Raw genomic sequence first — 72,089 nt, 5'->3', positions numbered from 1 at the left:
TTTTACGACTTTTCTTACCACATTTGTTAAGTGAACCACTGTATTTAACACAGTGGTGAAGTGTATCTGGCTTCCCCATTGTCTTTGCTTGTCAGAAGATTGCAAAAGGTGATCACATGACCCTGGGACACAGCAACCGTCATAAATATGAGTCAGTTGCCAAGCAACCGAATGAAAATCATGTGACCATGGGGATGCTGCTACAATGATAAGTGAGAAAAATGGCCATGTCACTTTTTTCAGTGCCATTGTAACTTTGAATTGTCACTAAACTGTTAGTCGAAGACTACTTATATTGCTCAACATATAGGCAAGCAGCTAAATTTATCTTCCATGAAAAGATTTTTAATGCATATGTACAGAGAGTCCTTGGTAAAAGTATGTTTTTCTCCTTCCTTTCTATTTTAGCTTTGCCTGACATAGCCTTTCTTTCTGTTCTACTCAAGGCAAGGATCAATTATACATTAACCAAAGAATTAATTTAGCAAACTCATGAGACAAAGTAAAAGTTCACAATAAATTATATCGGGAATTACGTAGGCTTCTACCAGCAGCTGATCCATTTTTTCCCTACTAATTATTGGTTTGACAGACAGTTACTGTCATGAACCTGAAACATGGCAAAATTTAATACTTTGAAACCATAAGGAAGCTAGATGCCATCAAAGTAGACCTGCCTTCATCTGATTATCTGTTTTTCATAAATAATACATTTATTATTTATGGCTCTTGGTTTTCTCTTGATTGTATGGGAAGCTTGACAGGGTCCTATATGAGATAGGGAAGTATGGATTAGTGTAAATCTGATTTGTTAACTCCTTGTTTTGCACGATAGATTTCTTGCTCTGGCAGATTTATGTCAGGATTTTTAATAAAACATCTGGACATAAAATGTGCGGATCTTTTTGAAGGTGTACAGGTGTACAAAGCTGCCATACATGCTCACAGGAGTATGGAGCTTCCTGGAAAAATTGATGATGCTTTGCATGTTAAGTCCTCACTTAACAATGGTGTCTGGGACTGCTGTTACTAAGTGGCATGTTCATGCAGTTTTTCAAGTTATAACTGCATCATTTAACAATGGTGTTTCCAGTCCTGATTAGTGTAGTTAAATTGGGTCTATCTGTATTATTGTTTACAGTACTATTAGTTAGAGTAGAGTTTTAAAAAAATATTTTCATATAATAAATATTTGGGGATCAATGAACAAACCGAAACTTCATGTGGGGTCAATCAACTGAAGAGTTTGGTGTTCCTTGATCTAGATAATGTGTGTAATGAGCATATGATATATTTCTGTGTGAAAGGGGAGAGGGAGAAAAGCCAAGTGTTCAGAATAGCTTTTTAAAAATAAGTGAGAAGTGTTGTTGCTTTTTGCTGCGGAATCATAAATACTAATAGAATTGGTTCCTGAAAGTGTTTATATACGTAGTTGTAGATCTGTTGGAGCAAATAATCTAAATTCATTCTCAGGAGGTTCCATGTTGAAATTATTTGACCTCTGTCATCCAAGAGAAAGGAAAAGGTTGATATTTGTGTATTATGGTAAGAACTGACATGACCCAGAGCTCCTGCCTCAGGTGAGAAATGAGACATAGCTATCTAGCAGGTTTGACACCTCTCAATATTGTGGTTCATATCTTAGGATGAAAGAAGAAATCAAAGTGCTTTAAAAATCACACTGTAGGAAAGTGTATTCTAATAGATGAACATCCAAAATGCCTATTTAAGTACTTTTTAAATTGAAATGATGCATAGATTAAAGAGAAAAAGGTAGTTCTCAATTTATGACTGTAATGGAGACTGCCCACTATAGTTGTAAGTTGAGACAGTTGTAAAATGGGTCACCCATGTGACCAACCTGACCTACCTTTTTTGTGGTAATCATAAAATGTCTGCTACAGTCATAAAGCAAGAAAAGAATGCTGTGGTTGTTAACCAAACCAATTGTTTGCTATGAGCTGGTTTTGCTGAAAATCGGAAGTAAATGCCAATTTTTGGCAGAAATGTCATCGCATGACTGTGGGATGCTGTAAACAGCTGTAAATGCAGGCTGACTTCTGAGTGCCTAAAATCTGGTGACATGACTATGGGAGAGGTCGCCCTTGTAACTTTGACTAGTCACAAAGCAACCGGTCGTAAGTTGGGGACTCACTGTAGAATGGTTTTACAATGGAACACATGGGGAAACAAGATGGTAAGAACGTCCACAAGGTATTGTCAATAAAGTCCAGACAGGGGTGGCAATGGTATGATTAAACTCTACCTGTTTTTTTATGTGCACAGGAAGTTTGATCACATCACAATGATCACTATTTTGATTTTTTTTTAACCGGACCCTATGATATCAACTAATGAGATAACAACTAATATAAAATGTAAATGGTTCCTAAATAAAAAGGAGCTGTGGAAACTCCCAATATATCTTTCAGGAAGGGAAGAACGTGGCTGTTGGCTCCTGGAATGCCATTGTTTTCCAACCACTACCAATTCATTTGTTAAATAAAACCGGTACCTCTATTTGCCCCTGCAGTTCATAGGAAGGCAGTGGTTGAGTTTCAGACAGTTGTTAGGCAGAACTGGAATACAGGTAGTCTTCAACTCACAACCATTTGTTCAGTGACTGCTCGAAGTTCCAACAGCAGTGAAAAAAATTGTGACTTTTTCACACGACCACTGCAATATCCCAATGGTCACGTGATCAAACTTATTATTATTATTATTATTATTAATTTAATTTGTATACCGCCCTTCTCCCGAAGGACTCAGGGCGGTGAACAGGGCAATACATAAAAACAAGATACAAAAATTAAAAATTATTAAAAAGTAATTAAACAATGCCCATAATAAATTAATACAGATTAAAAGTTAAGATCCATTTATAAAATCCAACCCTGTCCCATCAGGCCAGGCCAGCTTGTTCAAAAAGATGGGTTTTAAGATTGCGCCGGAAGGAGCGGAGATCGGGCGCCATCCGGAGCTCGACCGGAAGATGGTTCCATAGATCCGGTGCACCCACAGAGAATGCCCTCCCCCTGGGGGCCACCAGTCGGCATTCTTTGACCGGTGGCACCCTGAGGAGGCCCTCTCTGTGGGAGCGCACTGGGCAGAGGGAAGTTGACGCCGGCCGCAGGTGCTCCCCAAGGTATTCCGGACCCATGCAGGGGCTTGGCAGCTGGTTCATATTTATGAAGCTTGCAGTGTCTTGGGATCATGTGATTGCCTTTTGTGACCTTCTGACAAGCAAAGTCAATAGGGAAGCCAGAGTCACTTAACAACCGTGTTACTAACTTAACAACTGCAGTGATTCACTTAACAACTGTGGCAAGAAAGGTCTTAAAACGGGGCAAAACTCACTTAACAACTCTCTTGCTTAGCAATGGAAATTTTGGGCTCAGTGGGGCTTGTAAGCCAAGGACCACCTGTATAAAGATAAATACATTAAATGAATCCAATAAAAGAGAATAACTGTAGCTTATAGTTGAACTCTTCTTGGGGCTCTCGGAGCATGGTTGTTCACTTCAGATATTTCCTCACCCAATTATGAACATTATCACATCAAGTAGGCAAGAATGACGATATTACCTAGTTGGGTAATGAAACATCTGCAAGGAAATAAGCAACCTCAGAGACCACCAAGAACTTCACGTTAAATGGATACCACTCAGAAAAAGAAACAAAATGTTATCGCCTATTTTTTTTCCAGAAACAGATCTCATCAAGATTGCCGTATCAAGAATGGTATATATATATTTTTTTTAAAAAAAGAGATATTAGTAATCGTATGAATAATGAGGGCATGGATAAAAATATGGGGACTTGCTTTTTTAGCTAAATCGAAGTCTCATGTGAGAACAGGGGAAATATTTATTTATGTATGCGTTTAATGATTTATTCATTTTATAATACATGAATAAATTTTGTGATTTGATCCGCTTTGCTGAACTTTTTTTTTTTAATCCTTGCTTCGATACATGCCATATCATTTCTCTGCATTCTGAACAGAGTGGCTGTTGGACCAGACTTATATTCATTTGGGTGTTTTGATTTTGGATGGTGTGTGGTTTAGCTTCTGGTTTGCTGAGGAAGAGGATTGGCTGCGCTGTGGCGATGCAGACTCCGCCCCTTTTTGACTGTGCATTATAACAGCGTTTCCCAACCTTAGGAACTTGAAGATGCGTGGACTTCAACTCCCAGAATTCCCCAGCCAGCTATGCTGGCTGGGGAATTCTGGGAGTTGAAGTCCACGCATCTTCAAGTTCCTAAGGTTGGGAAACGCTGCATTATAACATCCCCCACATGCACAAAAGGGATGAAAGCAGCCAAACGTCCCTTTGTGATTTCGATGAAAGCCTTTGATCCTATGGTCACCTGGGGTGATGCTGGTCCTAAGGCCATATAAGAAATATTAGGAAATGAGAATATTAAAAGTCTTGCTGAGATGAAGGAAGAAATGTTCAGTTCACTTGCAAGGAAGAGCAATTTGCTCCTTTTGACCTAAGAATGAAAGAAAGAAAAAGAAAAGAGAGCAAGGGAAAAAAACACACACCCTCTCATTTTGTGTATGTGTCTGTTCTTATCAGGCCTTCTTGCTTGCTTAATTTTGTTAAAAATTGCATGCTGCCTTTCAAAACAAGGCCACTGTCCTATCCCCCTCCCACATCTCATAAATACTAGTGGAAAGTGGAAATTAAGAACAGCAGTACAAAAGTGCATCCTAAAACCACATTGAATATGCTAGTAGTCAATTAATCAATACGTTAAAACAGCTGGTGAAAAGTAAAAACTAAACAGCAGAAATACAGTTGGAGTTCTCTGTGTGCCAGAAATTAAATTTAAAAGTCTGGAAGAATAAAGAGATAAAATAAAATGACAGAGCCAAGGGAGACACCACTGGGAAAACTGCTGATAAATACCCATGTATCATCTCTTAGCACTGCAGCCCAGCTACAACACTCAGTAATACAGGCAGTCCTCAACTTACAACCATTAACAAGCCTACAATTTTGGTCATGAGATGGGATGGTCATAAAGCAGTTCACGTTGGCTTTATGACCATTCATCAGCAAATGCAGAGGTCACAAATTAAACACGGTGGTCATTAAACACGGTGACCTCCCACTTAGACTACTGCAACGCTCTCTACATGGGGCTGCCCTTGAGGACCACTCGGCGGCTTCAGCTGGTGCAAAATGCAGCCGCGCGAGTTGTGATGGGGGTTTCCCGTTACTCCCATGTAACACCTCTGCTCCGCGAGCTGCATTTGCTTCTGGTTGCCCTCCGGGTGAGATTCAAGGTGCTGGTGATGACCTATAAAGCCCTAAATGGCTTCGGTCCGGGATATTTGAGGGAACACCTGCTGCCGGCATCAAGCTCCCTTCGTCCAGTGCGCTCCCACAGGGAGGGTCTTCTCAGGGTGCCGCCGGTAAAAGAATGCCGGCGGATAACACCCAGGGGGAGGGCCTTCTCTGTGGGGGTGCCTGCCCTTTGGAACCAGCTGCCCGTGGAGCTTAGGACTGCCCCCGGCCTTCGATCATTTCACCGAGACCTGAAGACCTGGCTCTTCGAGCTTTCCGGCCCAGGCTGAGTTTTAATTGGGGGTTTTAACTAGGGTTTTATATTTTTTCAGGGACTTAGTTTAATCTTTTTTAATTGCTCTTAATTTTTGTATTGATGTTTTATATACCCTGTAAACCGCCCTGAGTCCTTCGGGAAAGGGCGGTATATAAATTCAATAAAATTCAAATTCAAATTCAAATTAAATAAATGTGGTAATCCATTATTTGCTATGGGGCATTTTTTGCTGGAAATCCGAAGTAATGCCGGTTTCTGGAAAAAGGATCATAAATCACAATTACATGACCATCTCTCTCCCTCTCCCTCTCTCTCTCTCTCTCTCTCTCTCTCTCTCTCTCTCTCTCTCTCTCTCTCTCTCTCTCCTCTCTCTTTCTCTCTCTCTGGACTTTCAAATCCAGGTCAGAAGTAGCTTTTTCAGGCTCCATTGTCACTTTGAGTGGTTGCTAAATACCTTACTATAAGTTGAGGACTTGTAAAAGAAACATTTGGGAAGAGATCCTTCCTTCCTTCAGATTCTGTGGTTCCCAAGGTTTGAAGGATTTGGTAGATTAATGCATTAATTTACCAAACTTTGGTTTAGTAGACTTCAGATGCAACAGATCACAATTTGTCTGTTCAATGGCTACTCTTGCAAGTGCATAAAATCCCAATATATATATATGTACAAAATATATATGTACAAAAATGCATTCCCATTTGTGACAGGCACTGCAAAAATAGGTTTCCAAAAACATAGAAGTTCAGTTAAATAAATTTATTCTGGAAGAGCTAAGAAACTATTATGCAAGAATTCTAGTGACTGCTAGGTAGCAAATGCAAGCTCTATTTTTAGAAAGATCAATGTTCACATTTTCCTACCTGCTTCTGCTACCTTCATTATGCAAATATGCCAATTTGTTTGGGGCATGAAAACATGGACTTGTTTCTTGTTTTGGTAACAGACTGAACTGCTATCAAAGAGTGCTAGCAGTCCTATAAATCCTCAGATGTGGCAACAGATACCTCTTCCCAGTCTTTACCAATCTTAGAGCCAACCAAGTCTTTCTCCCTTTTTGTCCTTCTCTCTCAATTCCAGCATTGCCTCGTCACCTTGTTCCATCATCATCAATCACCCTCATCCTCATCAATACAGCTTTAGTTGTCATCCATCAGATTTGAAGTGGCTTGTCTTGGGGCATCCTGTCTGACAGCTCAACATAAAAAAAATCGAAGTTTTAGCTTCCAATGTATAGAAAAAACAAAAAAAAAATCTGGTGGGACCATTCTTATCAACCTTTCCTTATCAACTTCTAACAATTGCTTTAATGTTCCCACTCTGAAAAACAGCAACGGAAAAAGCTATGCATGTTGAATTTTCACTTTGGGGGACATAATTGCAACAATTCTCCCCAGATTTTGTTATCTAGCAGCTCCCATTGTCTTGAAGCAGTTTGAAACCAAACTGCATCCTGTGCCATCTAGGCAATTCAAAATCTCCTCTATTTCATCTGCCCTTCTTGCGAATAATCTCATTGTCCCTGTCTCAGAATTTCCCTTCTAGCTTCCTTTGATATTGTCCTTTATTCTAATCTCCTTTTCATTTGCTTTTGCCTTTTTATAAATGAATATCGTATTATCTTCCCTCTCCATCTCTTTTATCCTATTCTTTTCTGTCTCTCTTCTTTTATCCTTCCTCTTAGTTCTACCTCTCTTTTTTCCCACCTTCTTTCATATTTATCCAAACGGGTTGTTTTTTATCACCTCCGCTAAAAAAAATAAATGAAATGGATTATCATTATCAGTTCTTTTTTGTATTGACTTAATTGACATACAGCTCCCCCAAATCTTTCCATTCTAGCAAAAGCAACCTGTATTTTCTTCCACGAGATGAAAGGCAACTAAAGATATTTTTGATGCCAACTCCCAAATGCGCTAAAATACATTTTGAATGAATTTTAATAGAAGATGAGGAAGATGCAAAATGCTGGATTAGCAACATCTAGCAAATAAACCAGAGGGAAAATGTATATTTTCCACTGCTCATTATTTGCGAATTTCATTTTGATCTTCTTGCAAGCCCACATGACTTTTAAGAGTAAAATTAGGGCATAATAAATGTTTTAAATAATAACTAGGTTAAAAAGTAAATAAATTCAACTGCTAATATATTTATTCTTTCTTCTCCATTTCTTCCTCTGACTATTCCCCTTTTTTGTAGCATGTGACTTAGGGCTAAACTAAATGCTGGTTGGTTTTACATATAAAGTTAGGCTGTGAGCCACTGTTTAAAACCCATGGATGGATTCCTATAACATCCTAAACCAAAGCCAATGATACATATTCTGATTTGATGCAATGTGGAATAGCCCAGTTACTTTGCTAGAATTGGTTTATCTACTAGAAGGTTTACATTTTGTCTTCCTAGATTCCTGACTAGAACTTCCGACACACACACACACACACACCTCCAGAAATGGTGAGTGCTCCATCAGTGGACATTTTCAAGAAGAGATTGGACAGCCATTTGTCTAGAATCTATAGGGTCTCCTGCTTGAGGAAGATATTGGACTAGAAGATCTCCAAGGTCCCTTTCAGCCTATTAATCTACATTCCATATTCTATGGTTTCCTTGCCTCTCTTTTCCAATATATACAGTTGGGGGCAGGAAGAATTCCATAGCTTTATAAATATAATGGTTCCCTTAAAAAGCATCAGCTGCTCCAAAAGCAAGCAGGAAAACCCCAATATCTATTTCCTTTAAAGCTTATTGTCTATTCCAAACTGTTTCAAAATTTATTTTATTTATTTTTATTTTTATTCCATTTATATCCCGCCCTTCTCCGAAGACTCAGGGCGGCTTACAAGCTTAGCAGTAGCCTTCATTCTATGTATATGCCTGCTTATTAGGGCTTTCAGACACACCCCCAAGCGGCATTATTACAAAGTCAGCTTAATTGCCCCCAACAATCTGGGTCCTCATTTTACCTACCTCGGGAGGATGGAAGGCTGAGTCAACCTTGAGCCTGGTGGGATGCGAACCTGCACTAATTGCAGGCAGCTGGTGTTACTTAAGGAGGCATTAGCCCACTGCTCCACCAAGGCTCTTTGTAAAATTGGCTGGTGTAGGGGTAATCCTCTTTCAAGACTCCTTTCCACCCAAAATCCAATTTAAAGACAAACAGTCACTGTTTTAGACAGTGGGTAAATGACTGCCATGCCTTTTGTTAGCAACATGGATCCATTCAGTTCCAAATATTCATATATGGCAATGTGGGGGGGGGGGGAATACAAATCTGTATGCACCTGAGATTTAGAACATGATTTCCAACATATATGAAGTTCACATATACCCTTCCTATATGTGAACTTCAACTCTCATAATTACTAGCAATATCAGTGTCAGAGGAATTCTGCCATATATTTGGAAGGCAAGCAGACTTAGCATAGCTTATCCAGAATTTGTGAGGTTGACCTGAATCAATTAATCATTGTTAAAATAGAACTGTACAGAATCATCCCCCTGAACAGAGGGAGTGTACTTGTTGTAAGGCAATGAAGCTGGGGTTACTGTATGCATTTTGGAAAAACAGCTGCAGCCAAACAGAAATGTTTCCCACCCTACTTCACCAAACCTGAACTCATCCCTTCTCCCAAAACTACATAAACATGAGAGGAGATGGGATTATCCATCCATTCATCCATCCATCCATCCATCACTCACTCACTCACTCACTCACTCACTCACTCACTCACTCACTCACTCAGCAAGTTTACGCATAAGCATCTACACCAGTGTTCTTGTTGTCTAGGTAACTGAGTTACATCTTGGTGTTTTAGAAACATGCTGACCTTCATAGGCAGCCTCACCACACAGGCCTTTAGCTTATAAAAGTGTGGGTGTGTAAGAGAGAAGAAGACCAGGAGCAGTTGAGTCAATTGCCAGGACCACAAACAATGGTAAGCAGCCTATGGTGGTGTGATTCCTGCGTGGAGCTTGACTTAGAGTTTGGCCTGGAACTTTGTAGCTCCAGAAGAGGAGCACTCATGCTGAGGCAGCACCCAACCCTAACAAGTGCAAGAACTTTTAGAGGGATGCAAAGTTTGTATGCCACTTTACAAACTGTGAGATTTTCTTTATGTGTTATAAGAACTAACCACTAAATACTTAATACACATGGCTACATACACTTGGAAAAACTAGGAGGGTGGAATTAACCAGGGATGATAGCCTATTGTTTGGATAGGTGTGTGCTACAATAAAGTATTTTGTGTATCTTCTATGCTGTGATATGTCTACTTGAAAAATAAAGAACTCCCATATTTACACAGCTAAAATAGGAGTTACAATTTAAGAAATGAGTTTTGCACCATAAAAACTATATTCTAAAATTCAAAGAGCACACGAAGGAGAGACAGCTGGTAAGGGAGAGAAAAAACCCTCATCAGACATATCTGATCCCAGAGGTAGTAATAGCCAGAACTTTTGACAAGGCATAATGTTAAAAAGTAGTTTGCAAGCTTTGTAAGACTCTTTCTCAGGCTGAATATTACGCACAGCCAGCAATGAAAGAGATGGAGGAGAGGGGAGTGCATTCTGAGGCATCATAAAAACGTTTCTGACTGAGGATGTGGTATAACTTTAAAAAATAGAGAAAATGTACAAAGAACCAAAAAAAGGTGTCATTTCTTCTCTTGAGGGGCATCACTCTAATATTTTTTTACAGCAGTTTTTCTCTATTATCTCCCATCTCTAGAATTTTCTTAGTTTATCTTGCTTTATGATGATTCCATGTTGGCAGCCTTAACTGTTTTCTTTGTGTCCTTCTTCAGCCAGAAGAGGAGGAGCAACATTTTTCTAAAATATTGTCATTGTGGTTTTAATGGGCTAATTTCTCCTTCTGAGTTGCCATAATTCAAATTTAATGAAACATGCTGTATAAAATTAAAGCAGAAAGAGAGAGAGAAAGCAATACCAAAATGAAACACACCATTAAACTTGTGAACAGAAAAATAAATGGAGGTACACACTGGAGGACTATGTCCTTATAATTGAAGTGTCATTAACTTCTAATGCTGTGGCTGGACCCTCAGAAAGCAGAAATGGGGATCTTTGCTCAAAATTTTCTAAGAGATATTTAATTAAGCTCCCTCTGGCATCTTTCATGAAAAGTATGCCTTTAGATTTTTGAACACTATTAAGGTGAGCCTCTGATGTTGATGAAATAACAACAACAACAACAACAACAACAACAACAACAACAAAAAAAACCAATAATAATAATAATAATAATAATAATAATAATAATAATAATAATAATAATAATAATAATAATAATAATAATAATAATAATAATAATAATAAATAAAGTTGGAAGGGACCTTGGAGGTCATCTAGTCCAACCCCCTGCTCAGGCAGGGAGCCCTATATCATTTCAGACAAATGACTGTGTTTTCTTAAAAACTTCTACTGTTGGAGCATTCACAGCTTCTGGAGGCAAGTTGTTCCACTGATTAATTGTTTTAACTGTCAGGAAATTTCTCCTTAGTTCTAGGATGCTTCTCTCTTTGGTTAGTTTCCATCCGTTGCTTCTTATCCTGCCTTCAAGTGCTTTGAAAAATAGCTTGACTCCCTCTTCTTTGTGGTAGCCTCTGAGATATTGGAACACTGCTATTATGTCACCCCTCATACTTCTCTTCATTAAACCAGACATACCCAATTCCAGCAACTGTTCCTTATATATTTTAGACTCCAGTCCCCTGATCATCTTTGTTGGCCTTCTTTCTAGAGTTTCATCATATTTTTTTACATCGTGCTGACCAAAACTGGATGTAGTATTCCAAGTGTGGCCTTACCAAGGTATTGTAAAATGGTATTAACACTTCACGCGATCTTGATTCTATCCCTCTGTTAATGCAGCCTAGCACTGTGTTAGCCTTTTTGGCAGATGAAGCACACTGCTGGCTTATATTTAAGTGATTGTCCACTAGGACTTCAATATCCCTCTCACAGTTGCTACTATTGTGCTAGGTACCACCTATACTATACCTGTGCAATTGGTTTTTCTTGCCTAAATGTAGAACCTTACTTTTTTCACCATTGAATTTCATTTTGTTAGATATAGCACCCAGTGTTCAAGTCTGTCCAGATCGTCCTGTGTCTTAACCCTGTCTTCTGGGGTCTTGGCTATTTCTGCCAGCTTGGTGCCATCTGCAAATTTGATGAGTTCCCCATCTATTCGTTTATCCAAATCATTGATGAAGATGATGAAGAGCACTGGGCCCAGAACAGAGCCCTGGGACACCCCACTACACACTTCCCTCCATGTAGATGCAGTTCCATTGAGGACCACACGCTGAGTATGGCCGATCAGCCAGCTACAAATCCATCTGGTGGTGATGCTGTCTAACTCACATTTTTCTATCTTGTCAAGTAGTAGGTTGTGGTCTACGTTATCAAATGCCTTATTGAAGTCCAAGTAAATTATATCCACAGCATTCCTCTGGTCCAATAATGTTTTCAGTATCTGCAGAGGAAAACAATTATTCTGTTTGCAAAGTCTCTTGTAGCATTTCCACTTGAAGAATCAAAATGTCTTCAAGGATAAAACAAAGTCCGAGGATATATAATGCTTTAATTGAATTGGATTCAGAAATGGAACTGGTTAAAGACTGCATGATAAAATGGGCACAAAATATTCAGGAACCAATTTCGTTGGACACCTGGGAGATAATTTGGGTTAGAAATGTTAAATTTACCCAGGCTCAAAATCTAAGAGAAAATTTTTATAAAATGTTTTATAGATGGCATCTGGATCCCAAGAAATTGTCCAACATGTATCCTAATTTACAGTCTAAATGTTGGAGGTGTGGTAGTTTAGAAGCTACCTATTTTCACATGTGGTGGACTTGTAGAAATATAAAAGCTTTTTGGATTAAAATTTGGTGGAACATTCAAAAGATTTTTAAGAGAAAGATAAAGTTTTCCCCGCAATTGTTTTTATTGGGCATTGTTGTAGATTGTGATGTTAAAGAAACTAACTTGATGTTGAACATGATAGCAAGGTTACTGGTGGGACAATATTGGAAGAAGGATACTTTGCCCACTGTAGAAGAATGGGTGTTTAAAGTTTCAAATCTTGCAGAAATGTCTAAGATTTCTGCTTATCTAAAGGATCATTCACAGGAAAGATATATTTCAGTTTGAAGGAGATGGATAAATTATATTCAAAACAAATATGGGACTAAAAAGTATCATTTAGCTTATGAGTAGATTTTAGTGGGATATTGTTATTGGTATGTTGTTTGTAGTTATGTTAAAAGAGAGTTAAAGCGCATTATGAATTTGGTTAATTGTATATTATGCATAATTTTTATTTAGAATATGATTATTGTAACTATAATCCTGTGTTTAGCTCTGGGAAGTGGGGGGGGGAAGTGGGGGGGTTTGGGGTGGGAGGGATTTGGGGATATATTGTAAAATTTTCTTTTTGTAAAACTCTTTAATAAAAATAAAAGGATAAAACAAAGTCCGGTTGCCTTTTGGAAAAAAGCACTTTTGGGACAACCATGACCTAGATGACTGACATTGAGCCAATGAGAAAATATCAGCCCTAAAGTTAACGGGAGCTTCTACATGTAAAGGCTTATGTTGTCCTATCCTCTGCTTTGGAAAGATAGATCTGTCCAGTGGGAGGAGGGTTCTTAGCCATATTCTGCTGATACTTTTATTAGTTGTGATAGCTAAATAAAATTTCTACACTTGAAGAAGTTTAACTTTCAATATCTGCAGGGGCAAGAAACTGCTCAACTTGGAGACTTCCCTGTAGCATTTCCATGGTTCCGCATTATGAAACATTTACATAGTAGAATGAGGACTGTATGAATCACTAGGCTTCAAGGAGTGCAGTTTGAAATCCTATTCTTCTGACCTCTGAACTTTATGGAAATTTAGCAGAGCTTCTCAGTAGATGCATTCACATAATATGCTTCATGTAAATATTGAATTCACCCATTTTCTGGGTTCACACAATTCAATCAATCAATCAATCAATCAATCAATTTTTATTCAGTCATGGACCAGCAATTAAAACAAGAAAATTGCAATTAATTAGGATAAAATGGAAGAATTAATTATTTTAAACTATCTAAGAAAGTTAGAAGGAGTATTACAGTGTACTGTACAAACTTTAAAAAGGTCACAAATAGCAATCACATGAATATAGGATGCTGTGACTATCATAAATGTCCAATTGTTGCAAAGCACTGGAATCATGAACATGTGATGGCAGGGACACTGACAGTCGTAACTCACTTTTTTCCCCAGGGCCATCATAACTTTGAACAATCGCTAAACAGATGATTGTTAAGCAAGGACTTAACTTGTATGACTATGAGCAAAGCAACCTGTTTCCCCTCCATGCCTAAAATGGTGAGATACCTTTTCAGCTGATGTTTTGATAGCTGCTTTTTGCTCCATTGGCAAGATGCTGAAACCAGGGCAGAAAACCCAGTGTTGCTCCTGGCCAATGTTGCATGATGACCTCAAATATATACTCCATAAATAAACTGGAAAGTAAACAGCCCTTCCAGAAACATCTTCAAAGAAAAACAAGAAAGCCCAGTTGCCTCCTGAAAAAGCACCTTTGGGACAACCATGACTTGGATGACTGAGGATCTCCATAGACATTTGGCTATGCACTTTGGGAGGAACACCCTTTGAATGGTGAGGGTGTATGAATGGATTTGCAGAAAACATTGCAGACTACAGGAACTATTTGCGCTTCACTTTGAGATGCAGACAACATAGACTCATCCCCAGCAGCCTGTGCCTGTCTTCAACGGTGAAAGGACACAGGGCAGAAACACACATTTGCACTACTCAAGTGACCTTGAGGATATAGATAACCTCCAAGTGGCCTCAACGACTCTCTAAAAGGATGCAAATGACCAGCTTTCTGCAAGGAGTATAAATCCTTCCATTCCCCACCACCATCCACTCAGAGCTAAAGAAGCTTCTTGGATGAGAAGCAAAACATCTTCAAAGAAAAACAAGAAAGTCCAATTGCCTCCTGAAAAAGCACCTTTGGGAGTTCCTTCCAACTCTGTTTGGTAAGTTCAAAATTTTCCTCTTCTGAGACACTGGAGGCATGGAGAGCAGATTCAACATTTTCTCATGCTGGTACCAAAGAAGAGAATCTTAGTCTCCACCTTTCCTTTTTTACTAATTGTCCTCAATTATTGTGTGACCACAATTCAGACCAGAATTTCTGTTGCTAAGGGAGGTTAAGTGAGTCAAACCCAATTTTACAAGATCTTTGCCATGGTTTTTAAGGGAATCACTGCAGTTGTTAAGTGAGTCATGTGGTCGTTAGGCAAATCCAACTTCCCTTGTTGACTTTGCTTGTTGGAAACTGGCTGGGAAGGTCACAAAAGGTAACCACGTGACTCTCAGGATGCTGCAACCATTGTAAACACATGTTGTTTGCCAAGTCTCCGAGTTTTGATCCCTTGACCCTGTGTGGATGCTGCAACAGTTGTAAATGCAAGGCCTTGTCATAAGTCACTTTTTTCAGGGCTACTGTAACTTTGAACGGGTTGCTAAACGAATGGCTATAAATCGAGGACTACTAGTGAGAAACAAGTAAATGGAGATATGGCATTAAGATGAGGGTGAAGGTTCATTCTCTGAGCTTGTGGGTTGGTTTCTAAATGTTTCGTTATCAGGCCAGGTAACCTCTTCAGCAGAATTTAGGGGATGTCAGTGTTTACAAGACTCATCACAAGACTCACTGATGACTCATACCTGACCCATCAGAAGACCCATCACAAGACCCTCACTCAACACACCCACACCTAGCCCTTATAAACCGAAGAACACTGACATCCCCTAAACTTTGCTGAAGATGTTACCTCGCCTGGTAACAAAACATTCAGAAAGCAACTCACAAGCTCAGAAAATGCACCTTGAGCCTCATCCTTCACCCGAGCTACAGATATTCACTACTGTTGCATATGGCATTAAAGCTGCTGTGCTGGGCTGAGTTTCCTCAATTCACCCCAAACCAATGCTGACTGAATGAACAAGAAGGACGTGCAAAGCTATTGGAACCAAAATTACGTCTCAAACTGGAAAAAGGTAGGATTCTTGCATGGATTAGCTCCTTATGGGAAACAAGATTGTTTAATCTGAAACTTGGAAATCCAAGGGGCAATGTGGATTAAGGGTATTTCACTGGCATCTTGTTTACCTATGTATTTAGCCATGATTTATTATTATTATTATTATTATTATTATTATTATTATTATTATTATTATTATTATTATTATTATTATTTATTCAATTTCTATACCGCCCTTCTCCCGAAGGACTCATTTATGGTAGAATGATAGATATTTGGTGCTCCACCTGGAGAAATGGAGAGGAGGTTGGGTCTTGTGGGTGATTAATTAAAATTTATTTATTTATTTATTTATTAATGGGACTTATATCCCGCCCTATCTCCCGAAGGACTCAGGGAGGCTAACAACAATAACATACAATAAATACAGAAATTAAGATAAAATTAAAATTAAAGGCCTCTCTACAATAAATTAAAATTAAAAATTAAAATAAATTAAAATTAGAGTTAAAAATTGTAAACATAATTAAAATCCCTGTCAGTCCAGGTCAGCCAGGTGGAAAAGGAGTGTTTTGAGGCCGCGGCGAAAGGACTGGAGATCTTGGGCCATCCGAAGCTCAGGGGGGAGCTGGTTCCACAGGGCTGGCACTCCCACAGGGTTAAGGGTTTAGTGTTTATGTATATTCATGTAAATGTCTACTCTTTATTTCTCCATCTCCTAGTTGTTGTCTAACAGGAAGGGAAAAAACCCCTGTATCCATATTTCTGTGAACAAAGCAACTGAAGGGGAAAAAAATGTAGAAGATCTGCAGGAACGCATGAGATTAATGCCTTCCTTTTATCCCATGACCCTGACAACTCTGGGCTTCAAATTAGATGTGTCTGAATTACAGTCCCCTATTTGCTACCTGGCATGTGTGTATATTAGGGCAAGAGGAAAGGAAGGCAATGTGAGATCTTAAAAAAAATAGCTGTTATGTATGCAGGCACCTGCATAGCAACAGCCACCAGGGGGCGTTGGCCTGAACGGTTTTGGCAGGAAACCCAGTTTCGGCGGGAAACCTAGGGCCAACCCCATTGGCTGTCCGCTTACCTGGCTAGGTATTTAAGGAGGCCAGGTAACCCTCATCCCTCAGTACGCTACCCCCTTCCAATAAAGAGCTGAACACGTACTCCGGCTGGCGTCTCTTCCTTGCGTCGGACCCACTACACAATAATAGCCAAAAGATGGCCTGGATCTTCTTAATCCAGCAAGATTGATACCAGCTTTGTTTCTGTTCTGGCATTTGCTGTGCCTCTTAAAGATGCTGCTGTCCCCAAAGCCTCAAGTAACAAGAGAGAGAGAGGGAGGGAGGGAGGGAGGGAGGGAGGGAGGGAGGGAGGGAGAGAGAGAGAGAGAGAGAGAGAGAGAGAGAGAGAGAGAGAGAGAGAGAGAGAGAGAGAGAGAGAGAGAGAGAATATTAGGGCTGTCAGCCAAGCAATTCTGCCTGTGACCTTCTGCACTTAGTAAGAGAGGAGAACAGGAAAAACAGTGAAGTATCTGGCAGGCTTCAAGGAACTGTAGAAAACAGGAAATGTTATTGGCATTCTGGAAACATTTGTGGAAAGCAAAAGAAATCAGCCTCTGATGAAAAAGGAAAATGCTACTGCCTTGGCTGAATTTTGAGCCACCCAGTTCCAAATCCAAAATATTTATCAGCAGTAGACTCAGTGATAGAGGGGGAGAAATATGAGGGTGTTTTTTTTTATAGGGGGAGATGTGATAGTGGAGAGAGATAATCAGTTCAATGCACTGATCTGGATCTAGAGGTTTTGATGTCGGATGGCAAGGGAGGAGATAGGTTCCTTTAAAAATACACCAAAGCAACACATTTAACATCCTTTCCATATATGTGGTTGCAATCGGCATAGCTGTTGTTGCCTTGGAAAGTACAGATCAACTTGTTCAACACAAAATTAGCTGGCTTTTATTAGGTCTGCTTTTCTACAGCCCAAGATAATAGATTAGTAGTTTAATTGCTGGAGGAACTTGAAGAAGGAGCAAGTGGCTAGATCTTTTTCATCTTCTAAACTTAATCTATTCTGCAGTTTCCCTACGAGCACTAATAGCCTTTGGACACAGAGGATAGCATGAGGAATTGGAATTCTTACACACCGTCACATGGATGTATATTTTTCTTTTTGTTTGATCTGTAGAATGAGATACGAATCTACACTATCAGTAAAAGGATAACTGGTTAGTTAGTTGGTTAGTTAGTTAGTTAATTAGTTAGAACTGAAAAACCTCCTTGGATGAGAAATGGAACATCCTCAAGAAAAATCAAGAGAGTCCAGTTGTTTGTTTGGAAGAACATTTGGGTCACCTCTAGTACTTCTCTTCGTTACACTAGACATACTCAGTTCTCGCAACGTTCATCGAATGCTTATATCCAAAATTAATTTTGCTGCTGTGGTTTGGAATGCATTTTGAAGGAGAGTATATTGTGCTTGGCCACACATACAGGATGTACCAAAAGTTAGGTTCAATCACAAAATGTTTTATTAATATATTTTTGAAGACTGGATGTCACTGTACTTATGAATGTTCAAAGGTCTCTTGTCAAATGAACAAGGACACGTATAGAATGGCAACCAATTCAAATATTTATTGTCATTTATATAATTCTCTATTGTGCCTGATATATACGGTGAACATATTGAGGCACGATTATGTACAGCTCAAAAATTATGAACAGATTTTGTGGAGTGCTTGGATGAGTTTTTACCAGTCTTGGAGCTTCCAGTTAACTATACTTGCATAAAATGTTCAGGTTTCATTGATAATCTGTTTTGCTGCAGACAGGATGTAGCCAAATTAAGTTGTCTTTATTTATTGTATACAGCAGCAGTCCCCAAGCTTTCTGGCTCTTGAACCGGCAGTAGTGGTGGTGGCGGAGGAGGGGATGGTTTTGAATGCACAACCTAGCTTCTGCACATGCACAAATGAACTTCACACACTCACCCTCTGATTGCGCAGCCCAGTTCCCAATGGGCTGTGGACCAATACTGGTCTGTGAACCGGGGTGGGTGGGAACTCTTGGTATACAGGGCATTTCAGGAACAGGGAATAATGGATTCCCTTGACTGTTTCCCTCCATTTCCATTAAACACTACAAGCCATTAGAAGAACATCCAACCATCATGCTCCTTAATAGGGCTAGTGCTGGGAGAGAGGAGGTTTAGTTTTGATACAATGTTGAACTGGGGACTTTAGCCTTGTGCCAAAACCTGCACAGTTGTCTTCTTTTATTAACTGAATGCAAAGACCAATCTTTATTTTTTATTTTTTTTATTTTAATTCCATTTATATCCCGCCCTTCTCCGAAGACTCAGGGCGGCTTACAAGCAACCAAAACTAAAGAGTAAACAAAATTATAAATAAGATAAAATAAATAAAACAAACAAACAAAAAAAGAAACACAAACAGGTTGGGCATATATTCATTCCCAGATATGTACACACACATATAAAAATTTTACAGAAGCATTTCCCTGAATAGTAACCGTACGTCATTAAAATCACCCCTGCTTCATTTACATCTAAGTATTTTGTTCATGTGTTGATAACAACATCAAGTCTGTAGACCACTGAATAATTGAGGCCATATGTTTGTTCTTTCTATGCTGAAGAACATGCCTTTTAAATATATGTAAGTAACTGAGAATCAAATGTCATTGTCTAGATGTTAATTTCTTTGCAATAGAATAGAATGCCTATGCTAAAGCCTTTGATTGTGTGGATCATAACAAACTGTGGCAAGTTCTTAAAGAGATGGGCGTACCAGACCATCTTATTTGTCTCTTGAGAAACCTATATGTGGGCCAAGAAGCAACAGTGAGAACTGGACACGGAACCACTGATTGGTTCAAAATTGGGAAAGGAGTCCGGCAAGGCTGTATACTGTCGCCCTGCCTATTTAACTTATATGCAGAGCACATCATGAGAAAGGCAGGGTTAGAGGAATCAAAAGTTGGAATTAAGAATGCCGGAAGAAATATCAACAACCTAAGATATGCAAATGATCCACTCTAATGGCAGAAAGTGAAGAAGAACTAAAGAGCCTCTTGTTGCGGGTGAAGAAGGAGAGTGCAAAACCTGGGTTGAAACTTAACATTAAGAAAACCAAGATCATGGCATCCGGCCCTCTCAGTTCCTGGCAAATAGATGGGGAAGAAATGGAGATAGTGACAGATTTTATTTTCCTGGGCTCCAAGATCACTGCAGATGGAGACTGTAGCCAAGAAATTAAAAGATGCTTGCTCCTGGGGAGGAAAGCCATGGCAAATCTAGACAGCACACTAAAAAGCAGAGACATCACCCTGTCAACAAAAGTGCGTATAGTCAAGGCAATGGTCTTCTCAGTTGCAATGTATGGCAGTGAAAGCTGGACCATAAAAAAGGCTGAGTGCCAAAGAATTGAGGCCTTTGAACTATGGTGCTGGAGAAGACTCCTGCGAGTCCCTTGGACTGCAAGGCGATCAAACTGGTCAGTCCTAGAGGAGATCAACCCTGACTGCTCTTTAGAAGGCCAGATCCTGAAGCTAAAACTCAAATACTTTGGCCACCTAATGAGAAGGAAGGACTCATTGGAGAAGAGCCTAATGCTGGGAAAGATTGAGGGCAATAGAAGAAGGGGACGACAGAATGAGGTAGCTGGATAGAGTCACTGAAGCAGTAGGTGTGAGCTTAAATGGACTCCAGAAGATGGTAGAGGACAGGAAGGCCTGGAGGAATGTTGTCCATAGGGTCGCGATGAGTCAGACACGACTTCGCAGCTAACAACAACAACAGAATAGAATGCAATAGAGTAGAGGTCAAAAGGACAGAAACATTTGAGAATATGTTTGAGATAATATCTTGTATCAAAATTGAGTTAATGTACAAGTGTTTGCATGGGTGTCCAAAGGGAACCCACACAACAGTTAATAACAGTTGGACATGGGCAGTGGTTTTTGGGAGGGAGAACACTGACATTCCTCACCGTATCAGCTGTTTTGAACCAGGGTTTGCTTGGTTGCTTGATCAGGTTGTATACTGAGGGTCATTGTATAAAGATGCTGCTCATTGTATAAAAACTGTGCTGCTTTGACCATTCAAACATTAATCCTTGGCCTGGAAACAAGAGATAAATTCTACCTGCTTCAACATAACCTTATTTTCTATTATTTTGCATCCTTATCTCTCATCCTGTTTATCAAGACAGGGCTATAAGGAAGACTGAGCTTCAACTCTTGTTGCAGGGAAGTTAGAATGACCTGTTGCAAGGCCAAGTAACATATCATATGGAGCCAAGAATCAGACCAGGAAATAGAGTCAAAGTAAAATCAGCCACATCACTATGAGTATTATTAGAGCCAAGGTTATTATTGCCTCAAATTATTATTGCTTCTTCCAGTAAAGAGAGAGGTGGAGCCAATGTGTTATCTCAGAAGTCTTATAATCCAAATGAGTGCTGACACTCCAGTTCTGATGCAGTGTCAACTTCAGGTGTTGAAGGCCTTCAGAGTAAGATGATGACTGGACTTCCTTAGCACTAATAGAGATGCCTATTAGTGCTCTTCCTACAGCTGAAGTTTGAACAAAGGCTGAGCACAAGGCAAAAGAGCATCATGACCATGACGCCTTATGCTCAGCCTATGTTCATGTCTGATCCTGGAAAGCCTCTTTAACAGGGCTTGGAGTTGTATGGAAGGCCCCACAAACAAAGTAGCAGGATTCCAATAAAGTGATGCTTTGTTTTTATTCTAAAAAAATAGTGTTTCAACACTTTTTATCCCATAGCACAGAAATTAATGGTTATGAAAGAACCAGTGAGAAACCCACCATCACAGAAGAATTCAAATTCACTTGAGCTGTCAGAAAACTAAAGAACTCTCTTCTCTCTTTTCTTCTCAGCATTAACTTCATATTCAATGAATTTTGATTTTGCTACCTCTCTGATATGTCTTTTTAAAATTGTGAGCATCTGGGGAGACTATGATTGGTATTAAATATTGTACAATATTGTGCACATTTTAGATCTGTGAGCTAAACCTGGAACTGCCCAATTTATGGCCTTTAGTTATTATGCTATGCTATCTATCTATCTGCCTGTCTATCTTTCTATCTCTTGTCCTTCATTCATGAGTAAGCCAAGTAGGAGACACATAATAAATTAGGGCTTTGCATTGTGAAGAAGAGAAATGTACATTACCATATAGAAAGCCTTCTCATAAGATTATTACAGCTTGATCAATGGTCCTGTTGGCTGATATTTCTGGGAGTTGTAATTCAAGCTTTCTGGAAACCTCATACTGAAGGAAGAAACTGTGGAACCTCTAAATACATCACAAGGGTGAACAAACTAGAAGCTTGTCAAAGAGGTTTGGCTACAGGACATCATCCCAATGGCTAGGTTTGACTATTGATTTAACCATGGCTTATTGATTAAATTGGTGGGTGTATATTATACACCAAGACAAAAACCATAGTATGTAGATCACACTGGGTTGGTCCACACAAAGCAATCAGCCCAAAGAAAATAAGTTACATTTTAGTTTGTCATGATATATGAAACAGGCCTGTGTCAGAAAGTGAGGTTTTCCTAAGAGCGGGAAATGCTAAACTTTCACTGAATGTTTCTAAGCAGCATTTGATTGAAAATTTCCTCTTACCACTCCCTCAACTCTAGGTTTTTTTTAGTCAATAGTGAAGAACCCATCCTCAGGATAAGTTCATGGGTAAGTCAGGCCTTTCCATAAATAACGCCCTCTTAATAGGCAGATTTGGTAGGAGCTGAAGAAATGACTGCTATACATTTGCTTCCTATTAATTAGCTATGATGATGCTTTGTGAATTTGTTTATAGATAAGAGATAGGATTTGGGATATGAGAAGAAGAAATCATTTGTGATACTTTAAGAAGAGGTGATAAGTTTCTAGAATTGTTTATACTTGTCAGAAGTTACTTCTTTTATACTTGTTTTTCTTTTCTATATTCTTACTTTTCCCTTTCTCTTATCCTTTTTTCCTGCACCTGTGTTCTTTATTTTAATTTTTCCAACTTTCTATTAATTTGTATTAGGATTTTTTTACTATTGTAATTATAATCTTTAATAAAACTATAAAAAGGGAAGGTTCAGATATGATTAAGAGCCATGGTGGCACAGTGGTTAGAAAACAGTATTGCAGGCAAACTCTGCCCACTCCCAGGAGTTTGATCCTGACCAGTCAAGGTTGACTCAGACTTCCATCCTTCCAAGGTTGGTAAAATGAGGGCCCAGATTGTTGGGGGTAATATGCTGACATTTGTAAATTGCTTAGAGAGTGCTGTAAAGTACTGTGAAGCGGTATACAAGTCTAAGTGCTATGGCTTCTACTATTAAAAGGAAAGGAAATATTCTGCTATCTGTTTAGTGCAGACAGCAAAACACGAATAGTTAGCAAAAAAAGCCATTGATATTTTGTTGTTCTACACTACAGGAAATTATGAAGAATAGGAAGAACAGTTCAATCTGAAGCTTGCCACCAAGAAAAACATGGTAACCAAATGCCTATTTATTTTGAATAAATTTAAATATCCAGGGCCAGATAAATAGCATCATGCAGTTAAATGCAAATTTAAATTGCAGGATAGTGAGGACACCTGCTAAAGGATGTGCTGAATGTTTAGGTGTCATCTTTGAGAAATCCTGGAAAATGGATAAATTTACTGATAACTGGAGGAGGGCCAACGTTGTCCCTATTTTTAAAAAAGCAGAAAAAAGAGAGTCTATTGAATATAGTTCACTTCACCTGACATTGCTATCTGGAGGATCAGTAAGAGCTCACTCTGTAAGTACCTCACAATCCAAGTGATAATTTCTAGAAGTCAGCCTAGATTTGTCAAAAATTAACTTTGTCAAACTAAGCTTATTTTGTGTTGATCAGGTAATTTCCTTGACAGATTGCGAGAATGCTGTAGATGTCGTGTAGCTTGATATCAGCAGTGTCTGATCCAGATTCCTATGACATTCTGATTAATAAGCTATTTAAATGTATGCTTCTGCTAGGTGGCAGCACCTTACTAGCCTTTGATGTTCAAAAAAGCTAAGAGAATAAGAAGTGGTAAGTACTTAAAGGGAAACTAGGAAGACTTAGACTACATTGTTGCCAAGAGAATTACTAGAATGTATCTATGAATTCACCAAGGGCTGAACTTTACTTAAAGGAGATTTCACTTTTTTAAAAAAAAGTGTGGGCTGAATGGTATACAAATAAATGAATTTATAACTGACAAAAGAAATATGTTACTGTATAGTTCTTCACCAAATTAGTATAAATTACTTGATGCATTGCCCAAAAGTTTAATTCTGGTGTCTGTACTCTTTAATATTATGATTAATAATTGCATGAGGTGATAAGGGACACTTACACATTTGCAGAGGACATAATACTGGATGGGATAGCTAAAACCTTAGAAGAGAGCAAGAGGAAAAAATAATAATCAAAGGATGAGTTAGACAAGTGGACTATGAATGTTAACAAAGTTATGTTGGCTATTCCAGTTTCTGGATTGCATAGATTACTAGAGTATGCCTGGGATTAAATAGGACTGCTTGTGGTTTACTAGCCCAAATGTGACAGACTGACCAATACTATATTCACTGTTAATACAAAAAGCTGGCTATAGCAGGAGTAACTGGTAACCCAATCTACAAAGGGCAACTGATTGACCAAAGACAAGAGAGATTCTAGAACCCTATTTTTAGAAGCCCATCAGTTGAAGATTGAAGAATATGGAAGATCATGGCTTGGAATGGAAGAGGAGTAAATGGGGAGAAAAGTCACATATTAATGAACCAAATGAAAGAAAGTAAAGCACATTTCTGTAAGTCTATGAAACTAAGGGCAGTTCTCAGGACCAGCTTGATTCAATGTGAAAACAGATTAATGACCATTTATTGGGTGCAGGGACACCCAAGGTCATCTTTAACATATGTCCAACCCACTGTACAGACAATTTCCGTCCTTCTATTTCTCCTATGTATCAAAATTAGTATTTTCTGATTTGTGCTGGCTCTGACTTGTGCCTGCTCTGCGTCATTTCATCACAGTGCAGCTTTCAACTTGTATGAATTGAAAGTATGGAAGTGCTTCATACTCCGATTTATCGCTATTTCTGAGCAAAAATCTAGTGATTTTGAAAGCATACTAAATGTGTGCCTCAAAATAACTTGCTGGAGAGATTGCAGTCACCAGGGAGGGATATAGAATAAAGCAAATTGCAAGAATGGAGGAAGGATTGCGAGGGATTTTAGGGGGACTCCTTCCCGATTTACTGTCTGCCCATCCTACAGAACTATGAGCTAAGATTAAGCTAGTAGGTGCAAAGGAAGAAGAGCATGGGGTGAAATGGAATAATGAGCAAACCCCATCCCTGATTAGCATTGCAAAGGGCTACTAATGCTGGTTGCATGTGGGCATAGATGTCAGTACCTGGGAGTAGCCCATGGAGTAGGCAAAATATGCCAAACCACTACCAAAATATAACATAAAATAAGACCAAGCAAAACCCCTTGTTGCCAGAAACACCAGAAAGGCTGCAAGGGATTAGAAACATTTATTAAAGAACCAGAAATACACAGTTGACTAATTTAAACCAACCTTTTGTGCAGCTTGGAACTAACATTCTTTGAAGAGAATGTTAGCACTGTTTTTTTTCAACATAGGTCCCCTGCTCTTTCAAAGGAGCACTAAATGCACACCTGTATCTACAGCATTAAGTAGTGGGCTCTTTGGTGCAGGAAGGAAGACATGAGGCTGAGTACAGGATAACACATACTTTATTCTTGCTAGAACTGTACGGAAATTGGGCTGCAATCAGCCACAATATATAGTCTAGCCCCTAGGCGGCAGCCAATAGGTTTGAACCCACTCTTGCCCCCTGGGGCTAGCCAATTGCAGGACAGGAGACAGCTAGTCTGGGTTACTGGAGAGCTGTTAGCTGCTCCAGCAACACACGTGGTGTATCACCACAAGCCCAGTACATAACATATAGTATCTAGTTCTATCGAAGTCCCACATTTAGACTGGACAAATTTTTCAGAAAATCCTATCTGGTGTCTTCTGCAACAAAAGCTAAAAAGGAATTCGGGGCAGTGCCTAATAACTAGAAGGGAGATTAAGTTTTTGTGGTTGTCTACAGTGGCCAGGAGGAGCTGGGCAGATGTTAGTCCCTGACTTAGCATATCATTGTTGAAGACAGCATATCAGTGACAAAAATTGTACTGGGAAAACCCTCTCAAAACTGCTGTGAGACTGGGCAAGATAGGAGATAAAAGGAAGGAAGTGGCAATGTTTAGTCTTAGAAATGAAAGTATTAACAGATAGTGGGCCACATGATGACATTCTTCAAGTACTTGAAAGGATATCACCAGATATCCAGGTCAAGAATTGCTTTCCACCGTTCTAGTGTGCAAGACCCACTAATAATAGGCTTATTTTTTTTTAGTCAGATGTTCAATTCTCAGAGGCTGCCTGGACAAGTCCCTGCAGTTTTCTTGGCAAGGTTTTTCAGAAGAGGTTTGCCATTGCTTCTTTCATAGGGCTGAAAGAAAGGGACTGGCTCAAGGTCACACAACTGGCTTCATGGCTAAGATAGGAGTAGAATTCACAGTTTCCCCAATTTCTAGCCTGGTGCCTTAACCACTACACCACACTTATTGTCAAGGCTTAAATTAATTTTGGCTGAATATTAGGAGAAATTGAATGATGCAATGTTACTGGACAGATGCTGGTCTTGAGATGACCTGAGCAGAGGTTAGATACACAAGTGTTTCAGATGCTTTACTTTGGATTTTTACATTGAAATCCCTTCCAATTTGGGTTTGAGAATAAATATATTTTTCAATATAAACAGTTGTAATTTGGAAGAAAAATATATCTGAACTCAAATATTTGTATTTTGTAAAATTAGCTTAATGCATAAATTGGGCAAAATAAATAAATGAAGGAAAGAGCTGATGTAAATAATATGGTTTCAGAAACAAACTTTCAGGGTCCCTTAGATATTTTGGTGACCGATGGGCAGAGAACTAGTTTAGTAGGGCTGGATTGGTTTGATGCCCTGGGCATTTGGTTGGGGGGAGTGAATAGCATCCAGCACAAATGTCTTGAATCCGTTTGTAATGAATTTGCAGACGTATTCGATGACAGGCTGGGGAAGTACATGGGCCCTCTCATTAAATTTAAACTAAACCCGAACGTTCCACCGGTTCGTATCAAGACCCAAAGAGTCCCATTCGCATTCAAACATAAGATTGAGAACGAACTGGACAAACTGGTGGAACAGGGAGTGTTAGAACTGGTGGACGGGGGAGACTGGGAAACTCCAATTGTGACTCCATTAAAGGCAAATGGAGAAATTAGAATATGTGCTGATTATAAGGCTGCAGTAAACCAAGCCAGTTCCGTCAGTCCAGCAAGTCCTTGCCGCTGTCCAAGGTCTTTGCAAAACTTGATTTGGCGCAAGTGTATCAGCAGCTGTCAGTTAATAAGGAAGCGGCTGACACTCAAACAATAGTGACACATAGAGGAGCTTTCCGAGTTAACCGGTTACAGATTGGTATCTCAGTAGCTTCTGGGATTTTCCAGGAAGTGATGAAGAGGACTGTGAAGGGCATTCCATGTGTATGTCCCTATTTTGACGATGTCCTCATTGCTGGGGAATCCGAGGAGATCTTGGCTGACAGGCTGCAAGCTGTTTTAAGCAGAGTTCACTCTGCTGGGCTTAAACTTAAAAAAAGTAAGTGCAGCATTGGTGTGGCATCCACTGAGTTCTTAGGGTTCAGGATTGATGCCAAGGGTATTCACCCCACTGACTCTAAGGTGAAAGCAATTAAGTTGGCTCCAACCCCAACAAATAAGGCTGAATTGCAAGCTTTTCTGGGGTTACTTAACTTCTATCATGCGTTTTTACCCCACAAAGCAGCAATTGCAGAACCTTTACACAGGCTGTTAGATACGAAAACTCCATGGATCTGGACCAAGGTCCACGAACAGAGTTTTACAAATCTTAAACAACTGTTATCTAGTGATTCAACCATCACACATTTTATGGAAAATAAGCCTATCTGCATCACGTGTGATGCATCCCCTTATGGGGTGGGCGCTGTATTAAGTCATATAGAGGAAAATGGGGAGCAAAGGCCTATTGCATATTACTCCTGAACTCTGTCCAAAGCAGAAAGGAATTATGCACAAATTGACAAGGAAGCACTGGCAATTTTGTCAGGAATAAAAAAATTCCATGATTACCTGTATTGGCAGGGAGTTCACCATTTTTACTGATCACAAACCATTGTTGGGGTTGTTCACAACTGACAAACAAACACCACAAATTCTTTCCCCAAGAATACTGAGGTGGTCCATTTTTCTATCTGCTTATGCTTGCAAACTAGTCCATAAACCAGGAAAGGACATGGGCCATGTAGATGCATTAAGCAGATTGCAAATGATGAGCAATGACCCTGATCCAGCACCGGCGGAGCAGATCCTACTCATCCAAGATCTTCCAGATTGTCCTCTACAGGTGAAGGATATTGCTGCTGGCACCACAGCAGACAAGGTACTGAGCAGGGTCAGCTTATGAGTAGCATCTGGGTGCCAGGACAAGAGCTTGGGGCTGGAATTCCAGGCATATTTTATGAGGAGGCACGAGTTGTCTTCTCATAAAGGATGTTTGCTGTGGGGTAGTAGAGTTATTATTCCAGAGAAATTGAGGGAAAGGGTCTTACAATCGTTACATGTGGGGCATCCTGGCATAGTAAGGACAAAGGCACTAGCTAGGAGCTACGTATGGTGGCCTGGTCTTGACAAAGCCATAGAGGAGCAGGTAGCTGGGTGCTACACATGTCAGAGGTCAAGGCCAGAACAGCCACAGGCTCCCACTCACAAATGGGAAGCGACTCACACCCCATGGTCTAGGTTACACATCGATTACGCTGGGCCTTTTCAAGGACAATCGTTCCTGGTAGTGGTTGACAGTCACTCTAAATGGCTAGAAGTAGTCCCAGTCTCTAGCATGACCACTGCAAAGACAATTCAAGTGCTTCGGGGACTATTTGCCACTAATGGGTTGCCTGATGTCTTGGTCTCTGATAATGGCCCACAATTCACATCTGCTAATTTCCAGGCATTTACCAGAGTCAACTCGATTAGACATGTCACATCAGTGCCTTTCCACCCATCGACTAACGGTTTGGCAGAACAAATGGTGAGGACAACTAAGGACACATTGAGGCGCATCATCAGTGGAGATTGGCATCACCGGTTAGCTCAGTTTCTTTTGGCGCAACATACCACTCCATGTACAGCTTCGGGCAAGAGCCCTGCTGAGTTGCATTGGGGATGGCGACTCATTATTAAGTTGGACAGACTACACCCAGACAGAGTGGCAGCTCAACAGGAGCAACCAGACACCACCAGGGAATTGCACATTGGTGAAAAGGTTTGGGCCCGGAACTATGGTCTAGGGCCTACCTGGATTCAGGGGGTGGTAGTGGGCAAAACGGGGCCTGTATCTTACATTGTAGAGGTGGAGGAGGGTCGTGAGGTGAGAACACACATTGAACAGTTGAGGAAGAGACAATCTGAAAAGCCACAAAATGTGTTTCCAGAGCAACATCTGGCTGGTAATCAGGACCCTGATGGCGTCCCAAGGGATGACTACATTGCAGACCCAGTTGCCCTTGCTGATCCAGGTGACCAGAATGCGGGGTAATCAGTGAAATGGTCAGGAAGGATCCATAGGCCACCGGCGTATCTCAAGGACTATGTAAGGTTTTGAGGCTAGGGTATTTAAAAAAAAATCAAGCTCCACACTGCAGGGCTTTTATTCCATTAGTTGTTTATTGTTTCCATTATTATTTGTTTTTTTTGTATGGGTGAAGGAGTGTTATGTATATATGTATATAGGAGATGTTCACAGAGATAGCCACTGACACCACCAGGTGGCAGGGTGCCCTGTCAGGATTGGCAGGGCAGTCTTTGGCGGGAAATCCGGACAATGGGATTGGTTCCAAGTATACCTGGCTAGGTATATAAGAGGGGCAGTTGCCCCTTTGTTTGCAAGTCTGTGCTACATCAATAAAGAATGTTATGCTGAACCCTGTTGTCCTGCATCGTCCATCGTCCATCTTGGCCATGCGGTCCAGAGCCCACAACACCTTCCTTGCAGATGGACTTTAGACATTATCATGAGAATCATCTGGCAGTCAGAAAAGGTGTTGAAAATTCCTCAATCTCTTTAACACATAGATAAATTCAAATGCAGTTTCAACTAAGGAACTGTCAACATTTTAGGCCAAGCCAAATTCCAAAAGAAAAAAAAAGGGGGAGTTCCTGGAAATTTGACGTTCTGATCGATGAGCCATCAACTGACTTACAAAGTAGTGTTTCTCAACTTCAGCAACTTTAAGCTGTGTGGATCAACTCCCACAATTCCCCAACCAGCCTACTGGCTGAGGAATTCTGGAAGTTTATTTATTTATTTTTATTTTAATCCCATTTATATCCCGCCCTTCTCCGAAGACTCAGGGCGGCTTACAATCTAAGCACAAATCAAATGTGCTTAGCAATAGCCTTCATTCTATGTATATGCCTGCTTATTAGGGCTTTCGCCCCCCCCCCAAGCGGCATTCTTACAAAGTCAGCTTAATTGCCCCCAACAATCTGGGTCCTCATTTTACCTACCTCGGGAGGATGGAAGGCTGAGTCAACCCTGAGCCTGGTGGGATGCGAACCTGCAATAATTGCAGGCAGCTGGTGTTACTTAAGGAGGCATTAGTCCACTGCTCCACCAAGTTGAAGTCTACATAACTTAAAATTGCAAGGATGAGAAACATTCCTCTGATTCAAAAAACATCAGGTGTCCCACCAGCAGGACAAGCTAATATACAGATTATTACATACGGAGCCATGGTGGCACAGTGGTTAAAATGCAGTACTGCAGGCTAATTCTGCTGACTGACTACTGCCAGCAGTTTGGCAGTTTGATTCTCACCAGCTTGAGGTTGATTCAGCCTTATATCCTTCTGAGGTTGGTAAAATGAGGACCCAGATTGCTGGGGGCAATATGATGACTCTGTAAACTGCTTAGAGAGGTCTGTAAAGCACTGTGAAGTGGTATATAAGTCTAAGTGCTATTGCTATTGCTATAAACAACCAGCAAAGTTCAGTCTGTTGTCCACTGATGATGTTACGTAGCTTGCAATGCAATCTCTGCAGGAAAACAACCATGTTTGGGCCACAACAAGGACCTACCCTGAGTCATTTAGATTCTCTGCTATGGGATGCTACTAACTATGACCTGTTCTGCTTCTCATCTTCACCAGAGCTTATGATCCAACTCCTAAAAACAATGGAAGAAATTTAAACAGGCAATATTCACTCTTTTATTTATTTATTTATCTTTTAATTTGCCGGACACGTGTTAAGAACAAGTTTCCCTACAGCAGATTACAAAAGATAAAAATCACAGTGTAAACATTTACATACTTATGAAAATATGCAATAAAATAAACACAATCATTAAAACAAACAATAAAGTCAACAATAAAAGCAATTCCCCCCCCCCATTTATATCCCGCCCTTCTCCGAAGACTCAGGGCGGCTTACAATCTAAGAAGCACAAATCAATGTGCTTAGCAAATGGATGCATATTAATGCAAAGCTAGCTGGCAGCGCCATGTGGTCTGATGTTGCCATAGTGACATAAAGGGAAAGAGAGGCCTTTTGAGTGAAGGGGCTATAGCAGCATTTGAAAAACTGAGAATGCCCAAAATCAACTGCATATTTCTCCCCAGAGAAGGTTCACAGAACTGCAGGCTTGTTTCAGACATTGTCCAACCTTTTACTGAGTTCAAGAATAAAAAAAAAAGGATGCTTAGCTTTCCCTTGAACATATGGAGACCATCACCTCTTTCTATAATTGGTTCTACTGTCAAACGGTTCTTAACTTGTGAAAAAGTATTTTTCTAGCATTCAGTTGGAATCTGCTTGCTTGTAACTTAAACTTAAAATTCTTTGGTGTCCTACTCTCTAGAAAAATGGAGAATGGAGAAAAAATGGAGATAAAAAAGCTTCTTCTATATGATATTTGATAAGGGCTGTATCATATTCCCTATCTAGTTGTCTTTGCCCAAGGCTAAACAGTCTTAGTCTTCCAGTCTCTTTTGATAAGTCTTAATGTGAAGTTCTTTGATTATTCTCAGTCCCATTCTCTGTGCTTGTTCTAGTTTCTCTGAAATCTTCTTAAAGTGGGCTGTTCAGAATTGAATTCTAGATAACATCCATACTCTGCACCTGATTTTTATTTTCTAGATGAACTTTGCATTTGTTAAATGTCATTCATTGTGTTATGTTCAGTTCATTCTTCTAATCCAGGTGTGTCCAACCTTTAGCCCTCAAGCAGCATGTGGCCCTGAATAGCTAGTAATGTGGCCCCACAAAATCATAAACTTTTAACATTTTTATACATATATAAATATACTTATACATATAATACAGTATTATATATTTTATATGCGGCCCAAGACAATTCCTCTTCTCAGTGTGGCCCAGGCAAGCCAAAACGTTAGACACACTAGTTCTAACCAGGGCTTTTTTTGTCATGGAACGTTCAGAACGGAGTTCCGGCACCTTTTTTGGATGGAACCTTGTAGGGTAGGCAAGGTGGGTTGTATGACATGTGTGAGTTCAGGCATCTTTTTCTTTTACAAAAAAAGCACTTGTTGTGTCCGGTGCGGTGACAGATGACTAGGAGACAGGTTTGGGGTTATTCAGTTTATTTCCACTCCACGTGGCCGAACTGACCTTGCACGTCCAGGTTGGCCTTAAATGCCCGGCGACTGCCTGACACTAGCCAACCCCTGGCTCTAATCTCCCGCCTTGCCTTGGTCACCCAACCCGGTGTCCAGGAATTCCTGCCGGCCAGGTTAGCCAATCAGGTGGCCGGCCAGGTACCTACAGAACACCCCTTTCCCCCCAACTGTAAACTAATCTATACCCTGTTGCTCTTCTCCCTGATTCATTTCCTTACATAATCCCTTAGGTATGTCGGAGGTCTGTGTGCCCTGGCAGGATATCTCCCTGGTGGACTGTCAGGCCTAGTCTCCCTCCCCTGGACCAGCCTCGTTGGCACTGGCTGCTCCCCCTTCTGCAGGTGACCCACTGGCTGTGAGATTTTGGTGAGTTCTCTTGGCACTGTCTTGGTGACTGGATCTGGTGACCCTGGTCCAGTTGTGGTAGTCCTAGTTGCCCCGGCCTTTGTTGGTCCGGCTATGCCCATGGTGTTAGGTCGAGGTTTGGGAGCTGGGAGTGGGAGTGGTTCGTAGTGTGTGTTACTATGCTGCTGCTAAGTCTCTCTTGGTGCCAGTGGGGTATTCTCTGGGGCCCTTTTCCTGAGTTGGTCAATGTGTCTCCTGACCTGACGTTCCCCTTCCCCCTCTATGATGTAAGATAGTGGTCCCAGCTTGTCCACAACCACTCCCTGTGTCCACTTGTCCCCTTGGCCGTAGTTCCTGGCCCACACTAAATCCCCAATGTTCAATGATCTGGCGGTGCAGTCCTGTTCTGTTTCAGCTGTTGCCCTATCCAGGTGGAGCCTATCTAATTTGGTTGTGAGTCTCCTGCCCCACCTCATTTCCGCTGGGCTTTTTCCCATTGCTGTGCATGGTGTTGTGTGTTGTGCCAGCAAGAACTGGGCCAATCTTTGGTGCCAGTCACCTACAATGATCCTGCGTAGTGCATCTTTGGTTGATCTCACGTTCCTCTCTGCCAATCCGTTGCTGGAGGGATGGAAGGGTGCCGATGCTGCGTGCCTAATCAAGTTGGCCTTGAGGAAGTCCTGAAATTCAGTAGAGGTGAATTGAGGGCCATTGTCAGAAACAATTACGTCAGGTAACCCATGAGTGGCAAAGAGTCCCCTCAGGATCTGTATTGTCTTGGCTGACGTCATGCTTTTAACAGGTACCACCTCTAACCACCGGGAATAGCTGTCAACCACTACTAAGAATGTTTGACCCTGGAATGGCCCCGCATAATCTATGTGTATTCAGGACCAGGGGTTGTGTGCTGCCTCCCACCTGTGTACGGGTGCGTGGGCTTGCTCTGGTCTAGACCTCTGGCATTGGTAGCACCCTGCTACCCTCTCCTCTATGTCTTTGTCTAATCCTGGCCACCATAGGTAACTCCTGGCCAGTGCTTTCATGCGCACTATCCCCTGGTGCCCTTCATGTAGTTCGCTGATGACCTTCTCTCTTAATTTCTCTGGCACTATCACCCTGTTTCCCCATAAGATGCAACCTAAGTGTGATGACATCTCATCCCTTCTCCTGAAATAAGCCTGGAATTGTGGTCCTGGGTTTTCCCTTTTCCACCCCCCTTGAACCCATGTTGCTACTCTGCTTAGTACTGGGACCTTGCTGGTGGCGTTGGAGATTTCTTTGGCTGTAAGCGGGCATTCTGGAAGTTCTTGTATTGTGAGAATATGTCCCACTGGTGCTGGGTCTGTGTCTATGTCTGGTAGGGGTAGCCTGCTTAATGCATCCGCATGGCCCATTTCTTTCCCCGGTCTATATTTGATGGAGAATGTATATGCTGATAGGAATATTGACCATCTCAACATTCTTGGGGACATTATTTGTGGGGTTTGTCTGTCCGTTGTGAACAGTCCCAGAAGCGGTTTGTGATCAGTGAATATTGTGAAATTCCTACCATATAGATAATCGTGGAATTTCTTTACTCCTGCCACTATTGCTAACGCCTCTTTGTTAATTTGGGCGTAGTTGCGCTCTGCCTTGGTCAGAGTTCTGGAGTAATACGCTATGGGTCTTTGTTCCCCATCACTATCCAGGTGGCTGATCACCGCCCCCACCCCATATGGTGATGCATCGCATGCTAAGCATATTGGCTTTCCCTCAATGAAATGGGTGACTGTGGACCTACTGGATAGTATCTCCTTCAATATTTGAAAACTTCTTTTGTGTTGTTGGCTTAGCCAATCAGGTGGCCGGACAGGTACATACAGAACAGCACTGGTTCTAACCCAATGTTTCTCAATCTCAAAAACTTTAAAATGTGAATAAAAGACAAAAAGGAAATAAAATGCAGGAAATGAAAAGAAAAAAGGTAAGAAATATAATGACTTCGAATTTTCTTTTCAACAAATAGTTGCAAACCTTTAGTCTGTCCTCCCACTTAGGTATTATACAAATTCCTTCATTTAATCTACATCTTTATTAATCTTTTAACCCATAAAATATCATTATCATTTCTTTTTTCAGCAAAAAGTCCATCTAAGGTTTCCAGTCTTTCAGAAAAGTTATTAATATTTTTTTTCCTGGCGAGACAATTTAGTTTTGCCATTTCTGCAAATTCTGACATTTTTACAATTCATACTGTACTTCCACTATGGACCATTTGTTGTCACTGAGTGAATTTGTATCCAAAATTTCTTAGCTTTCTTACAAGTTCACCAAGCACAATAGAGTGTGCCTTCATCTTTTCTGCATTTCCAACACTGATCTGAAATATCTTTATACATTTTGATAATTTCTCTGTTATCATATACCAGCAACATATTATTTTATAAAAGTTTTCTCTTGAATTATGATGCAGTGTAAATTTAATTCCAGTTATTCATGTTCTCTCCCACATGTCCATCTCTATGCTATATCTGAAATTAACAGCCTATTTTGTTGCACAATTGTTAACCTGTTCAGCTTCCATTTCAAATCTTACACAAAGTGTATACATTTTGTATCTTTCAATTCCAGTTGTCTTTTTATCTTATAAAATTAAACTTCCAAACTTCTGTAGTCTTGACTATTAGGGGAATTGAAGTCCACATATTTTAAATTTGCTGAGAATGAGAAACACTGCAGCAAGCAGTTAAGGTGTTTTTGATTTGATGGATTAATGACTGTGTTTGCATAACTTGCTTGGAGTTTAATTGTTTGTGGTTCACCATGTTAGTATGAGCAATTAAATATTATTTACGGTCAAAGATGAGCTATCCATTCTATCATCTATCTATCTATCTATCTATCTATCTATCTATCTATCTATCTATCTATCATGTATCATCTAGTTATCACTATTTATCTATCAAAAAATTAAAAGGAAGAAATACAAATTTCAAGTAATTAATTAAACTGAATGATGTTTGGCATGGGTTAGAATCAAGTGTGAAAAGGTTATATCAAAGACCTCTCCTTAATACTGAGAGCTATAAAACAAAACTTTGCAGACCTTCTGGAAATTAAAGGAAGAGCATAGAGAAGTACTTGGACTACCTTGGAAGGATTTGTCACTTGGATTATTTCTTAATCTCTTTCTGTTTGTCATATCTGCAAAGCAAGAGAAGAAGAGGACTATAAGCAGCAAGGTGGATGAACTCAATTATAGTGGTGATGAGTACATCACTGGAAGATCAGAAAGAGTTGGTTAAGGACAGATTGTTATGGAGCAAAATCTAAGTGTTTGCTAGGAGTCGACAATGACATGACGGCATATAAGCAATCAATCAACAAATTAGTATTGTATGTATTGCACAGAATCAGGAATCGGTACAGAGCTTAACACAGGGATGTTGCTTTGTCACCAACTTTCCTCAGTTAGAGAAATTTTCCCTTGTGTTGCTTTGTGGGACAATTGGCTAAAAAAGGCATATTATAGTATTAGCATTTAGGCTTATATACTGCCCCATAGTGCATTAGAGCACTCTCTGGGTGGTTTACAATGTAGAAGCATTATTTGCATGTTGCCCCTAAACAATCAGGGTCCTCATTTTACAGACCTCCAAAGGATGGAAAGCTGAGTTCATCTTGAGCCCCGTCAGTTGTCGGCTAGGTTGGTTAAGAATCTATTTGATCTCCCACTCACTGCAGATATCTGGGTAGTTGAAGTCTCCTATTACTACTGTGGTATGCTTCCTACACACATTTGTTAACTAGTTGGCAAAGAGTCCATCTATTTCTTCTCATTGGTTGGGTGGCTTGTAGTACCCCTATGGCAATGTCACTTTCCCTCCCTTTTATATTGACCCATATACATTCTGAAGGGCTTTCATCTTTGATCATGCAGTATTCTCTTACATAAAGTGCAACTTTCATAATTCTGTTTCTTTTAAACAATTTGTATCCATCCATCAGTCCATTCCAGCCATGTGTTTTTTTCCCTCCAGGTTTCTGTAATGCCAACTGTATCATACCCACCCTCATGTACTATTGCTTCTAGTTCACCCTGCTTGTTCCCCAAGCTTTGAGCATTAGTAAATAAACATTTAAGACTTTTATGCCTGTCTGTAGGCATGTTTTCTGGATCTCCTGATTGTTGTTTGATTCTTTTTCTTTTTTATCATCACTCCCTACCTCTTTGATTTGTTTTCTTGGGATTTATGATTGGTTTTGTATTCTAGAGATTCTAAAGCTTGGTCACCCTTCCCCCTCAATTTTAGTTTGAAGCCCTTCCAATGAGTTGGACCAGTCTTTTTATGAGTACATTTTTCCCTCTTTTTGTAAGGTGCAGCCCAAGAGTCCTTTGCGTAGGAAATGCAGTCCATGTAAAATGGCAGTTACCTGTAGCTGTCTCATTTTTCTTACAGAATAAGAGCATGAACATTTTTGCAGCAGGGTGTAAATGAGATCTCTTAACAATTCACTTAATAGGCAGGGCCTTGAATCTGAGAGAGAAAATGTTCCTTCTCACAAACCTGTGCTATGTGATTGGGATTTTATACTTATGGGCAGTCTTTGACTTATGACCATTATGGTCAAAAGTCATTATGGTCATAAAGCAGGTCACCATGTGAGTGACCTGATTTTGCAGTCTTTTTTTTTTGTGGCAGTCGTTAGGCAAACTCATTGTTTGCCATGGGTGGGTTGTTGTTGTTTTTTTGCTGAAAACTGAAAGGAAATTCTAGTTTTTGGCAAAATGTCAAAAATTGGAGTTATGTAATTGCAGGATGCTGCTGGCAACTGTAAATATGGTCAGTAAGTGCCAGTCGTGAGTAGATGACTACTTGTATCTTAGTTCCTTCTGGTTTTACATTATTATATGCTAGCCAAAGTCTATGGAAAAGACACAGTTTTTAAATAATGAGACATACATTTATATACTCTCTCTCTCTCTGTGTGTGTGTGTGTAAGATCCATGAATCAAGGAAAGCTGGACGTGGTCAAACAAGAGATGACAAGACTGAACATCGACATCTTAGGTATCAGCGAACTAAAATGGACAGGAATGGGTGATTTTAATTCAGATGACCATCAGGTATACTACTGCGGGCAAGAATCCCTCAGAAGAAATGGAGTAGCTTTCATAGTCAATAAAAGAGTAGAGTAATACTGGGATACAATCCCCAAAATGACAGAATGATCTCAGTTCGAATCCAAGGCAAACCATTCAATATCACAGTAATCCAAGTCTATGCCCCAACCACTGGTGCTGAAGAGGATGAAATTGACCGGTTCTATGAAGCCCTACAGCACCTTATAGAACTAACACCAAAAAATGATGTCCTTATCATCATGGGGGATTGGAATGCTAAAGTAGGAAGCCAAAAGATTACCAGAATAACAGGCAAGTTTGGCCTTGGAGTACAAAATGAAGCAGGGCACAGGCTGATAGAATTTTGTCAAGAGAATACGATGGTCATAGCAAACACTCTTTTCCAACAACCCAAGAGACGGCTCTACACATGGACATCACCAGACGGTCAACACAGAAATCAGATTGACTATGTGCTCTGCAGCCAAAGGTGGAGAAGCTCTATACAGTCAGTAAAAACAAGACCAGGAGCTGACTGTGGCTCAGAGCATGAGCTTCTTGTTGCAAAATTTAGGCTTAAACTGAAGAAAGTAGGGAAAAGCACTAGGCCTCTCCGGTATGAACTAAATCATACCCCTGACAAATATACAGTAGAGGTAACAAATCGATTTAAGGAATTAGATCTGATAGACAGAGTGCCTGAAGAACTATGGACAAAGGTTTGCAACATTGTACAAGAAGTAGCAACTAAAACCATCCCAAAGAAAAAGAAATGCAAGAAAGCAAAATGGCTGTCTGAAGAAGCTTAGTAAATAGCTAAGGACAGGAGGGAAGAGAAAGGCAAGGGAGAAAAAGAAAGATACAGCCAATTGAATGCAGAATTCGAGAGAATAGCTAGAAGAGATAAGAATGCCTTCTTAAATGAACAGTGCAAAGAAATAGAAGAAAATAGAATAGGGAGAACTAGAGATCTTTTCAAGAAAATTGGAGAGATGAAGGGAACATTTAATGCAAAAATGGGCATGATAAAGGACCAAAATGGCAGGGACCTAACAGAGGCAGAAGAGATTAAGAAGAGGTGGCAAAAGTACACAGAATAACTATACAAGAATGAGCTTAACGTCCCAGATAACCATGATGAGGTGGTCACTGACCTCGAGCCAGACATCCTAGAATGTGAAGTGAAATGGGCCTTAGGAAAGCTGAGCAACAACAAAGCTAGTGGAGGTGACAGTATTCCAGCTGAGCTATTCAAAATCTTAAAAGATGCAGTAAAAGTGTTACCCTCAATATGCCAGCAAATTTGGAAAACTCCACAGTGGCCACAGGATTGGAAAAGATCAGTTTACATTCCAATTCCGAAGATTGGCAGTGCCAAAGAATGTTCAAACTATCGCACCATTGCACTCATTGCACTATATATATATATATACATATATACATATGTTAAATATTTGTCAAGTCATTTGAATATGCCTTGCTAATTAACTCTTTCTTTCCTGTTTGGCCTAACTCAGGAAGTTAAAGCAACTGCCTAATATATAATCAGCCCAGGTTCGAATCTCAGATTAAAAAAAAAAGGGTATGACTGACTGATGAGAACATAAGAAGTTCAAAATGATCATTTCAGCCTCCTTAAAAAATTCTTTATTAGCAATTTGAATAATTTACACACATACACACACACACACACACACATGTATGTATGTATGTATGTATGTAAAATGTTTGTTAAGCATTCAGAATACACTTGCTTAGTCCCAGACACGGGACAAATCTTATTTCCTTAGTCCCGTGTCTGGGACTAAGCAAGTGTATTCTGAATGCTTAACAAACATTTAACACATATCTTCCTTGCTTTTCAGCTAACACACACAGAGAGAGAGCCTGTGGCCTAGGGGTTAAAACAACTGCTTAAGATGCAGTTGGCCCAGGTTCGAATCTCAGAAGGGTATGGCTGACTGATGAGAACAAATAAGTTTGAAATGATCATATCGGTCTCCCTTTATTCTTTGTTAGCAAGCCAATATATATACTGTATATATATGTAGATCTTTGGTCATTCATTCGGGTTTTTCCCCATGTAGAATTGGAGGTATCAGCCCTTACCAAAGATCTACGTACAAACACCCACGAAAACCTATTATCTCTGGTTTTCTTAGCCATGGTTCCTCTTCACATGATGCCTAAAAGAGACTTCAAGATATGCAATGGTTTTGCATGTCCACATTTTTTTCTTGCTGGCTTAACCTTTGCAGAAAATGGCAGATTGGCTCTTGTGCACACGTGCCATATGGATCTTTTTTAATAGTCTCACAATCTGTGGTGTCACTTGCTGTGCTAACTAGACAAGAGCAGAGTCACTTTGAAAGAAAAGAGCCACCTAGGCTTATAAATCTGCAAGCCATATTGCAGGTGGCTAACCTTATCTTTAAAGTTGTTTATAGTGGCAGGAATGCAATTACTGTTTCTGCTGTTAACAGAATGTAAGATGGTTTGGGCAATCTGATGAGTCCTTTCAGTAACAACTTTATTTTGTCTTTCCACATGGCAGAAGATTGGGAAATGACTCCCAATTATTTAAATATCCCAATTTGCTCAGGATACATGCCATTTATCTTCTAGTAATTATGGTGGCTTTTTTTTAAGAAAAGGAAAGTTCTGTTTTGGTCAGGCTTGGCCAAGGCAAGGAATTTATTATAAATGAATATTATAAAATGTATTCTGTAACCAGATAAAGCATGTTAAATGCAAGTAACTTAATCACTGGGTATTTATATGCTATATGACCTTTAGTGTTATGTTAAGGCTTAATATAATTTTCCTCTACTACAGATTTAGAAAAACTACCAGGTACTTCCATGGGGGAGGGGGGCTTATAAAAAAGTCAACATGACTGCCATGGCTGCACAATTGTGTACGTGATGTACATAAAAAGACTTCAGTTGTGGTTTTGGTGACTATTATTTTGACACTTTTGACTCCTCTGCAAAGACACCAGCATAATATGTATTTCTGATTTTGATATAGAACATGTATGTGAACATAGCAGCTACTCTTCTTAATCTGAGTTTATTGAGTGAATCCTGCAACAAATTGTGGTAGGGACCAAAAAAGAAATGCTTTCCATTTTGACCTCACAGGCTTCCCCCCTCCCCCTGCCCCCAATTTATTAGATTGAGTCTTCTCCCTATGAGCAAGTAAGAAAGGTGGTTGCATGTGTCAGAATAGGAATTCATCTCTCTGTTTCTGATTGAATCAAATCTGAAATGAGGTGCAGCCTGGACTGATGTGAACTGTTTCTGTTTCTATAGGACAAGGAAAAAGCACATGGTAGATTAAACCAAAGTATACCATGGTAGATCAAATCAAACTTGTAGAGGTTGGTTGGTGGAGGGAGAGAAAGACTAGAATTTTGAGATCAGGAAGATTTTGCAAACTAACCCACAGACTGACTGATCTGGCTTAATTCATTAGGTAACCATAGGCAGTAAAGAACTCATCTCGATTTTATCAGAACTTCCGAAGCCAAATTTAACCTTTGTAATTTAGCAGCCACTGAAGCTTTTTCAGTTTACAACATCAGGTTTGATGAGCTTATACAAGGCAGTAAACTGGGGTACTGCTCTCCAAGAATCATGGGTAATTTTGAATGTCTTATTTTAACTTGTTTTGTACTTCTAAAAGATGACTGGTACTTATTGGCATTATTGTCTCAGAAAGGTCAACACCTGACTTTTTGCAACATGTTTTCCTCAAGCCTAAAATGAGTACTTGGAAACCTGTTCTCTTGTTAAAAAAAAGAAAAAGAAAATCCATCATCCCCTTCAAATAGCAAGGAGACAGATGCTCAAACTTAGGACCAAAGAACTGTAGCAAAAAACCTCTACTGTTTTCCCAACTTTTTTATTGTTTCTATTTTATTCTGTCCTTCCAAAGAGATCAGTGCAATACTTGTAGGCCTCCCATTTTATCCTCCAATTAACCTTGCAAGGATGTTAGACTTTCCATATTAAATGAAAAGAAATATTCTAATGACAAATACTGTCTTCAACTTCTTGAGACAGTGATGGCAAACCTTTTAGAGACCGAGTGCCCAAACTGCAACCCAAACCCCACTTATTTATCGTTGGGTGCTGGGTGGGCATGGCCCACTGGGTAGGTGTGGCCATGGGGTGAGCATGACTTCAGTGGTCATGGCAGACTGGGTGGGTGTGGCCAGGGTGGGTGTGGCCACCTTCATGTTGCTCGTGGGGTTGGATGCCTGTGGGGGCTGGGCAGGGTTGGGGGAGATCCAGAGGGTCTCTGGCGGGTGGGATGGTGGGCAGAGGCTTGTCCTGCGGGGTGAGGCAAGGCAGGGGGCAGGGCAGGGGTGCCATTGCCACAAAGCGAGGCAATGGGCTGGGGCAGCTGCTGCCTGACATCATCGGCCCCCGCACACAGTGAGCACATGGGGGCCAAATGTGTCCAACAGCAGCCACAGCCTGCTGGCCCCTTGACCAGTGCATTCTGGGGCTCTGCAGCCCACTGTGAATCCCGGGCGAGCCCTCCAGCAGCAGGTGAAGTAGGGGAGGGGGGATCCGGTATACCAGTTCCTTATCTCCATCTGGCTTGTTCTGTGGCCTCATGGCAGTGGCATTGGGCACAACACACGGGGTGACAAATGGCCGGTTTAGGTGCGATGTGGCTGTTTGCTGCCAGCCGTGGCCATTTCCTGCCTCACCCGTTGCATCCAATGCTGCTGCCATGAGGCCATGGAACAAGCTGGGCAGAGGTAATGAACTGGTATACCGGTTTCTTACCACCACCCGGCTTGTTACGCGGCCTCATGGTAGTGGCATTGGGCAGGAGGCAGCAAACGGCCAGTTTCAGCATGATGTTGCTGTTTGCTGCTGGCTGTGGCCATTTGCCACCTTGTGCATCATACCCAATGTCACTGCCATGAGGCTGCGGAACAAGTGAGGTGGTGGTAAGGAACCGGTATACTGGTTTCTTACGGCTGCCCGGCTTGTTCCATGGGCTCACGGTAGTGGCATTTGGCAGGAGGCGGCAAACAGCTGGTTTCAGGTGATGCAGCTGTTTGCCACCTCACTTATTGCACCCAATGCCGCTGCAATGCGGCTCAGCTGAAAGCGGTCGTGGAACAAGTGGGGCAGGTTCCCCCCCTCACCTTCCTTTCAGCTACAGCTTTGGTGGCTATGTAGACAATTCTTTGCAGCTCTGCTACTACTATTATTATTATATATTTATTTTCAGAGCTGTTTTAACTTTGAACAGCTGCTAAACAAATGGCTGTAAGTCAAGGATCACCTGTATTTATATTATGTGAATATTGCTCTTTCTCTTTCTCTCTGTCTCAAATCTCTTTAAATGAGGCTTTTAAATTACTCTTTCATTCAATTGTTCTTCTTCCTGTATTCATTATATGCATGAAACAATCTTGCTGAAAGATGACACCAAGATGAGGCATAGCCAACCACATCTTACTGTCTGGGGCAAAAGGAGGGGATTTTAAAGAGTGGGCGAACATTCTTTTACTTGGAGTACTGAATAATCATTTGAAAAATGAAACTTTTTCATTGGCATTGAAGATCTTTCAAGATAATATAAAAAGCTTCTGTTTTCAGCACTCCCCATTCCCCCACCCCGTTCACATTTTATTTTTCTCCTTAAATCATAATGTTTCATTGAAAACTTGGAAAGCATCAATCAAATTCTTTCAGAGTATTCATTCCCTTAGATGAGCAGTAAATGGATTCTGAGGAACATCTGGTTCAATCTGAGAGCTGCCCATCAGTCCAGAATCCAAGACATAATTTTCCATTAAATTGTCTCACCAGGTGTCTGCCGTCTACCCCACCTTGTTTAGAAATGAAAAGAAAGGAAGACAGCAAATAATCAGATTGCTAATGGTGCTTGATGGCTAAAAGTAGAGGGGGAAGCATTCAAGCAAAGTAAGTCTTGGCTGCTTTCAAGCAACCTCCAGATTTTTAAAGGGCCTGAGACCTTTGGAATTCAGGTGAATTTATCTGAGAGTTAATCATGCACAGAATCACAGTATGTTAGGATTGGGGAAAAAGCAAGGGCTGGATTTGCAGTATGCAGGATGATGCTCCCCAACCCCTTTATGCATACACATCTTTATGGTAGATAAGGTATTATTGTATACAAAAGGAAAATGGCCTTTTGGAACAATGATGTAGAACAATGAAAATCAAAGTTGTTGTCATCTTTATTATTTGTTTGCTTTTATTTGTAGCAATAGCACTTGTTGTTGTTGTTGTTAGTTGCGAAGTCGTGTCTGACCCATTGCGACCCTATGGACAACGTTCCTCCAGGCCTTCCTGTCCCCTACCATCTTCTGGAGTCCATTTAAGCTCACGCCTACTGCTTCAGTGACTCCATCCAGCCACCTCATTCTCTGTCGTCCCCTTCTTCTATTGCCCTCAATCTTTCCCAGCATTAGGCTCTTCAACAGCAATTAGACTTAAATACCACTTAGCAGTAGCACTTAGAATTATATACCACCTCACAGTGCTTTACAGCTGTCTCTAAGCAGTTTACAATGTCAGCATATTGCCTTCAGCAATCTAGGTTCTCATTCCAACCTTGGAAGAATAGAAGGCTGAGTCAACCTTGAGCCAGTCAGGATTGAACGCCTGGCAGTTGGCAGAATTAGCCTGTAATACTGCATTCTAACCACTGCGCCACCATGGCTTTTTCATGCACATAGGTTGTCCTCAACTTACAACTGTTTAACGACAGCTCAAAATTACAATGGCCTCAGAAAAAGTGACTTACAGTACAAGCTATATACCTACTCAGGATTGTCATACCGCCTCCCCAGTCACGTGATCACAATTGGGTGCTTGGTTGCAGTGTTCTGATCTGTGATAATCTTTTATGAACATTTTTGCCTATTTCTGGCACAAAAAAGCCCATTGGGGAAACCTGATTTGCTTAATGACTGTGTGATTCACTTAACAACCATTATAAAAATTGTCATAGAATTGAGTCTGACTTCTTATGGCTGCAACAAATTACAGTAGAAATTCTGGTCCCAATTGTCATTGTAAGTCAAGAACTATCCATATTTAATGAATAAGAATAGAAGACAAAACTAAGAAGAAAGACAGCAAAAGAAAAACAAAAATTATATACATCCACATACATACATACTCAAACATACATCCATACAGTCATACCTCGGCACTCTACTGCTTCAAACCTTTTTGAATTCAGTATTCAACCATTTTGAAGCAGGAATTTTGCCCTTGCGCTCATCTTCCTCCTGGTAGTCAACATTCAAGGAAGAATGTGCCGATGTCAGCTGCCTCATGACTCACTATTTCTTCCACCTAAAACAGAGAGTCATGTGGTCAGTCATGTGGTTTTCTTGGTACCTGTCAGTTTTAGTATTTGGTGCATCTTCTGGAATGAATTACCGATGAGGACTGAGGTACCACTATATAAGGGATCTGCATATAGTATATATTTTACACAATTATGTCAGTATACACTGGGGTCATACATTTATTTTTCCAAATTTGGATAACTCTCAATGATAAGTGGGGTGCAAATTATTATTATTGTTATCCATTTTTATTGTTCAGCCATCAATTTGTGTAAATGTCAGCCCTATGAGGTATAACAGATGAAACAGACTCTACAGGAAGACTAGAACCACACTTTATAGAGAGGATACACTACAGTAACAAAATCTTGCAAATCTGTCTGTGTTTTTCCTTCCATCCTTCTAAAATCCCAGGAAGTGATGGGGTGTCAGTCTGAATTTCTTGCTCATTCCTTTTGACTCCCCTTGGCTCAAGGCATTGTTCCCCACCTGTTGTTAGCACCTGTTGTTGTTGTCTTAAGGGTTCTGGATGGTTTCTACAAGATCTCCATGGTTCTCTACACGAAACAGAACATGAAGTTATGTTGTTGTTGTTCTTATGACCTTTGCAACCATGGTTGCACAAAAAATCCTTAGCTGGAGGATTGTCTGCTCCAATGGGGCTCTTCATATGATTGACACATCATTTTCTAGTCACTTTGTTTGCATATATTCAGCCACCTTTCCATTTCATGCTGTTTTCAAAGTGATCAGCAATTAAGAAGGGAACTGATATAAAACATCCATTCATTTTTGTTTGCCATTTTCCTGATACTGAAATGCAGGTTGCATTTGCTCATGGTTAACCTCACTATGAATGAAACCTTTACATGAACCATAAACTAGTCAAATGCACACTGTTCCAGTACAACTCCCAAAAAATTATTACAATTTAGCTGACCTAGCTAAGCATGCTGGATGAAAACAGGTATAATTTTAAAACAACAAAATCAGCACAGCTCTGGATTTTACTCCCCCTCTCCAAAACTGGAAAAAAACAGAAAATCTCATCCTCGCCCACATTGATAATAGGATTATAATTGTTTTGCAAATTCACACCAGATGCACTTTTTGTCCTTACCAAAAATGATTTCTAGAAGGCTAAACTTATGTTGGCAGTGACCATACAAAAAATCTAGTTCAGTCCCTCACTCATGCAGGTTCCAGCACTGCATCTCTAACAGATGACCATCCAATCTTTGCTTAAAGATATCACAGAAAAACTAGCCACTTTCTGTGGCAGCCTATTCCAATGGCTGGCAACTCATATAGTCAGTTTTGATATGTAACCCATACCTTTTAGTTTTAACCTACTGTTTATGGTCCTGCTCTCTGGAAAAATGGAGAATAAGTCCATTCCCTCTTCTGTTTGATAACCCTTCAGGTATTTGAAGATTGATGCAACTCCTCTCAGTTGCCTCTTCTATAGATCAAATACACCCAGCAAATTCTTTACCTATTCCTGTTAGAGCTTGATGATTAGATGCTTCACCATCTTGAGAGTGGACCTCTATGTCCCATTTTTCATTGTCTATGACTATGACTATGCTGTGCAATACTGGACCCAGTGCCCCAAATGCACTGATCAAGGTAGAGTAGAATGGGACAATTAGTTCCTATGATCTGGGCTTCATGCTCTTTGTATATATATATTTATTAGTTTTCCATTATTACAATAATATCTTTAAAAAGCAATGTGGTGTCTGGGTTACAATAGTACCATTTCAGCCAAATACATATTATTACAAATTTCAAAGTTATAATCAATACTTCCTCTCTTTTTCCCTTTAATAATACATACTATCTCTTATCTAAATTAATATATTTCTTATTGCTACCCATCAGTCATTTAATAGTTTATATACTGTATATATATATATATATATATAAATACATCTTAACCCATATCATTTAAAAAGCTCAATATTTCAATGTTAGTATTCATACATCTGTATTTTTTAATTTTTTAATTTTTAATTTTAGTTAATCAGTATTTTTATCTACTCATCAAAACAATCTCTCGTAATCCCAATACAATCCTGTCTATTTTAATATTATCTATTTCAGGCCTCTTAAAAATGTTCATATTTCTTCAATCTTATTCTTGCTTTCTTCCTTTGCCATGTTATTTTACGCTTCTTTGCCTCAGGGTCATCAAAGCATTCTTGTATTACTATATCATATTGAAGTGGTCCTCCAGTCTCCACCTTTGAAGGATTGAAGAATCTGCCAACAGCACCAAATCTTCTCATTATTTTCACCTCTTGATATAATTGTCCTGGTCCAAATAAACTTCCTTCCATATTTTCTCCATTACAATCTTCAAAAACCTGTATTTGTTGAATATTTAATTCTTCTGTCAATGTATTTGATTGTTCTATTTCTTCTGTTAAGTTCTGTCCCAATAAAATATTAATTGTAGTCACAGTTTGAATTTGAGTTTGTTTCATCAAGATGCTTTCTAATTCTTTTCCAAAAGCTCTTATTTCATCGCCAGCTGTAGAAAGGAACTGATAAGTTTGGTAAGATATTTCCCACAAAGCCTGAATTTGTTTTTGAAACTCTTCCATTGTGAAAATTCACATCTGGTGTTCAAGGTTACTCTTATCTTGTTTTTCTTAAATATTTTCTTGGTTTTTTTAAAGAGAAAGTCAGATTGCAATTTCATGTTTAGCCACTGGGTGTCCCCCAAGTACTTTGGAAATTCTTTTCTTTTAGTATTTCTTTAATGTTTTTTCTAAAAAGCACTCCGGGCTTGTTCGCCACCTTTGGAAGGGAGGGTTAAATTTCCCCCTCCCTCTCCACAGGGGGGAAAGTACTTAACAGCTTAATTAGGTGAAAAGAAGATGATTAAGGTATAAGAGAGGAATCTTACCCCTGTCTCTTCCACGCTGCTTTAATGTTGCCTGATGGTAAGTTTGACTTCGGCTGTCTGCAGCCTAGTAACTGGCCATATTCCTATGGTCAGTCTTTCGTCCACCGGTACAAAGGGAATGCAGGCACTAACGGGGGGGTTGCTCCCCTGCGTTTCTGCAAAAGCACCTTCTGTCTGGACACCCCTCCACGGCGACTCTTCGGTCCTTTTAGGACCCCCCAGCGATGCGAATCTGGACGTGGAAGACGGGAGCCGTCCTCCAGACATCCATTGTTGGCTGTTGGCAAACCGTTAGTCCTGGGCTTCATGCTCTTATTAATGCACTCCAAGATAGTTGTATCAGACTACTGGCTTATATTTAATGTTGGTGGACATGATGACAGAGATCCCTTCAACATACATGATTGTCAAGCCATGTCTCTCCATCCTATATTTATGACATACTTTTTTCCTACAGAGATGCAGAACTTTCATTTCTTTCTATTAAATTCCATCTTATTATTTTCAGCTCACTATTCCAGCTTGCATGGTTATTTTTGAATCTTCCATTTCTCAAAAGCATTAGCCATGCCTAACAGTTTTGTGTCATCAGCAACTATTCAATACTTGCCTTGAAACGGAAGTGGAGCCATTAATGAACACTCTTTTGATACAGTCATTCAGCCAATTGTGGGACCATCTAACAACAGTGTCATCCACTGCATATTTTACTAGTTTATGATGAAGAATATTATCACACTGTCAAAGGCCTAGCTAAGGTCCAAGTACAATACACTCCTTCCGGCGCGATCTAAAGACGTGTCTCTTTGAACAAGCTGGCCTGGCCTGATGGGATGGGGTTGGGTTTTTATTACTTTTAATGTGTTTTAACCTATTGTAAGAATTGTGGGCATTTTGTTTAATCTCTTTTAATTTTTGTATTTTGTCTTTTAACATGTACTGCCCTGTTCACCGCCCTGAGTCCTTCGGGAGAAGGGTGGTATACAAATAAAATTATTATTATTATTATTATTATTATTATTATTATTATTATTATTATTATTAATAATAATAATAATAATAATAATAATAATAATAATAATAATAATAATACTTGTGTTCCACTAAGTTAATATTTTTATCAAAGGATGGGTTTGATATGGTTGGCGTAGTGCTACAACAAACCTTTAGAAGTACATGTTAATTGTACATGCTTGTGAAACAGCTGGCTTCCACATCATGCATCTGGCCCACAGGCCGGCAGTTTGACACCCCTGTCTTAAAGCCTCATCAATCCTGCAAAAGTTCTCAAAATTTTCACCACATTTTCCTTGGATCTGCTTTCTCTTTGGTTTTCCTTTTGTTTCTAACATATTGGCTGTATTTTTGTTGTAGGCATGTCTATTTAAAGCATGCAAATATGGTCATCTGGCCCTGGTTCATCTCCCATTTGGATTATTGCAATGTACTCTATTTGGAACTACCCTTGAAAAGTGTCCAAAAGTCAGCTGCTACAGAATGCAGCTGTGAGGGCAATTTTGGGCACCCAAAGAAGACTCATGAAATACCTCTGCTGCATAAGCTGCCTTGGGTGCCAGTCTGTTTCTGGGCTCAATTCAAGGTGTTAGTTATAACCTTTAAAGCCCTTCATGGCATGGGACCAGGTTACCTACAGAACCATCTTTGTACTATTATATCAGCCCGCCCCACCAGTCAGATATGGAAAGTATGTTGTGGACTCCATCAGCCAAAGAATTACAACTGGTCCAGGAAGAGAGCTTTCTGTGCCCTTGTCCTTACCCTGTGAAACATTCTTCATTCATTTCATTTATTGAACTTATATACTGCCCTTCTCCCATAGGACTCAGGGCGGTTCACAAGGCAATTAAAAATAACACTACAATACAAAAAAGTTAATAACAATTAAAATAATTGAATTATCCTTGAGTAAAATATAAAACCCCTGTAACTCTAATTAAAACCCAATTACAATAAGTTAAAAAATAAAATTCTCAGTCCTGGCTGGAAAGCTCAAAGAGCCAGGTCTTCAGGTCCCGGCGGAACAAACAAAAATCAGGGGCAGTCCTGAGCTCTATGGGTAACTGGTTCCAAAGGGCAGGCGCACCCACAGAGAAGGCCCTCCCCCTGGGTGTTGCCCGCTGGCAATCCTTTGCCGGCGGCACCCTGAGAAGGCCCTCCCTGTGGGAGCGCACAGGATGAAGGGAACTTGATGCCGGCAGCCGGTGTTCCCTCAGATATCCCGGACCCAAGCCATTTAGGGCTTTATAGGTCATCACCAGCACCTTGAATCTCACCCGGAGGGCAACCGGAAGCCAATGCAGCTCATGGAGCAGAGGTGTTACATGGGAGTATCGGGAAGCCCCCATCACAACTCACGCGGCTGCATTCTGCACCAGCTGAAGCCTCCAAGTGGTCCTCAAGGGCAGCCTCATGTAGAGAGCGTTGCAGTAGTATTCTCCCCCCAACAAAGGTGAGGCGAACCCAGTCATGGGATTCAGCTAGTTTGCACCAGTTCGGCAGAACCGGTACCTAATTTTTTGTTGCTCAGGCCCAGAATGGACTTCCGGAAGCAGCATCCACACAGACAGCCGGTTGCTCACATATTTGAATCCTACCAGTTGGCGGGCCCCTACTTTCCTGGCCTTCCGGAAAGGTGTGAAAACATGGCTCTGTGGCCTTGCTTAGGGTGAATGTAATGTATGGGGCTGACTACAGTGTCGATTGAAGCAGGATCCCACCTTCGTCGCCACTGTTAGTTCGCGGAGCAATGAGACGTGTAGGCGATGGCTGCAACAGAATCTTTATTGGATGGCAGGTTGGAATAACAATGACTGGGGAACTGGGGTTACCTGGGTCCTCTTATACCTGTCCAGGTGGGCACTAACCAATAGTTTCAAACCTTGGTTTCCCACCTGGCTGTCAGCCAATAGGTTTCCGTGGTTTTCCCGCCAATGCTGCTCCTTACCGGAGCTGTCCAACAACAGCTCCTCCTGTAGTTCTTGTACTGTAGTCAGCCCCATACATTACAGTGAACAAAGAGCATGCAGCCATGGGGCTGTTTAGCTCCCTGAAAGCCCTCCTCCCTGACTTTTAATTAATTTTAAACATCCCTTGCATCTTTTATATACAATTTTTATATTTTTAATATTTTATTAGTATACCGCCTGGAGTCCCTCTGGGAGAAAGAAGGGTAGTTTTAAAATTTGATAAATAAATAAAACGAGATTAATTACAGGCCTATAAGCTGTTCCATTAAAACTATTTCCAAGCAGCATACAGATGCTAAAGTCTGTAATTTATCTCTTGCAAGCCTTGCCTGCAGCGTGCCTTTTTTGAGCCTTAGGCTTTCTGCCAGAGTTCCTACAGTTTCTGGAGTCTGCCTTGCATTGTTCAGTTGCTATCTTTTCTTGCCTTAGAGACTCCTTTCTATGAGAAAGAACAAGGGAGCATTTATTTTGTATTTTTTGAGCAAACTCACTGATTTCTCATTTCATAGAGTAGGTGGCTGTGAACACAGCTGTCCCTCAGTTTTTATAATTTTCTGAATTTTATAATGTACTTCTCATCCCAACAGGCATATAAGAGTGTGCTCCTATGAAAATGACTACAAAATGTATATTCCATACAATGCATATAAAATAAGGCCAGATTCATACATATTTCACTAGGCTAGGGAAGGAACTAGCAGCTGGATTCATATTTCTTAATAAGCATGGTTAATTTAAGCACTGTTAGATTTCTTATGGATCAATGTGTGGTCCTAACACAGCATGCTTGGTTAATTAATGACTCAATGCATTTTCAAAAATCTAAGAATGGCCACATAATAATCAGGTTAACTGTGTCTGTTTGAAAGCAATCCCTGTGTAGTCTATTCTAAGAGGCTAAAACATATGAAGAACAGTTGCAGGAATTGGGTATGTCTAGTTGAATGAAAAGAAAGACTAGGGGTGACACAATAGCAGTGTTCCAATATCTCAGGGGCTGCCACAAAGAAGAGGGAGTCAAGTTATTCTCGAAAGCGCCTGAAGGCAGGACAAGAAGCAATGGATGGAAACTAATCAAGGAGAGAAGCAACCTAGAACTAAGGAGAAACTTCCTGACAGTTAGAACAATTAATTAGTGGAACGACTTGCCTCCAGAGGTTGTGGAGGTTTTTAAGGAGAGATTGGACAGCCATTTGTCTGAAATTGTATAGAGTTTCCTGCCTGGGCAGGGGGTTGGACTAGAAGATCTCCAAAGTCTCTTCCAACTCTATTATTCTGTTATTCAGTTTTTTCAACATAGGCATCTGGTATATGTTGCACTGATTTCATATATGTATATATGTATGTATGTATATATAGAGGGGCGCGGTGGCTCAGTGGGTTAGGATGCTGAGCTTGTCAATCAGAAGGTCGGCAGTTTGGCGGGTCGAATCCCGAGTACCGCGTAACAGAGTGAACGCCTGTTACTCATCCCAGCTTCTGCCAACCTAGCAGTTCGAAAGCACATAAAAATGCAAGTAGACAAATAGGGACCACTACGGTGGGAAGGTAACAGCGTTCTGTGCGCCTTTGGTGTCTAGTCATGCCGGCCACATGACCACAGAGACGTCCTCAGACAAGCGCTGGCTGTTCGGCTTTGAAACGGAGATGAGCACCAGCCCCTAGAGTCAGAAACGACTAGCACGCATGTGCGGGGGAACCTTTACCTTTATGTATATATAATGAGATCACTGTGCAAATTACTTGAAGTACTTTATTTGCATTAGTTGCTTCCTGATGTCATAGAATTGGCATCACTTCCATGGTGACATCATGAAACATAAGACTCACCTGCCCTTTCTGCAGACTCCTGTAGATTTCACTGTAGCATGTGTGCGTTTCTCATCTCCAGACTGGGGATTCCAGGCAATTGATTTCTAGTAATTATGCTACTGAACCTTGGAGAGAAGCAAAGAGGCCCTAAATAAAAGGGACCAGATCTATGCAGAGACTTCATGACCAAAGGTTGCCTGTTCCTGGCTTATGAGGATGGTAAAAACAACTCATCCTCTTCACTGATGTCTGCTAGCGGACTTTGAGAAGTCGTGAACATTTAGGAGAGACTAGCAACTATCCTATGCCCATTTGTTAGGCAGATGGTGTCATTTTCTGAAACAGGCACCTTTCCAGCATTAGCTGGACAGAAAACAGTGCTTCCCTTAAGACATTAAATGAGCATCAAAGAGCAATGGCATCTGGCTAGTGAATGGGTCTCCTCAGAGTCAGAACAATGACTGAGAAAGGTTGATGATTTTCCCCTCCCATTGACAGATTCTTCCAGTGCCAACTTATTGGGATTGCTTCTGTGGTGTTGTTTGTTTCTTTTGATTAATGGCAATCCTGCCAGTAGGCTAGCATCATGCCAAGGATAAAGCTGTAGATCTCACCAACAGAGGATTGGCTGACAGGCTCTGTAGTAATAACAGGAAAAAAAAACCCCAAGCATATGCTTAGTGCTTGGGCCATCGTGACCCTGTGCATACTGTCAACTTATTAGTCAAAATGGAGATCCAACTGAAACAATGTTCATTAGCAGGGCTGTGCAATACTTTCCTCCTGAAAATAAAAGTGTGCTTCAGAGCATGCAGAGGTACTCATGAAGACCTGCCCATCACTCCTTACATCAGATGAATCTTTTCTTGGTATGTACATACATACTGTATGCATGCATGTATGTATATATGTATGTATGTATGTATGCATAGGTAGTCCTTGATTTCTGAACAAAATTGAGCCCAAAATTTCTGTTGCTAAGAGAGACAGTTGTTAAGTGAATTTTGCTTCATTTTATGACCTTTCCTGCCACAGTTGTTAAGTGAATCACTGCAGTTAATGAGATAGTAATAAGGTTGTTAAGTGAATCTGGTTTCCCAATTGACTTTGGTTGTCAGAAGGTTGCAAATCACTTGACCCCATGATACTGCAACCATCATAAATATGAGTCAATTGCCAAGTGTCTGAATTTTGTTCACATGATCATGGGGATGCAACAATGGTCATAAGAGTGGAAAATGGTCATAAATCATTTTCTTCAGTGACATAGTAACTTTGAACAGTCACTAAATGAACTGTTTTTAGTCGAGGACTACTTGTATTCCTTCCTTCCTTCCTTCCTTCCTTCCTTCCTTCCTTCCTTCCTTCCTTCCTTCCTTCCTTCCTTCCTTCCTTCCTTCCTTCCTTCCTCTTCTATAGCCACCCAACTCAACAAAGTGACTCTGGCTGGCTTTACAATTCTAAAATTATATAACAGTTTAAAAATATTAAAACTATAAAAACAATCCACAAAATAAATAAGTACAAACTTGTTGCATTGCAGTGTGCAAAACTCTGGGAAGTGATGCAGCTGCTTTAAGGAGTTGGGTCAGGTGCAATAGAAAGATCCCTGAGTATCTTTTTGCCTTCAGATATTAGTGCTGTGCAGCTCTCTTCTATATGTAGTGATCGATTCCTAAAAATCTTTTCTAACATGATTAAGATATCAGAGATGCAAGGGGTAAGGAATCAACTGGTTTCTCAATTCTCCTACCTTGTGAAATGCAATTTAAAGGGCTGAAGATACAAATTATAATGTAATGACAGTGCTTTTAAAAATGACTAATACATTCAAATGCATTTTGACATGTGAAAAAGTTTAACATTAACAAGTTGCTTCTCATTTTAGACAATGTTTAGACATTATAGGGAAGAACTGTGTTAATCTATAGTAGCACAAAATCAGGAGAAAGCTGATGCCATGTGGTTAAAGTTTCTAGGGCCTTTAGGCTCCTTTGGCCGTGCCTCCTTTGCCTTGAGCCTCCTGCCTCAGCCCATCTACAGCCTGCTTTCCTCCTCCGCTAGCCCTCCCCCAGCCATTCTCCCTGGTCAATGGGCCCCTGGCCCTCTGCTTCGGCCTGGCCCTTTTACCAAGGCACCTTTTGTCCCTGGACTTTCACTGCATGGGACAAATAGCCACCAGCCAACTGAGTGGCAGGCAGAAGTCATGGCGCTACAGGGGCAACGTGTGATGGGCGATCTCAGGGACGGGGGGGCAGTGTGCGATGCAAGATTTTTTTAAAAAAGTACTGTGGCTGCACCACAAGTTTTGGGGCCTTGCAGTTCTGTCACCAGGACCAGAGGGAGGGTGCTTGTGGTGGGAGTAGCAGCCACAGGGGGCCCCTGGGGGGGCAGACAGGAAGAATGTGTTTGGGGGACCAAGAAGGGAGGGAGGGGCATCTCAAGGGGGATTCACAAAGACAGCTTGGCTTGCAACTCAAATGAAAGAGGGGAGGAGGAGCAAGGCCAGTGTGGCTTCTGCAATTGCATGGGGGAAGGCCTGGGTGTGTGTGCAGGCAAATGGCAGAGCTGGCGTGGCTTCTGCAATTGTGGAGGGGCCTGGGGGATGCGCAGGCGAATGGCAGGGCCAGCACATCTTCTGCAATTGAGGGGGGGAAGGCCTGGGTGTGTGTGCAGGCAAATGGCAGAGCTGGCGTGGCTTCTGCAATTGTGGAAGGGCCTGGGGGAAGCGCAGGCGAATGGCAGGGCCAGCACATCTTCTGCAATTGAGGGGGGGAGGGGGCTGGGGGAGGTGTTGCCTCCCCATAGGCCCTGTGATCACCCATCGCCCATTGTACACTGCCCTTGCAGCACCATGGCTTCTGCCTGTCACCCAATTGGCTTATGGCTATTTGACCCATGCAGGCAAAGGCCGGGGACAAAAGATGCCTTGGCAAAAGGACTGGGCCGCAGGGCGTGGGGCAGAGGGCCAGGGGCCCATTGGCTAGGGAGAATGGCTGGGGGAGGGCCAGTGGAGGAGGAAAGCTTGCTGTAAATGGGCTGAGGTGGGAGGCTCGAGGCGAAGTGGGCACGGCCAAGGGTCCGTTCCTAAACGTCCCATTCCGGAGTAAAATCTGTTAGTGAGAAAAGATGCTAGAAAGCACCTTCTGATTTTTAGCACCAACAAAGCTACTGTGGTTGCACTAGATACACACACACACACACACACACACACACACACACTTTCAAATTGTGTTGGAGAAGACCCTTGAGAATCCTGCAAGGAGATCAAATCAGTCAATTGTAAAAGAAATCAGTTCTGACTGTTCAAATAGCTTGGCCACCAAATGAGAAGAGGGGACTCACTGGAAAAAGTCCCTGGTGTTGGGAAAGATTGAAGGCCAAAGGAGGAGGGGCTGGCAGAGGATGAGATGGTTAGATGGTGCCATCAATGTAATGAACATGAATTTGGGCAAAATCCAGGAGACAGTGGAGGAGAGGGGAGCCTGGAGTGCTATGGCCCATGGGGTCATGAAGAGTCAGACACTAATTAACGACTGAACAACAAATACACAGTATGCATCCTTTTACATTTTTGTGTTCATCTTTTTTTGTCTAGGGTATAAATACATAATTAAATAATAGAGGAGTAGTACATTTCCCAGTTTCATGTAAATAAAATCAAAGCTCCCAACTATGCTTAGGATTTGATCCTGCTCAGCTAATAATAGATAGCTCTGGAGCTGGGACTGCAAGATGTCAACTAACCCTCAGGCTATGAACACTCTACAAACTGATCTAGGATCAAGTAAAGACCTAGTAGCTGCATTTAAAAAAACACGCTACCATTTGTCTGAATGTTTTGATTTACAGTACAGATTAAGAAGACCATCCTGTGCTTTGACTTAGATCTACCTATGCATACTTATTTCAGTTAATGGCCAAGCCGAGTTTTTAGGAGCAATGTAGTGTGGAGTTTCTTAGCCATTACATTATCCACATGATTAGTAGTTCTCCAGAATCATATGGAGGTATATATTTCATTTTATAATTTGTTGTCTAACTGTTTTCTCTCGAGTGAACACTAATTACCTAGAATTAAGCAGAGGCGAATGAAAACATTGTTCTCTTGAGAGTCTCATCTCCTCCTCTTCTGCTTTTTTCTTATCTCCTTCCAAACAGTTGCTCTTTAGATATGCTTGCCCAATACTTGGGAAAGCTCCGATAAACTCATGGGTTTGGAAGGCACTTCAGAGGTCCTACTTGGTGCATGATCTGCTAATCATTTTGGACAAATGACAGAATGTTTGAAGTCCTCCAAGGCAGCAGAACATATCACTTCATGAGAACATCAACTTATTATACAAGTTGATTTTCTTACTACCACAAATTCCTCCCAATATTGACCTCAAATCTACTTTGCTTCAATTTTATCTCTTGGAAAAAATCCTGCCCTCAGGGGCAACTAAGAATATTTTTTTTGTCTCCTTCATATGACAATCCTTTAGATATCTGAAGATTGTTATTATATCTTCTTCAGTTTTCTCCTCTTCAGCTAAATAGATCCAGTTCCTTAATCATTCCCCATAGGACACTGTTTCCACTTCTCTCATCTTCTTGGTAGCTGTCCGCTAACCTTGCTCTAGTTTCTCCAATATCCTGTTTAGACTGTGGTACCAGAACAAACTATATCCAAGTGGACCTTGCCCAAAGCAGATTAGAATGGGACAATTATTTTCTATGATCTGAATGTTATGCTTCAGATCCCAAATATATCTCAAAATAATCTTTGTCTTTTACATAATTGTTCCATCCTGTTATTGCTAGTTTTTTTTTAAAAAAAAATCCTAGAAACCCTGATCCACAAAATGGTGGTATTGGGTTTTGTTTTTGAAGAAGAACAAACTTCTCCATTTCCATTGGACTTGATTTGATTTTATACTGATAGCCTCTCATAGGACTCCAAGTTCTTCCAAAACTCTAGGATTCTGTGGAACACGCTCTGTATTAGAATCCCGTACTAGAACACTCTGATCCTTTTTATGTGAATTGTCTGCTAAGTTGGACTTCCTCCATTCTATACAGATAGTCTTCGTCTTAGGATAACAATTGGGACCAGAATTTCCATTGCTATACAAGGTGGTTGTTAAGTGTGTGATGTCCGATTTGGTGACCTTTTTCCCCCCTGTGATTGTTAAACAAATTGCTGCAGTTTTTAAGTGAATCATGCACTCATTAAGTGGAAGCTTTGCTTGTTGGAAACCAGCTGGGAAAAACACAAATGGTGACCAGATGACCGGAGATACTGCCACTGTTGTAAATACATGCTGGTTGCCAAGCCCCTGAATTTTGATCACAAGACCATTGGGGTGTTGTGATGGTCATGAGCAGAAGGACCAGCTTTTTAAAAAATGCTGTTGCAATTTACAACAGTCGCCAAATAAATGGTTGCAAGTCAAGGACTACCTGTACATGGGCCTTTCATTTCTTCAGTCCAAATGTAGGATTTTATATTTCACGTTCCTGTGTATCAGTCCAATGTTCATGCAGTTTAGTTCTTTTAAAATCTTACCTTATTGCTCTAAGGCAGCCTGGCTCAGGAATTCTGGGAGTTGAAGTCCACGAGTCATAAAAGAGCCAAGGTTGCCTATCCTTGCTCTAAGGTATTAACTCTTCATCCTTTTTTGCATTATCTATATACTTATATCTTCCCTTCAGTCCAGGTCACCAATTAAAAAAGATGGAACAGCCCTGACCCCTGGACAGAAGACTCTATTCAGTACTACTCTCTAGCCTGATACAGCTTCTTATCTGGCTACAGTCCTTAAGCCAACTATAAATCCATATACTAGTTATATCACCCAACCCATATTTTAGCATTTCATGAATGAAGCTACCATGAGAGATGTTGCTGAATGCTCTGGCTGTGTTCACACAATATGCTGCAACTTAAACCTGCTTAACCAAACATAATGGTTGTCTCCATATAACCATCTGTTTCCCAATAAAACCATATTATGGTTTAACATCATGGTCCAGTTCATACAACATGTATGGGGTTCTACAACAGGCTGAATCATCTGAATCATCTGTGAGGGGTAGGAATGGAAAATGAGTATGCATGTCACGGGCCTGTCATCACACATGAGATGCATATTAAAGAGGGATGTGGCATGGTTTTGCAGTTAAGGCTACCATCCTGACCTTTTTGACATGGTTCCCTGCCCTGAACAGATGCTCTGGATACAGCAGTTCAATATTTTCTTTTGAGCATTGGAGGTGATACTTGGGACATATCAAAAACAAGGTGGATTTATCTTCATTGGTCATTTTGCTTTGATACAGGTAGATTTTCCCCTGATGAGCAATGCAAAACCAGAAAAATGGCATAGGTGCTCTGCTCTGTTAAATAAAACCTGCCTTGCAGACTTATTCTAGATATACCACTTATAACACCTCATTTAAACCTTGCGTAGCTCTGGAAACAACATAATCTTGCTGTACCATCCACTAGCCTGTTTTGCAAGCCTGAATCAGTTCTGTTACTGTATAGCAGGCTTGAAGAAAACACTGCTGTGTTTGTTAATTCAAAGCACTCTGGCTCAAAGTTGCCAGTTCTTGCCCTGCTTTTTCATCGGTAGTTTTATTTGGAGGCTGACTTTCTCTTGACCTTCAACATATCCTTAACCTACTCTCATCCATAATTTTCCTTGATGTATCACCAGTTGTAACAACTTGTGACTGATTACCTGATCCTTTCGTATTCTTTGGTTGTTTATGCTCTCTAAATTAAGAAGATGAGCTGACGTTTCTGAGGCAGCTTTTGTTTGAGAAAACAGTATTTTTAATGTGTGGTCCGTGGTCCTTGCTTGAGCTTGGTTGTTTTCTTGCAGACATTTCTTTATCCAACTAGGTAGCATCTTCAGGATTTTTTTTAAAAAATCACAGATAACATGCCCACATTGGAAACTTAATTTTAAGTGTCCTCTCCTTTTTCTATCTGTTTTGTGACTAGTTTCCAAGGCACCAGGAAGCTGCAAAATTGAGGTTATCTTTGGGAATAGCGACAACCAAGGGACAAATAAAATGTAGGTAGTATCTTAATCTTAAGATAGCCAGGTAATCCCCAATGCTCCTAAAAAAATGTTGGTGAATTTCTCTGGATTTTTACAGTGTAGATCCCATGTGGTGTTTGCAGTTGGTTGGATCACCAGGTGACAGTATATAACCATTTTCATCTTTAATGGGATTCATAGCCTGATCATATTTTATGATTTCAAAGTACAATGGTCCTTGAGTTCAATTCCCGATAGAGGGTTTGAACACTATAGAATAAGTTTAGGCTTCTTGCATGTGATGACTCTCTCAGCTGGAGAAAGTCATTGAAATAGCTATTTTCTTTGCCCCTCCCTTCATACAATTCATATGTACACAAATAAAGCTGAAACTTTTATGAAGCTATATGCACAAGTTAATTTAAACTCTGTAAGCTCTATGGAAACAGAGGCTACTGGTGTTGTTTATTTGTTTCTTTGCAAAATGCCTTGCATGTGGATTAGTGCTACTTCACTGGAACAATCTGGCAGGGGAGAGTGTTTAGGGGGAAAATAGATAAGTGATGTCAAAGAATGAATTGGCACTCTGCAAAGCCAGAGAATTATGGACTTGGAAGCTGATCATGTAGACCAAACCCTATTTCAACACTCCTGGTATCTGAAGGGAGGTTGGGGGTGAGGTGAGCAAACTGGTGAAAGCAATTTTGTGACACTGTGATGTAAACCTCTTTCCTAAGTGCATTGGGACAGTGCTCATCTGCCTGAAAAGGGAATGATTTGCAATGTCGTGCCCAAAGCTGTTTCCATCATTTTGATGAAGCTGCTCAGTGCCAAAATGCAAATTCAAGTATTCCAGGCAGGTGACCATCCAACTTTCACTGGAACACAGCAATGAAAGGGAGTCCACAAACTCTTTGAGGCTGGCCTTAACTCTAGAAGGAGGAGACTACTTACTGCATGGTGTGCTGGCCCATGAATTGTTTTTTCTGAAAGCTAAACATATCTGGTTCCTTCACTGTTTTCAAAGGACTTCATTTTTAGTCACCTGACCATCCTTGTTATCCTTTTCCAAATCTTCTGCAAATAATTTGAATCCTATTTAAAGTGTGCACTCAGAATAAGATATAGTGCTCAGGAAGGGATGTGTGATGACTGAAGAATAAAGCAAAACAATTACTTCTCTGATTGAAAATTATACCTCTGTTGGCTGCAGCCTAATTGAATTTGCCTTCTTTGCAGTCATATTCAGATTCTACAATGATGTTGATTTAGGAATAACAGAGAAAGTCAGGTTTCAAGTGGTTATGAATATACCACATGATAGCATACCAGCCTCTTATCAAAAGAAGCAACAGAGTGAACTGGTTCTTGTTGCCCCAAATACTGGTTTTTAAGATCATTATGCCCATTGGATAGAAGAAAATTACATAGAAGCAGGGCTTTTTTTCTCATAGAATGCTCAGAACGGAGTTCCGGCACCTTTTTTGGATGGAACCTTGTAGGGTAGGCAAGGCGGGTTGTATGACATGTGTGAGTTCCGGCACCTTTTTCTTTTACAAAAAAAGCACTGCATAGAAGCATTCAAATATCTACTGTATTTGAGGGTCTCTTACATGGGCTAAAAGTAAAGGGACGCGGTGGCTCAGTGGGTTAGGACGCTGAGCTTGTTGATCAGAAGGTCGGCAGTTTGGCGGGTTGAATCCTGAGTGCTACATAACAGAGTGAGTGCCTGTTACTCGTCCCAGCTTCTGCCAACCTATCAGTTCAAAAGCACGTAAAAATGCAAGTAGAAAAATAGGGACCACTATGGTGGGAAGGTAACAGCGTTCCGTGTGCCTTTGGCATCTAGTCATGTTGGCCACATGACCACGGAGATGTCCTCGGACAAGCGCTGACTCTTTGGCTTTGAAACGGAGATGAACACTGGCCCCTAGAGTTGGAAACAACTAGCACGCATGTGTGGGGGAAACTTTACCTTTACATTTACATGGGCTACTTATCATCTGCACCTGCAGGGAGAATGTCAAAAGGGGCAAGATGATGGCTGTGGCATCACGATCCAACCCAAAAGGGGTGAGACTTTGATAACAATGCCACAACTGCCATCTTGCCTCTTTTGAACTCCCTGTGGATGCTGCACCACTGAAGGTTTAGTCTGAAGATGTGATTTCTGTTGCATCTATATTGGGGTAGATGAAACAAATCAATGCGTCCCCTTTGCTTCCTAATATATGTTGGCCATTGAATTTTGAAGCTTCTTCAGCTCTTACTGGATGGTCAGCTAAAATGTTTTTTTTTTAATGTTCAATTGAAAGCAACCTTGCATCCTGCTATATCTGTTGTGTGAATCTCTTGTTTCAATCTATTATAGTTGACTGGCTCTGATTGAGCACATGGGAAGCCCTGATCCAGAAGTCTGCTTTTCTTCTGTTATTAACATTTGGTTAATTTGTGGCTATGATGGTGGGAGTGTAAAATTTTGGTTTTCAAATGGGGTTGGGATTGGGGTTGGTCCTCAGGTTATTAATTGTTAGGCTAAAAAAGTACATTTTCCCTCTATACAGCTTAGTGATTGGGAGAAAATTGGTGGTAGCATCATGAGCCCACTGAATAAATGTCTCCTAGCTCAAGCAAGAATCCCTATAATATTTCAGACAAATGACTGTCCAGTCTCTTCTTAAAATTCTTCCATGATGGAGCACCCCCAACTTCTGGAGACAAGTTTTTCCACTGATTAATTGTTCTCACTGTCAGAAAATTTCTCCTTAGTTCTAGGTTTGATAAGTTTCCATCCATTACTTCCTATCTTGCCTTCAGGTGCTTTGGAGAATAGGTTGACCCCCTCTTCAACCTAGGAAGGTTGTGAACTGCAGGCTACCTCTTATCCATGGAATTGTAATATTTTACAGTCCTGTATCCCAAATTTTAAAACAAGCAAACCAGTCTCCAAGTCCACAAAAATGCCATTGCTAAAGTTACCAGATCTGGTCTACAAAAATCCAGATGACCACAAGATGTTTTCTGCATTACTTTGCTGCCAGGATTATTATTATTATTATTATTATTATTATTATTATTATTATTATTATTATTATTATTATTATTATTATTATTATTATTATTATTATTATTATTTTTGCAGAGCACGTCTGTTAGCTCTACTCTCACTGCTTCCTTGGAAATTTAAACAGAATGCTTCAGAGTAACAGTCTCCAAGTTGGATTCTTGGGAGTAATGTTTTCCTCAAAGAGTAGTGACATCTCCCAGAGACCTAGCAGATAAGGAGAAATAGCTGAAGGTCAACTGCTCCCTGTGTAAAAGCTTCTTCTCAGAAAAAGTCCAGCTGTTGGATACAATGCATATGATTATGTACTTAGGTATATGGAATTTTGAACCTTGTTTGCCTAATTTTTGGAACTTTGAATTTGGCACAACCTTACAATCATCAGCCAGCTCAGTAGGTTACCTGTACTGCATGTTCTATCTCTGAACTGTGGATCAAACTTTGCCTATAAGTGATGTGTAAAAACACTTTTAACAAGCTAGAGAACGTTTATATATTTGAGTGACTTCAGGACAGGGGTTCCCCTGTGCTCCAAGAGCTTCAGGAGAATATCAAAATGTGATCTGCACACTCCCCCCTCCCCCCCAATGTGTTCTAAGAGGTTATGAAATGATCTGCAAGTCTTTGATGTGGTTGGAGCGAGTAATGCTGTGCTGACAACAGCAGGTGAAAAAGTTCAGAAACTGCCTGAGGATGTAATGTTGCCATGCTTAGCATGCAGGAAAAGAAATAGATGTAGTTATGAGTGCCGAATAGAACAGGATTTCTTCAAAGCAGATCTTGTCTTTCATTTTATTTCCTATGAATACTTTATCAGGTGGAGATGTGTATTGCTGAAGCTGAAAGCAAGACTGCCTGAACCATTTTGTGGTATGCTCTGCTTTGTCTTCATGCAACTTTCTTCTCAGGTTTTTAGTGCAAAGTCTCCCCCTCCCCGTCCAAGGAGCCAATCCAAGATACAAACATGAGGCTGCTAGAAATTTTCATAAAGCAGGGTATGCAATTAACACATTAACCATTCTTTAGAATGCATTGGTATTTTTAGGGCTCTGCAATACTTTAGGTTAGATTACAAAAAGATGCTCTGAACAGAGAGAGGCACGCACATAGTGTCTGTCTGTAATTCTTTGATGCAGACTTATTCTTTTTTACAGAATTATGCAGCTGTCCGGTGATCTCAGAAGAAGAAGCTGTGAGACATTGGAGAAGAGAGCTACTGCTGTTGCCGAAGATGCCAGAATCAGCAGCCACCTATGTACAAAAGCAGCAGGATGTTTAGGTGTGCTCAAGAAAGGGGAGGGGCTTGTAAAACACAAGAGAATGCATGGGAGAGAAAGAGGAGAAGGCTTCTGAGGGGGAAGGGTGCCCCAGAGAGCACTCCAGATGATTCAGAGAACAGCACTTTATGGATACAATAGGAGACAAGCCCAAGGTAGCATGGATGCTGTCAAGACTAGGAAGCTGCAGCGTGCCAAGTTCTTCTCTGTTTTTTTTTAAACATTTTCTAAGTAGGGATATCTGGTCATAAGTAACAAATGAAGTTCTTGGTGCTTTCTGAGCTTGGTTGTTTGCTTGCAGATGTTTAATTGCTCAACATTATCCATGCCAGGGAATGTGGGATTTGCTGCCTGTGTGTATGCAATAGCATGCCCTGCCAGCTTTGCTGGGGGCGTGGTGTTCTCCTTGATAGTTCCTTGATTAGGGTATGGTTTTCTGCCTGATCGTTTGTCTAGTGTTGATCCCTGCTTATCTGAGTGTGGGCTGCTATGGTCTAGTCTTTTTGTTTCCTTCCTGGTTTTTTAATTCCATCCAAGAAATAAAAGAGGAAGGCAAAAGAAAACCCGATGCCAAACATTTCAGGAAGATCTGAAGAAATATCAGTCTTAAATGGAAGGGTGCAGAGACTGTAGCTGTGGATCGAGAACTGTGCAGTACGCTTGTAGCCCAATGTGCTTAGCATAGGAGGTGAATAAGAAATATAACAAATAATAATTTCATGAATTATAATTTAAATATCCTTTTCTAAAACAGTCATCCAAGTCATGGTTATCCCAAAAATGCTTTTTCAAAAGGGCAACTGAATTGAAGAAACTTCTTGGATGAGAAGCAAATCATCTTCCAGGGTTGGGTGGGAAAACCAGTTGCCTTTCAGAAAAGCACCTTTGGAAACCAAAGTGTACTTAGTATTGGAGCAGCAGAGGCCAACTGTTCTGCCATAATAGCAATGGTTAGGGTTTTGAAAGAGTAGCTGTAATGAACTACAAGTTTGCCAGCCACATGCCCACCTTATTCATTACTTCACCCTTGGTGATTAGCTTAGAATTCAGTAGTAATGGTTGCAACTCCTTAGCAACAACATTTGTATAATATGGGATGCTTGGTCAGTGTTAACTACAATGATTTACATTTGTGCCTGTGATTTAGCATGTGATATGAAGCCTGGTCATTTGGTTAGTTTATGAGACAATGTGACCTGCACACCTCTCAAATGGATGGAGTATGGAGCTTCAACGTGACATGCGAAGCCAGAAAATTGGTAAAATCTGTTTGTGAACACAACTAGTGAAGCATAACCTAATGTGGGTTGAGTTAGCAAAACACATCACTGAAAAGTAATGAGCCAGTGTGACATTCTGTACAGGTTTTTGTTTTTTTTTGTAAAAAATCAGTCTTGGCAAACTGTTTTTATTATAAAACTTTCCTTGAATGAATCAAGAATATATAAGCAGTTGTAAAACAGTGAAAGGTTGAAGGGAACCAGGGAATGTTCTTTGCATGCTTTGCAAGTGAAATAAAAAATATGGCCAGTTAAGATTGTTTTTATCTCAACCCCCATCTCTGTTGAGATTATTTTTTCCAGGGTTGAAAAGAAATAAAGATAAAGGTTTTCCCTGTCCAATCGTGTCCAATTCTAGGGGTGGTGCTCATCTCCATTTCCTAGTTGAGGGAGCCAGCATTGTTTGAAGATGCTGCTATGGTTACATGGCCTGCATGACTATCCACCGAGGTGCATGGATCACTGTTACCTTCCCCCTGAAATGGTACCTATTTATCTACTCGCAATTACATGCTTTCAAACTGCTAAGTAGGCAGGAACTGAGGCAAGTGATGGGAGCTCGTCCTGTCATGCAGCTTTTGGGTCTCAAACTGCCGACCTTCCACTCGATAAGCCCAGCATCTTGCAGGAAAAAACTCTGAACTAGGTTGCTATGACATCACTGAGGAAACAGCTAGGCCTAATCTGACTTCTAATAACTGGGTTTGTAGCAAGGAGAGACATTTTCAGATTCAAGGGGAAAGCTCAGACAGTCTCTGAGCTGGGTTACTAATCTAACCAAGGAAGGAGGTTGGGGGGAGGTAGGGGGGGAGCAGGTAGGGGGAAGGGGGGTTTTTTAAAGGAAAACTGTATTTTAAAACTTTTCAATAAAAAAAAAAGGAAGAGCTCCTTGATATATTTTAGCAGAAAAAGTGACATCCTAGGTATCTCCTGCATGAGACTTAACTTTGTAACTGAGAAATCATTGTGCGGTGTGTTTTAATTCAGTAACGCTGCTCATACGTGACTATGAAGGAGATGCTGGGAATAGAGCTAAGGGCTAAATTGAAAGTACTGGGACAAAAGAGAAGGAAAGAAAAGAGAACAATATATGGGCTAATGAGCATTGTTTTACTCTCATTGGTGATTAACTGTTGTGCTAAGAGTGAAATCCCCAGTGAGCTGTGAAGCTGACACAGAAAGTTTGTGCAGACATTCAAAGTTGTTTGGATCAAACAGGAAGATAGATGGCTGGGAACTGGAGGGTGATGGAGACCAAGAGGACCACATCAGGTCAGAAAAAGAAAATGTGTGTTTAAAAGCTGAAGTTTCTTTCAGGTAAAGTTGCTTAATCAAAAATATTGCATTCTATAGGAATTGATGGAGCAGAGCACATGTGTGGGTGGTCTTCTAAAACATTTTACCTTCTTCCCAGACACGTTGGTAGAAGAGCATCCAACATTCAGTTTTGGTCACCGTATTAAAAAAAAAGATGATGATCATAAATGCAAAGATGGATCATAAGTCACTTTTTCAGTAAATGAGGAAATCTAAATAAAGCTAATTTCTGCATCTTGTATAGGTAGTCCTCAACTTACAACAGTTCCTTTAGTGACAGTTCAAAGTTACGAACCAAGTAATTTTTTGTTTGAAGTAAAACCAACCCTAAATAAATATATTTTTCTAAATATGACAACTGCCCTGATTTGCTTTCAGATTCAATATTTCATTTGCTTTGAAATTTGAAGTAAAATATTAGAAAGAGGCAGGTTTAAAAGAGTCTGGGAAATTTTCTGAGTTTATCAAAAAAAAAAAAAGACAAGGGTTAGAAAAGGTCAAGAAACATTACTCTGAAGCAACAAGAGATGCTGGTGGAAGAGAAACAAATTCAGCACAAACATTAAACTGATTATTCAAACTTACAAGTCATCCATCCCCATCTAATTTTACACAGGGAAGGGAATTCCAATGGACTGCTCTGAGATTTTTAGGTTAAATGAATATGACAGATGGTTAAAAAGCTCTGCTAATTAATTAGGCATTATTATTAACGGGACTGTCATGTCTGAAGCTGATATTTTACTTAGCCAAACGCTGGCATTGATATTGTAGGGCATTGATGAGGACAGCATAACATGATCTACGATGCACAAACGTTTTTATAGCTGGAGTTGCTGCTTCTGGAAACAAATGGAGAGTAACAGATACAGTATAGAGGCTCCTGACTCCAGCTCCTCCATTATATTACTGGAAGAAAAGAAAGCATTTCTTGATGTCCAGTTATTATCACTTACTTTGTCCCTCTGGTAATAAAAATTGCTGAAGAAACATTAAAATGCATTCTACCAGTTGTTGATCTGGCAGAAGAGCATGCTGGGGAAAAATCTGCTTCAATGGCCAAGCCCTACAGCAATGTTGCTCAACCTAAGCAATTTTAAGATGTGTGAACTTCAACTCTAAGAATTCATGGATGGCTGGGGAATTCTGGGAGTTGAAGTCCATATGTCTTAAAAGTTGGTGAGGTTGAGAAACACTGCCCTATAGTATTCTTTCTCAGGAAAGTGACCAATGAGTGATGTTTTGATAACTTTAATGTTGGTTAAGGAAAGCTATTGGTAGATTCATTTTCTTTCCTCCTGACTGTTACCAGTTGGCAGGAAAAGCAACTATCAAATATTAGCTTTAAGTGGGAGTGGGGTCTATGTGGTAAGTGTAGGGAGGTGCTTTGAATGGTGGGCTTGAGCTACTCATTAAGTTGCCTAAAAGATAACAAGTGTCTACCACTCTTCTGTACCTGTGCAGTGTTTGACACAGGTTAATTGCTCTTTAGAAAGAGTACTAGACCAGTGGTCAGAAATAACTTTTCTTACAGGCCATTATAAGCTCAGAGAAGGGGCTGGAAGGAGCACTGGGGATGTGAGGAATATTAGAGGTATTCCTATTTCATTGCTCCTCTCAGATTACCAAAATATAGTATATTTTATATTTATATATATTTGGATTGCTAACAAAGAATTAAAGGGAGACGGGTATAGCTATTTATATATATATATACACATAAGTCTGATGAATCTAATCATCTTTATCCTGTGCTACGTATATGTATATATGTGTGGTGTGTGTATTTATTTATTTGTGGGTGTCCTTGGTGCTCTCTGAGGTTGGTGGTTTCTTGCAGACTTTTCGTTACCAAACCTGATGCTAATATACTAATGATGATACCTAGTTTGGTGATAAAACGTCTGCAAGAAAACCACCAAACTCAGAGAGCACTAAGGGCCCCTGACTGAGCTACAGATATTCTCTTCTATCAATGTATTCATTTATTTATTTATTAGTGGTTAGAACATGGCCTTTGATGCGGGAGACTATAGTTCAAATCCCATATGGTCCCTATCTTACCAGTAGGTATGTTGGGACAGTAGCTCCAACAGATCCCAGGAATACTTATCAGAGTTCTCTGTCCAGAACAGTGCAGTGCTTGCAAGTTCTGTGCAGAACCCTCAAACTCCTAAGGTTGAGGAAGACACGTACCACCTATAGGGATAAGAAGGATTTGTTTTAAAATATACCCATTTGAAAGAGCAACGAACAATTCAGAGCAGAGAAAGTGATTTCTTTTTTTAACATGATACAGGAAAATGTGATCCACACAATCAAAGGCTTTAGCATAGTCAATGAAGCAGAAGTAGATGTTTTTCTGGAACTCTCTAGCTTTCTCCATGATCCAGTGTATGTTGGCAATTTGATCTCTAGTTCCTCTGCCTCTTCGAAATCCTGCCTGTACTTCTGGTAGTTCTCGATCCACATACTGCTGGAGTCTAGCATGTAGGATTTTAAGCATAACTTTACTAGCATGTGAAATGAGTGCAATGGTGCGATAGTTTGAACATTCTTTGGCACTGCCTTTCTTTGGAATTGGAATGTAAACTGATCTTTTCCAATCCTGTGGCCACTGTTGAGTTTTCCAAATTTGCTGGCAAATTGAGTGTAGCACTTTTACTGCATCGTCTTTTAAGATTTTGAATAGCTCAGCTGGAATACTGTCACCTCCACTAGCTTTGTTGTTGCTCAGCTTTTCTAAGGCCCACTTCACTTCACATTCTAGGATGTCTGGCTCGAGGTCAGTGACCACCTCATTGTGATTATCAGGGATGTTAAGCTCATTCTTGTATAGTTCTTCATCTCCTGAGAAACCTATATGTGGGCCAAGAAGCAACAGTGAGAACTGGACACAGAACCACTGATTGGTTCAAAATTTTGAAAGGAGTCCAGCAAGGCTGTATACTGTCGCCCTGCCTATTTAACTTATATGCAGAGCACATCATGAGAAAGGCAGGGCTAGATGAATCAAAACTAGGAATTAAGATTGCAGGAAGAAATATCAACAACCTAAGATATGCAGACAATACCACTCTAATAGCAGAAAGTGAAAAAGAACTAAAGAGCCTCTTGTTGCGGGTGAAGAAGGATAGTGCAAAAGTTGGGTCGAAACTTAACATTAAGAAAACCAAGATCATGGCATCCAGCCCTCTCAATTCCTGGCAAATAGATGGGGAAGAAATGGAGGTAGTGACAGATTTTATTTTCCTGGGCTCCAAGATCACTGCAGATGGAGATTGTAGCCAAAAAATTAAAAGACGGGGAGGAAAAGCCATGGCAAATCTAGACAGCACACTAAAAAGCAGAGACATCACCCTGTCAACAAAAGTGCGTATAGTCAAGGCTATGATCTTTCCAGTTGCAATGTATGGCAGTGAAAGTTGGACCATAAAAAAGGCTGAGCACCAAAGAATTGAGGCCTTTGAACTCTGGTGCTGGAGAAGACTCCTGCGTGTCCCTTGGACTGCTAGGTGATCAAACCGGTCAGTCCTAGAGGAGATCAACCCTGACTGCTCTTTAGAAGGCCAGGTCCTGAAGCTAAAACTCAAATACTTTGGCCACCTAATGAGAAGGAAGGACTCACTGGAGAAGAGCCTAATGCTGGGAAAGATCGAGGGCAATAGAAGAAGGGGACGACAGAGAATGAGATGGCTGGATGGAGTCACTGAAGCAGTAGGTGTGAGCTTAGATGGACTCCAGAAGATGGTAGAGGACAGGAAGGCCTGGAGGAACGTTGTCCATAGGGTCGCGATGGGTCAGACATGACTTTGCAGCTAGCAACAACAAGGAAAATGTGCTATGTGAATGACTCAAATGTAAATGGAGACAAATTTTACATAATTTTTTATGGAAGGAAAAAAAGGGAAAAATTCTTATAACCAGGTTTTAAATGGGCAACAATTATAGGAAAAGTAGAACTGTAGATAATAACTACAATATGAGGCAGCTGTTACAAATATTGTAATGTAGAAAGACAACTAAAACATTATCTAGTAAACAATTGCTGGAGGGAAGACAGAAATAAAAGGAGAAATAATGACACAGAAGACCTGTGGCTTATAATCTTAGCAACCTTATTTTTAATTGTTATGTAACTCTATTCTTATCTCAATTATCTCACCATGTCTTCTATTTGCATGCAGCTACCTGGTTTTTTTTTATTTCAATTGGTTGTTTTTAATGTTTTTTAAAAATGTATTTTTATTGTTTTATTATGTGTATTGCCCAGAGTTATTACTTGAGATGAGCGTGTAATAAATAAATGAAAAGTTTCTAGATACAGAACAATTTCATCTCACATAAGAATGGTGAAATATGGGCTCTAACAAAAGGAAAAGAACAACTTATGTATTGGGATTTTTACTTGAATTGTTTTAAGTGCCTGTTTGAATGCTGCTTAAGGTTGCTCAATGGTGTGTCTGTGTAATGTCACTGACTAAGCCAGACTTGCTGTCTCCAAGAAGATCATTGTATGATTTGGGGTGGGAATGGGTTCCTTTAAACCTATTGGCTGCCGCCTAGTGGCCAACCATATAAGTAGCTGTGCAGCAGCCTCTGTTTCAGTTCTGTTCCTGTTTGCCTAAATAAAGCGTGTTCCGGTTTGCAACCTTCTGTCTCGCTTATTGCCTGCAAAGAACTGGCTACACAACAGAAACAAAATGCAAAATAAAATGGCTTCAGTAGAATGCAGGGAACTGTTTACAAACTGAAACCTATTCCAGTTTGATCTACAGCAGGGATGTCAAACTCAATTTCATGGAGGGCCGCATCAGCATTGCGGTTGCCCTCAGGGGGCTGGGTGGGTGTGGCCAGGGTGGGTGTGGCCTACTGGGTGGGTGTGGCTAGAGTGTGTATGGCCTACTGGGTGGGCGTGGCCAGCTCTACATCGTTCGCATCAAGGGTGCCTATGGGGGCCTGGGCAGGAGTGGGACAGATCTGAGCGTCTCTGGCAGAAGGAGGGTCTCTGGGCCAGGGCCAAGGCAGTGGGGGCTGTTCCCTCACT

This window comes from Vipera ursinii (genome assembly GCF_947247035.1).
Source record: "Vipera ursinii genome assembly, chromosome: 1".
In the NCBI taxonomy this organism is placed as follows: Eukaryota; Metazoa; Chordata; class Lepidosauria; order Squamata; family Viperidae; genus Vipera; species Vipera ursinii.
Note: the sequence above shows the minus strand (reverse complement) of the source record.